The 71,146-nt window shown below is 37.4% G+C and overlaps 7 protein-coding genes across 10 annotated transcripts in view; 1 reads left to right on the top strand and 6 right to left on the bottom strand.

Annotated features, from left to right (window-relative positions):
* Positions 1-3,307, bottom strand: part of LOC120416537 (mucin-22-like) — a 5,176-nt gene extending 1,869 nt beyond the window's left edge. For 3 of the 4 annotated variants that reach the window (XM_052710776.1, XM_052710778.1, XM_052710779.1), the window contains exons 1-4: positions 2,185-3,307; positions 1,930-2,118; positions 1,650-1,871; positions 1-1,591 (exon numbers count right to left, since the gene is read on the bottom strand). The exon at positions 1-1,591 is cut by the window's left edge. In XM_052710776.1, coding sequence (XP_052566736.1) covers positions 1-1,591; positions 1,650-1,871; positions 1,930-2,118; positions 2,185-3,282 — 3,100 coding nt within the window. In that variant the 5' untranslated portion in view covers positions 3,283-3,307. The remainder of the gene's footprint in view (positions 1,592-1,649; positions 1,872-1,929; positions 2,119-2,184) is intronic. The other variant, XM_052710777.1, reaches the window with a different exon arrangement.
* A 28,840-nt stretch (positions 3,308-32,147) lies between these two features.
* LOC120416506 (MIT domain-containing protein 1-like) lies at positions 32,148-33,140 on the top strand. The gene is made up of 3 exons (XM_039578223.2): positions 32,148-32,406; positions 32,468-32,906; positions 32,971-33,140. Exons 1-3 carry the CDS (start codon positions 32,286-32,288, stop codon positions 33,125-33,127), a joined length of 717 nt encoding a protein of 238 aa, XP_039434157.1. The 5' UTR covers positions 32,148-32,285; the 3' UTR covers positions 33,128-33,140.
* Positions 33,141-41,923: 8,783 nt separating this feature from the next.
* Positions 41,924-43,810, bottom strand: LOC120416536 (spermine oxidase-like). Its single transcript, XM_039578251.2, has 4 exons — positions 43,403-43,810; positions 43,126-43,347; positions 42,856-43,075; positions 41,924-42,794 (listed from the first exon to the last, which is right to left on the bottom strand). The coding sequence occupies exons 1-4, from the start codon at positions 43,711-43,713 to the stop codon at positions 41,964-41,966; spliced, it is 1,584 nt and encodes a 527-aa protein (XP_039434185.1). The 5' UTR covers positions 43,714-43,810; the 3' UTR covers positions 41,924-41,963.
* An 807-nt stretch (positions 43,811-44,617) lies between these two features.
* Positions 44,618-45,489, bottom strand: LOC120416511 (arylalkylamine N-acetyltransferase-like 2). The gene has a single exon (XM_039578228.2). The coding sequence runs from the start codon at positions 45,348-45,350 to the stop codon at positions 44,694-44,696; it is 657 nt and encodes a 218-aa protein (XP_039434162.1). The 5' UTR covers positions 45,351-45,489; the 3' UTR covers positions 44,618-44,693.
* LOC120416513 (arylalkylamine N-acetyltransferase-like 2) lies at positions 45,456-46,201 on the bottom strand. The gene has a single exon (XM_039578231.2). It carries the CDS (start codon positions 46,173-46,175, stop codon positions 45,528-45,530), a length of 648 nt encoding a protein of 215 aa, XP_039434165.1. The 5' UTR covers positions 46,176-46,201; the 3' UTR covers positions 45,456-45,527.
* Positions 46,202-46,288: 87 nt separating this feature from the next.
* Positions 46,289-47,055, bottom strand: LOC120416512 (arylalkylamine N-acetyltransferase-like 2). The gene has a single exon (XM_039578229.2). It carries the CDS (start codon positions 47,010-47,012, stop codon positions 46,362-46,364), a length of 651 nt encoding a protein of 216 aa, XP_039434163.1. The 5' UTR covers positions 47,013-47,055; the 3' UTR covers positions 46,289-46,361.
* A 117-nt stretch (positions 47,056-47,172) lies between these two features.
* On the bottom strand, positions 47,173-47,973 carry LOC120416517 (cuticle protein 16.5-like). The gene has a single exon (XM_039578233.2). It carries the CDS (start codon positions 47,951-47,953, stop codon positions 47,219-47,221), a length of 735 nt encoding a protein of 244 aa, XP_039434167.2. The 5' UTR covers positions 47,954-47,973; the 3' UTR covers positions 47,173-47,218.
* Between the last annotated feature and the right edge of the window lie 23,173 nt (positions 47,974-71,146).

Here is a 71,146-nt window from a genome sequence, read left to right as displayed (position 1 = left end):
TGGTCGTGGTTGTCGTTTTGGTAGTCTTGGTAGCTGTGCTTGATCCGGTTTGCTGAGCCCCAGTCGATGTAGTCTTGTTCACCTGAGTAGCAGTGCTTGATCCGGTTTGCTGAGCTCCAGTCGATGTTGATGTGGTCACCTGAGTGCTAGATCCAGCCGGTTTGATTCCAGTGTTGGTGGTCGTGGTTGTCGTTTTGGTAGTCTTGGTAGCTGTGCTTGATCCAGCTGGTTGAGTTCCAGTGGTGGTCGTCTTCGTAGTCTGGGTAGCTGTGCTTGATCCGGTTTGCTGAGCCCCAGTCGATGTAGTCTTGTTCACCTGAGTAGCAGTGCTTGATCCGGTTTGCTGAGCTCCAGTCGATGTTGATGTGGTCACCTGAGTGCTAGATCCAGCCGGTTTGATTCCAGTGCTGGTGGTCGTGGTTGTCGTTTTGGTAGTCTTGGTAGCTGTGCTTGATCCAGCTGGTTGAGTTCCAGTGGTGGTCGTTTTGGTAGTCTTGGTAGCTGTGCTTGATCCAGCTGGTTGAGTTCCAGTGGTGGTCGTCTTCGTAGTCTGGGTAGCTGTGCTTGATCCGGTTTGCTGAGCCCCAGTCGATGTAGTCTTGTTCACCTGAGTAGCAGTGCTTGATCCGGTTTGCTGAGCTCCAGTCGATGTTGATGTGGTCACCTGAGTGCTAGATCCAGCCGGTTTGATTCCAGTGCTGGTGGTCGTGGTTGTCGTTTTGGTAGTCTTGGTAGCAGTGCTTGATCCAGCTGGTTGAGTTCCAGTGGTGGTCGTCTTCGTAGTCTGGGTAGCTGTGCTTGATCCGGTTTGCTGAGCCCCAGTCGATGTAGTCTTGTTCACCTGAGTAGCAGTGCTTGATCCGGTTTGCTGAGCTCCAGTCGATGTTGATTTGGTCACCTGAGTGCTAGATCCAGCCGGTTTGGTTCCAGTGCTGGTGGTCGTGGTTGTCGTTTTGGTAGTCTGGGTAGCAGTGCTTGATCCAGCTGGTTGAGTTCCAGTGGTGGTCGTCTTCTTAGTCTGGGTAGCAGTGCTTGATCCAGCTGGTTGAGTTCCAGTGGTGGTCATCTTCGTAGTCTGGGTAGCTGTGCTTGATCCGGTTTGCTGAGCCCCAGTCGATGTAGTCTTGTTCACCTGAGTAGCAGTGCTTGATCCGGTTTGCTGAGCTCCAGTCGATGTTGATTTGGTCACCTGAGTGCTAGATCCAGCCGGTTTGGTTCCAGTGCTGGTGGTCGTGGTTGTCGTTTTGGTAGTCTTGGTAGCTGTGCTTGATCCAGCTGGTTGAGTTCCAGTGGTGGTCATCTTCGTAGTCTGGGTAGCTGTGCTTGATCCGGTTTGCTGAGCCCCAGTCGATGTAGTCTTGTTCACCTGAGTAGCAGTGCTTGATCCGGTTTGCTGAGCTCCAGTCGATGTTGATTTGGTCACCTGAGTGCTAGATCCAGCCGGTACGGTTCCAGTGCTGGTGGTCGTGGTTGTCGTTTTGGTAGTCTTGGTAGCTGTGCTTGATCCAGAAGGTTGAGTTCCAGTGGTGGTCGTCTTTGAAGTCTGGGTAGTAGCACTTGATCCAGATTGTTGAGTTCCAGTGGATGTTGTCTAGGATTATAATCATTCATGCAATACAAGTATGTTTATATTCAAATGTAAAACCAACCTCTGACGTAGATCCAGATCCAGCCGTCGAGGTTCCAGTTTTAACTTTTTTCACAACTCGTTTAGAAGTCTTAATTACAGTTCTTTTGCCAGACGAACTAGCTCCAGTGCTGGTGGTAGAACCTGAGCTAGTTTGCGTTGAGGAACTCGAGCCAGTGCTAGTTTGCTTGATCGCTTGCGTTGCAGTACTTGATCCAGATTGCTGAGTTCCAGAGGATGTTGTCTTGGATGATACGAGATTATATAACACAAACATATATAATTTAAAAACGAATACAAACCTGCGATGTAGTTACAGCTCCTGCCGTTGAATTTCCAGCCTTAACATTTTTAACGACTCTCTTGGAAACCTTGGTTACCGTTCGTTTCCCAGATGAGCTAGATCCTGAGCTGCTGGTAGATCCTGAAGTAGTTTGCGTTGAGGTACTCGATCCACTTTGTTGAGTTCCTGACGTTGACGTTTGAGTTACCTATATTGAATACAATGATTATAAGTAATTTAAATTTTATAATAAGTTGAGAAAATCTGAACATGCCTTTGTTGCAGTTCCAGATTGTTGAGAACCACTGCTTGTTTGTTTGAGCACTTGCGTTTGCTGAGCTCCCGTCGTAGTTGCTCCTGATTGTTGAGCAGTGCCAGTCGTTGATGTAGTTTTGATCACCTTCTTGGTAGATTTCTTCATTCCACTAACACCGTTCGTTGTAGTTTGCTGCACAGAGTTGCTACCACCAGCGCTCGCCGAGTTTGCCGTAGAAGTCGTCTTAACCATGGTGGTTTTCTTCATTCCATGTCCTTTTCCAGAATGACCGTGTTCACCTTGAGTCATAGTCACGGAAGTTTTACTGAGTGATTGAGTTCCGCCAGATGTCTGCGATGATGATGTTCGCTGGAGAGTTTGTCTTCCAGCAGATCTCTTCTCGCCAGATCCTCGTTTGATCATTCGAGCACCCGAAGCAGAAGTTTGCGACGATGATGATTGCTTGAGAATTTGAGTTCCCGTGGTGTGTGCTCCAGCTGACTTCTTTTCTCCTGATCCGTTCTTAGACGATTTGGAAGATTTCATTACTTTGGAAGTAACAACCGAAGAAGTTTGAGAGTTTCCTCCGGTTGTGGAGGAAGATCCAGAAGAGGTTTTGGTAACCTGTGCCGAGGATGCTCCCGTGGATTGGTTTCCTGTAGCAACCGTAGATGTTGTCTTGGTTACGGTGGTTTTCTTAAGAGATTGAGCTCCTGCGGTTTTCTTCTCTCCAGATGCATGTTTGGATGATTGGGAAGAAGATTGCGAACTTGTAGAGCTCGTAACCACGGTACTAGCTCCAGCTGGTTTGCCCAAATTGGTTTGCTTCACGACTGTACTTCCTCCTGTGGTGGAAGTCGATCCTGAAGTGGTTTTGGTAACCTTGGATGAAGCACCTCCGGTGGACTGCGATCCCGCAGTGGAAGTGGTCGTCGTTACTTTCGTAACGGTATTTCCGCCGGTTGTTTGAGTTCCCCCGGAAATAACCTTCGTTACCACGGCCTTACCACCGGTTGACTTCTTCTCAGCGGACGAGTGTTTGACTGTTTGGGCTGGGTTTGCCACGCAAGCAGCAATGGCAAACGCCAGAATCGGAATTACCAGGATACCCTTCATCTTGGAAGGTGCAAACTGACTGATGAATTGTTGCGAGCAAAAATGGTCTTTTATATCACCTGAATTTTTAATTTCTTTTGCAACTTATTATTGCGCAATTTTTGGCAGACAGAACAGCTTGTGCAAACTTTGAGGGTCAGTCTATAAATTGATTCGATAGGATAACGAATTTGACTGTTAATAATTGAGTTTGTCCCAGAAGGCTCTACGTGTGAAACGTCAATTTAATACTCTTGTTACAGTGTGAACAATGATGCCCAATGTCCTACTTTGCAGACAACCAGTTTGAAATTTTGAAAAATAAAACGCTTGTTCATTGCTCTACTTAATGCGTCAAGTAAAAATATTGATTATATAACTTGACACAGAATCAAACGGATTTAAACAATGCTTTAAAAACTAAACAGCTTGACAAAATAACGAAATGTGTAGTTCCGTTGTGTTATTACTTACTCTTTCTGTCATTCTCTCAAAAAAAAAGTACGGAAAATCTTGAATTCAAATTAAATGTTGTATTCAATGTTTTTACTTTTTTATCAGCACTCTTCGTATTTATGCAACTCGGTAAACCTCTGTAAAATGTACGACTCGTGCTTAAAAAATCTTCAGCTTCACAACTTGTTGCATTCACTACTAGTTTTAAACGAACCTTCCAACCGGATTGGTCAAAAAAGTTGTTCGCTAATTAAATATGTAGTAAAGATAAAAATCCTGATGAAAGTAGGATAGCTCTTGTTTTTGATAAATGAATGACACAAACTTTGTGACAAAAAAAAACAATTTTACGCTTTTTTACAATTAAAAAAACTTCGTCTGCCAGTGTACATCATAAATACAGTAGGGTAGAGTAGTCATCAATGAGACACGCAGTAACAATGATGAAATGGCGTTCACATTTCGTAGATTCAACCAACCAGGCTGACATTTGTTGGAAATGTTTGTCTACTGGTAACCCTTCTGTATAACACTGAACTTGGCTATGGACGCTCCCTTGCAAAGTTATTCATTAAAGTTTGATTGTGGGATGTAAAAGTTAATTATGAACAAAAAATACATTTTCGCTCCTAGGCTAATATTTCTTCATTTTTTTTCGACATTTTCAAAGGGTATGAGAAATGAGAAAAAAAAACAAAAAACATTTCCAGAGTTTTTTTTCAAAAGGACCAATAAACTATTGTCTTTCATATGTTTATAGGACCAAATAAAAAACTGTAGGTTTGAAGTTTAACACCAAAAGTGTCTCATTGATGAATACACTACCCTACCTATCATACGACATGTTTGCCTTGTAACAATAAAATCAATTGTAATATTTTGAACGTGTTCTATAAATATACACAACACTACACGCCGTACTAGCTACACGTTGATAACATTACTTCCAGAGCAAGTAAACAAATAGAACATGTTAAGACTGATTCAGATTATTGTATAGTTTAATATGATCTTAAAATTTTATATAGTCCAGAATGAGGCCTTCGGATAATCGAATGACGAAAATATATTTTTTGCGTTGTCGTATTTTGAGTAGCACAACTCGATTTAATTATATGAAATCCCATACAAACCTTCAGATAATCCTGGCTTCGAATAATTATGTTTGGACTGTATACAACTATTGTTAGATCTTATTTGTATGAGGAAACTTGAGGAAAACTAAAATTTAAAATATGAAATAATTTTTACTCGCAACGTTCAAAGCAAGAGCTTAAAAAACCAACACAAGATTTTTTGATTAATTTTTATTAATTCAGATTTTCTTTTCCATGTAGGGGAACAGCATCTAATTCCAGCGTGCCTCTAATGTTGGCAGGTCAGAACTTTGACATTCAATTAAAGCTAATTAAAAGCGTTTTCAACTGAAATCGAGTGATAAATAGCTCAATAAAAAGTGAGCAAGCAAGTTTCTATCAAAAGTTTTGCAAAATTATTTGTTTAAATAGTGAAAATCAGGTAATTGGATGGAGTTAGCAGCGAGTGCTTAACCTGCCAAACATATAATACGAGAATTTCCCCTACATTCATTCAGCTAAAATATTTCGAAAATATTATCGAGTGTCCAATTACAACCGGTGACTTTTCACCTCAATTTTAAATACTTGCAATTTCAATTTACACTCAACCCCCGGAGGTTGGTCACTTTTTCGTTTGACACTTTTTAGTTTGTACCCCGTTGGTTTGACAAAGTCAAACTTAAAAGTGATGAAATGTCCCTTTTTACACAGGAATTACACTTATCATCAAAACAAACCTTTGGTAGTAAGTGTGAGCTCTGTGTAAAGCGGGTGTCAAACTAAAAAGTGACCATTGGTGTCAAACTATCGGGGTTCCAGGGTATTAATAAAAAATTGTAGCTTTCGCTATTCAGTGATTTCAAATGTAGGAGAAGGTTTACAAAAAGGATACAATTAAAACAAACTAACAAACTGTATAAAGAGCGGATCAATGCAGCTGTAGACTGCAATGATTTTTGTCTAAATGCATCAATTATATTATTAGGCGGTTCAAAATTTGAACATTAGAAAAATACGTGTTTTAACAATGTTCAGCCCCCCTTCGTTTGGAAACTTGGTGCAAAGGGACTTGTTCAAAAAAATATGTTTCATCGAAAAACATACGAAAAATGTCAAAATTTTTGCCATTTTTCGTTACTCAACTGTGAACAAGGTTTGATAAATGTAATTATAAGGCAAATTCAATGTGCTTTTGAATCTGCAATAACCCACAAGGTTTTGTTTTCATTTAGATTTTTTTTTTTTTCATTATAAAATATCGTGTTTTTTGTAATATTGCAGGGTTTTTTTTATTGTACAACAAATTGCAAAGTTACAAAACATGCACACCGATTTCACATTACTGAATTCAGTTAAATTTACTGAAATCTGCACTACTGAAATTTTCAGTAAATGAAAACTTGCTGAAATTTCAGCAAACTTTGACAGCTCCATACCAATTTTAACTGATGTTCAGCGAAAAACTAACTGAAAAATTTAGGTAGTGCAGTTTTCAGTAAATATTAACTGAAAACGAACATCAGAATTTGATATGTAGGAATTATTAAAATAAAAGGTTTTGAAATTTTTAAATAAATGTTTTGCTTGAAAAGTACAACACGGAAAGGGGATCCATCGCCAAATCGCGATAAAGTTCGCTAAAACTAGCGAAAAATGTCGCTAATTTCTCAGCCTGCACAAAAATTACCTAGAATCGCTAATTTTTTTCGCTGGTTTGGAAACCGATGAAATTCTACCAAACCAGTGAAAAAAAACACTGGTTTGGTGAAAAATGTCGCTGTTTGGGGGATCAGTTTTGCTAGAATCAGAAAATTTTCTCGCTGGTTTGGAAAAAGCGGCAGGGCACCAAAATCAACCAGGAGATTATTGTACTGGTTTTGGGAAACAATTCGCTGGTCCAGCGGATTTTTTCACTGAACTGGTGTTCCTTCACGCTGGATCAGCGTTTTCTATCGCTGACGTCCGGGTTTTTTTTTCCGCGGCAGCAGCTCGTACCAAAATCAACCAGGAGATTATTCTACTGGTTCCGGCAAAAAATCCGCTGGTTCAGCGAATGTTTCCACTGGACCAGTGTTTTTTTGCACTGGATCAGCGTTTTTTATCACCGACGTTTGTTTTTTTTTGTTTTGGCGGCAGAAGCCTATGCCAAAATAAACCAGGTTGTACTTACTTGCCACAGCACAAACTGTTCCGCGGCCATGGTCAAGTTCCTCGCCTACGATTCTTGCTGCCACCTGCGACAATTTGTGCACTCATCTATGCAGCAGTACAAATACATCTCCAGCTTCACTGCACCGTATTTTTCTGCTGCGAGAACTTTATGGAAACGTGCTTCTTTTCATTGAAAAGAACCCTCACCTGTTGAGTATGTATTTTAATGCTGAACACTTGATGCAGAACTTTTTCATGCTTTTTTGTTTTGAAAAAACCCCTAAAGCAATTCGATTGCCACAAATCGCTTCCGAACGTGAACAATAACAAACATTTATGACGGCTGTCGGAAGGATGTGTATCAAACCAGCGAAAACTTTCGCTGGAAAAGAAACCGTTTCGGAAATAACAAACCAGCGAAACCAAGTTGCTGGATTTGATTTCGCGCAGCCACCTTTTTCAGCGAAAAATTTCGCTGGTTTAGAGAAAAATTTCGCTGATATCAGCAAAACCAACCCAGCAAAATTCGGTCGCTGGTTTGGCGATCGATCCCCTTTCCGTGAATAAATTTGCCATAGAGATTAATGACGAAAACTGGTAGAATTTTTAACACTAGTTTTGTATGTTTTTCGATGAAAAAAAAAATACTTTTTTCGAATTTCTGAGTATGCCATCAAATCGGGCGTCCTATTTCACATAAAAGACACCAAATTTACAAACCATCACCATTTCAGGCTGAAAATTATTTGAACGTCTATTTTCGAAGGTTCAAAAATTACCTCTTAGGACAAAGTTTTTCTCAAATCGAAGAGGGATTTGGGCAAATGCTGTGTAAGTTGGCATCCAAAAAAAGGATTACAAAAATGGTTTCAAATATTCAATTTATTGGTCTTTTAGTAGGTCATAATTACAAAAAATTACAGTTCCAGTCTTCATCCTAGTGACGACGTCCTCCATACCGCTCCCCGGACATCTTGCGCCCTCCTGACCGTTCACGGGACATCTTGCGCTCTCCGGATCGCTTCTTCTCGGCCGAGTGCTTGCGGGGACGAACCGTAGTGGTGGCAGCAGCGACGGGAGCCGCAGTCGTGGCCGGAGCGGCCGTCGTGGTAGCGGCAACGGTCGTGGTTCCCGGATCAACTGTGGTAGCAGCCACGGTGGTCGTGCCGGGGTCAACTGTGGTAACCGGAGCAACTGTGGTCACCACTGGGGCAGCTGTCGTCGCGGCTCCTCCCAACACTGTTTGGATCAGGGTGAGGATCGTGGTCAGAATGGTAGGGCTGGGAGTGGAAATGGTCACGACTGTTCCATCGCTGACGGTGACGGTAACCGATCCGTCGGCATTGGTCGTCACGGCTATGGACAGCTGAGCCTGGGCAATGTTAACTGTGGCCAAAGCCAGAACGGAAAGGAGCAGGATGGCCTTCATCTTGTGAGCTGGTGGGTGCTGAACTGATGGTTTGGTGATGCTCGTCGAGGTCTTTTATAATGAAACAAAATAACGAGGACTAATTTACTTCAAAACACTCGAATGACGCAAATCGAGCTGTGGGATGCCAGACAGCTTTCCTTTTCCAATGGTGAAAGACAATGCATTACATTATTGTCTGATCATTTTCGAAAAGAGTGCATTATTACAGAATTTCTCGAGCCAACGAGATGAACTTCAACAAAAAAGTGACTTATCATTGTTCACACCATTAGGTGATGCCACTTTTCCTTCCCAGGAGTCCGATTTGCGTAACAAATGGAATCAACACACAAGCGAAAATCTATCCATCAAACTCTCAGCCCAGCTAATGGTCATCGGCAACAACAACTCAATGAAAACCTGGAAAAAATCTCCCTCTCGCGCATGCAGAGCGGCAGGAGATAAGCCAAGTCCCTGCCAAATGAACCGTGCATTTGTATGCTGATGTGGCCAACAAAAGAAACCTCCCGATGGGTGTAAATTAATCATCATCCCTACGGGATGTCCAGAATGGACCTTCAAGGGAAGTCCGTCATTGTTCTGCTGGTTTTCAGAAGTTGTTGTGAGGCAATCGACATGGTGTCTGCCAGGTGCTTCAACTTCTTTTGCAGTGCAGAACAACCAGTTGGTTTATAAAAGTGCGTACAAAGAAAGTTTCAGATCAAATGTTTTGTCTGAATTTCTTCAATTTGCGTCATTAGCAAGTTCAAGGTTTGCTTTCATTAACTAATCCAATGCTAGTATAAAAGACCTCGGAACTCTCATCCAGGCCATCAGTTCACCTGACAGCATCCACCAGCTCACAACATGAAGGCCATCCTGCTCCTCTCCGTCCTGGCCTTGGCCACAGTCAACATTGCCCAGGCCCAGCTCTCCGTGGCCGTGACGACCAATGCCGACGGATCGGTTACCGTCACCGTCAGCGATGGAACAGTCGTGACCATCTCGTCGCCCAACCCCACCATTCTGACCACGATCCTCACCCTGATCCAAACGGCGGTGGGAGGAGCCGCTACGACTGCTGCCCCAGTGGTGACCACAGTTGACCCCGGAACGACCACCGTGGCTGCTACCACAGTTGATCCGGGAACCACGACCGTTGCCGCTACCACGACGGCAGCTCCGGCCACGACTGCGGCTCCCGTCGCTGCTGCCACCACTACGGTTCGTCCCCGCAAGCACTCGGCCGAGAAGAAGCGATCCGGAGAGCGCAAGATGTCCCGTGAACGGTCAGGAGGGCGCAAGATGTCCGGGGAGCGGTATGGAGGACGTCGTCACTAGGATGAAGATTGCTACTGAATATGGTTTACGATCTGGAAATATAAACTACTTTTAAGTCATGAAAATCAAATCAATTTCACAAAAGCTTTTGGTGTTTCCGTTCTATTTTTTCCCAGGAGGGGGGGAGACATATTTGTTGTGGTTATACTACGCCCAAAGTTCTTTCTTGTCATTATCAATGATTGCAGTACTCTTGAGAACCCCCCCACCCTATTGCATTACACTCATTACAGTAGTTAGGTTAAAGTCACGTTAATAAAATAAACAACAAAATTAAAGTAGCCAGGCTTACTTACAATTAATTGCATTACACAAATTGTATGAACGGACTCACATTTCGCAGAATTCTAAGCGGAGGAAGGAGACGTGGACATACCGAGTCAAACGCTCCGAGTTATTTATAAATATAATGGTGTATGGTGTGTAGGAGAAACGTTGGGGAAGGAAAAAGTGGTTCATATAATTTTGGCATTATTTCATCACTACAGATTAATTCACTCATAGAGTGTTAACCCTTCAGCGTCCATGTGGCTTGAGTCGAGATAAAGTGGATCTTCCACTTACGAAGCGGAACCGTAACCATTAATCATCTGACAAGATTTTCAATATCTTCAAAATTATGATTCGCCGACCATGCATTTTTTTTAATTTCGCTACATTTTATTGTATTTTATCATACACAAATCATTCTTACTGTTCTAAGCTGCGAGTGCACACCATGGTCCCGGAGAATTGATCTAGAAATCATCACTTTCCTCCCCCAAATGGACATGTGCAAGGGATTGACATGAACCCCTTTCCACCTTTTATATTTCCACACATTGACCGAAAGATTTTCACCACCTTTTTCATAAAGCTCCAGGAGGAATGTATTCCACTTTTTTTTCAATAAAGGGCCCACACACCGGTATACAAGACGGGTTGGAATCATTCTTCAAAACTTAAGAAACATTTGATCATTCAGAAGTAAGTCATTTTTTATTTCTCGCCATAGTGGCTTAGCTCGGTTTGGAGAGGAATATTCATTGAATAGGATATCCAATTTCTATGCTATATTCGAATCAAGCGATCACAACACAAATTTTTCAAACATTTCTGCTTGCCAAAAATCAACGTCATTATTTAAAATATTCAATTTTGGCTGCTGTCCATACAAAAATGGTATGTAAATATTCAAACAGCTGTAACTTTTGAGTGAATTTTCTGATCAGTTTGGTGTCTTCGGCAAAGTTGTAAAAGAATAGGTACACGGAAAAAATATGCAGAATTTTTTAACAACTTTTTTTCACAAAATCTAAATTTTCCAAAATACGTATTTTTTGATTTTCGAGACTTTTTGATATGTTTTAGGGGACAAAAACCCACAACTTTTGAGCCATAGAGAAACATGGTCAAAAAATGTGCCGCCGAGTTATACATTTTTGAAAAATAGCGATTTTTGGAAAAAATCGAAATTTCATACAAAAACAAATTTGACGTAATTTTTTAATGTAAAATTGAATTTCCAATCGAAAAGTTACTTAACAGATTTAAAATTTTAAAAGGACATTGAATATTTCAACCATTTAAAATGCTAGTCTTGATTTATTTTTTTCAAAATATTTTTTTTTTTTCAAAAAGATCGGAAAATTTCACGAATGTTTTATATTTCAACATTAAAAATCGGATCATTAGTTGCTGAGATAAAGACATTAGATAATGGTGGGTTGCTTGGGTGAGACTGAAAAAACTACAATTTTCATGTTTCTTTTTCTTTAAGCCGCTGTATCTCAGCAACCAGAGGTCCAATCTCCAATGTCTCTTAGACAATTTCATTTTCTGAACTTTTCAAAAAAAAATTATAAATGGTCATTCATGGTCACTATTTTTAAAAAAGAAAAACTGTAAATATTTCGCTAACATCAAACATTCGGTGGCTATATCTTGAAAACAGAGCCCTTCATAAAAAAAATCTGTAAAGTATTTTGCGATCGGAAATTAATTTTTATATTAAAAAATTACGTCAAATTTGTTTTTGCATGAAATTTTGATTTTTTCCAAAAATCACTATTTTTTCAAAAAAATATAACTCGGCGGCAGATTTTTTGATCATGTTTCTCTATGGCTCAAAAATTGCAGATTTTTGTCCCCTAAAACATATCAAAAAATTTAGAAAATTAAAAAAAAAGTTTTTTGGGAAATTGAGTTTTTGTGAAAAAAAAGTTGATAAAAAAACCCGCAATATTTTTTCCTAGTAGCTATTTTTCTCAATATTCCTCAACAATTGCTACAACTTTGCTGAAGACACCAAATTGATCAGAAAATTCACTCAAAAGTTACAGCTGTTTGAATATTTACGTACCATTTTTGTATGGACAGCAGCCAAAATTGTATGGAGACTTGGATGGGTGAACCAATGATACAAAATAGCTTCTTTGGTCATAGGAAAGGTCCCTACAAAGTTTGAGCCAAATCAAAAAATACAAATTAAATCCATTTACAATTTTGGTAGAGAATTGCTCGTATGGTACTGTATCAAGTTTCCACAGGAATCTATTTTAAGCAGCACATCTGAGCAATTCTCTACGAAATCGGTGTTTTGTTTAATTTTAGTTTTTGTATTTTTCAATCCAGTTGAAACTCTATTGGTGCTTCCGGTATGCCCAAAGAAGCCATTTTGCATCATAAGATTGTCCATAAAATTTTCCATACAAATTTGGCAGCTATCCATCCCAAATAAAAATATGAAAATTCAAAAATCTGTATCATTTTATGAAATTTTTTGCCCAAGACACCAAGGGCAAAGTTGTTAGTATGGATAGGAAGTGAAAAAAATTATACACAGTGAAAATTTTTTTGTTGATTTTTAATTTCACTTTTTGCTTCTAACACTTGATTTACATAAAACACATTTTTATTATTTTAACTTTCCTATATATTTAGGAGCCAACTTTTCAGAATTGTCTAGAATGTGCAAAAAATCTTTCACCAATATATGAAATTTTGAATCAATACTGTTTTTTCAAAAAACCGAAATATTTATCGCAAATATTGGCTCAAACATTCTAAATTACGCCCTTTTGAAATGTGCACTTTTTTTAAAAAAATTAAAAAAAAATACTTAGAAAACATAAATTTTACCTGTTTTTTTAAATCTTTGCATGACAATACCTCTAAGCGTAGTATCAACAAAGTTCAAAAAAGCAAAATATTGAGAATTTTCTCAGCTTTCCAAAATATTTTTGTTTTCAAAGTTGGCAAACATCGGCACTATTTTTAAAAAATGAATAACTGCGACTAGTTTCAAAAAAGTTAGTTAAAAAATGAAGTTGAAAAATTTTTGCGACCATTTTTTCGATTTTTTGAAAAAATCTGTATTGATTCAATAATTCATATCTCGGTCAAAAATTTTTTGCACACTCTGAAAATTTCTGAAGAGTTGAAATTTGATGTCCCCAAAAACATATCAGAAAATAAAAAATACAGTTTTTTTGCAAATCAAGTTTAAGTGACAAAAGTGAAATTGAAAATTACCATTTTTTTAGTGTAGTCCTTATCCATACCTACAACTTTGCCCAAGACACCAAATCAATAAAAAAAAAACCTTCAAAAGTTACAGATTTTTGATCATGAATCATTTTTGTACGGACAGCTGTCAAATTTGTATGGAAAATTATATAGAAAAACAAAAGACGCATAATGGCTTCTTTGGGCGTACGAAAGGCATTCAAAAAGTTTCAACCGGATTAAAAATACAAAAATAAATCGAATGACCGGAACCTCAGAGAATTGCTCTTCTAATTTATGATAGATTTATTAACAGCTAATTAAAATATATTTGATTTATTTATTTCAAAAAATACTAAATTTTCATTTAACTGAGTATAACTGAGTTTGATTAATAAAGATCATTACCAATAACATGTTATTTTTAGTGTATGATTTGCCCCTTTTTAACATGATTAAATACTGTCATCACAAAATCATGACCGAAAACATGTCACTTTACATCCCCGATTTCGGTTACCCTCTCGTGCACGCACCTAAATCTTCCTTCTTTTTTTTTCTCTTTAAATTGCGAAGACATGCCACGTTTGTTCGCTAATTTATCACTTGTGACAAGCCATGAAAGGGGGCCCATTCACACCACCGCTTGACAGGCAGTTGCGTAGCCTCCCACGCAAATCCCGCACGCATTTTGCGTACTTACGTGGAAAATTCATTCATTGAAGGAAGGAGCTGCAGGAGCGTCTGGATAACAAGCGGCTGAGGAAGAGCGATATCAATCAATCAATCTGTTATCAATCGAAAACCTTTTACATCACATCTCGGGATTGATTGAGGTTTTTCACAGGTTTTCGAGTCGAGTGTGGTAGGAAAGCTTGTAAATTTAAGTAATTTGTAATTTTATTTTCGAAGTTACCAAAAAACTAAGTTGATACATAGATGACAATCCTATGCGACACTGTCATTTTTCAACACACTTGCGAATTGGGCACAATCCTCACCAACTCTTGTCACCCACATTGCACACGAAAACCGTACGCCCGCGAACAAACTCGGCAAAAGTGAAAGGGTAAACGAAGACATCATTTCTCATTTTACCACCCGGATTCGCTTTTGGGATTTTAATGTTGTTGTTGTTGCAACTCCCGCTTTTTCCGGGTTTTCCCAGCTGTAAATTTTCCGCTTCCCTTTTGGGATTTTCCAAGCAGTTTCACTAAATCTTAGCGTCCCCAAATCGTAACTATACGGCGTGGAAAGAATTCAGGTTGAGAAGTTTCAGTGTTACTTTTGTACTGCAGTAAAAAAATCAAACGAATAATATACGAAAAGTAAAAGTAACAATTAACAGGCAATAAATGAAGTAAATTTAAATGATTTCGAATTTGAAAAACCAAAAACAAGTACAATGTACAGTAAATAAAATTTTAAAATTCTCACTGTGCATCTCGCAATTTTCCCAAGAGTGATTGGGTCCATGTGCAGGGTGGAAAAAAGAAGAAGAAGGATTGTCAAACCGGTTGGAATTTGGGACATTGCACGCCGGGGATTTCGATGTAAGTAAAAGGAAAAATGTGACCGCAAAGGAAAAAGGACTAAAAACACGTGGACGATAGGATCCGGTGTGATGTAAAAGGATTGTCACAGAAGGGAAAGTAAGTAGAAAAAGAACGAAACTGGTTGAGGGTGGCAAGACAATGCATTTCATACCGCATCCCTGCTGATTTTCGGGGATTGTTCCAGTTTTGAGTGGGAGGGCGAAAGTTGGTCACTACTGTTACGGCTGACGTAATTTGATAAACGGTTTGGGTTACACGTTAAAATCGAAATGATTCGAGCTGATGGAAGCATAGCAAAACAAATAATAACTAAGTATAACTTTTTAAGTAACTTTTAAATAAATTGTTAGAAACCCCCAATAAATATGACAAGGTATGATTCAATAACGTATTTTTATAACATTCTTTTAAAAAATTTAGTTTGCATTGTCGAAAAATCTGATTGATTATAACAGGCTGACAGTAAGATTTTTAAAAATATTTTTCATTATTGCAAATATTACACTCAACCCCAATTACACTGGTTGGTCACTTTTTCGTTTGACACTTTTTTAGTTTGCACCCCGTAGCTTGGTCAAAGTCAAACTAAAAAGTTACGAACTGTCACTTTTTACACGGCGCTCACGCACACTATCAAAACAAACGTTTGATAGTGTGTGTAAACTCCGTGTAAAAGGGGTGCCAAACTATAAAGTGACCCCGTTCGTTTGACAACAGTTGGTGTCAAACTATCGGGATTTGAGTGTAGCATCACCATTTATTAATAATTCAAGTCAAAAGTTTACAAATTAATATATTTACATCCAACGTTAATGTTTCAAGCTCTTTTGTAATATTTTGGGCATCAAGATCTTGAGAACTAGGATAGGTTAGTAGATTAAAATTTTACCTGATATTACATTTTGCATCTCATAACTTTTTTTTCAAGGCGAAACCATTTTACTGTTTGCCAGAAGCAGCATGTATTGTAATCGATCATTAGGGAAACTATACAAAAAACAATTGTTGTGTGTTGATTTTTTGCGAGGGATGAGAAGTCAGTAAAACAGTTTTTTTTAAACTAGGCGTTGGAAATAATACATTTTGGGTAGATGGAGTTTAAGTTAATTTGTTGGAGTAGGTGTGAAGTTGAAAAAAAAACTATTAATATTAGTTCTCATCAACATTTATTCATTAAACCGCTGTCAAAGGCACGTTGTTTGATTTTTGTTTTCTGCATACGTTGAATGGAGTGTCTGAAACTGTCAAAACACTCCGTACTGATCCAAAAACTTGAAAAAATAAACACAAAATAAGCACAGCGGTTCTGTTGCTGGTAACCGCCAAGGTTCCCAGTCCCAACAAACCTCCTCCTAGTTTTTTTTATGTAAACAAAGTGGGATCATTCATAAATCACGTTGCGCATTCTGTCTTTTCACCCCCAGCTATGTACCACAAACTTATTTTTTCATTTATTTTATTACAATTTTCAACATAAATCTAAGGTTCAGTTTTTGACACATTAGACATCGGTTCCTTTCAATTTTTGCACCCTGCTTTCCGGTTTAAAGAAGAAAATTGTTGCAGTTTGGGTTTTGCCGAAATCCGAAAAAAATGAAAATTTTAAAAAATTGCAAAACTTTGGAAAAGGTGTACAAATAAATAATAATAATAATAATAAATAGATCCTCATTTCATATTTAAGACGAAATTAAAAAAAAATATTATTTTTTTCCACAGCATCAGACAATTGCACAAGAGTTTAGTTTTGTACATTAAAAATCATGCAAACATCAAAATATTACAGTTTTTTTTGTAATCGGGATGATGTAAGCTATCCATTTAAATTATTATTTTATGAAATTTTTCACAAAAATACTTACACTTAATACTTAACACTCAAAATTTTCACAAGACTACGTATTTTCGAAAATAATAATCAAAATTTCAGTATTTACAATATGGGTACAAAACGATTTTGATTTTTTTATACATTTCGAATGTAATCACAACATATTTTGAAAACACTCAAAATTTTCACAAAACTACGTATTTTTAAAAAAAATACTCAAAATTTCAGTGTTTACAATATGGGTATCAAACGATCAGGACTTTTTCATACATTTCGAATGTAATAACAACTTTTTTTTAAATGCTCAAAATTTTCTTTAAACTACGAATTTTCGAAAAAATACTCCAGTTTTCAGTTTTAACAATATGGGCATCAAACGATCGGGATTTTTTCATACATTTCGAATGTGATAACAACATCTTTTAAAAATACTCAACATTCTCACAAATTACGATTTTTCGAAAAAAAAAATCTCAAAATTTCTGTTTTTACAATATGGGTATCAACGATCGGAATTATTTCATACATTTCGAATGTAATAACAATATTTTTTAAAAAATCCTCAAAATTTTCACAAAACTACGTATTTAAAAAAAAATACTCAAAATTTCCGTTTTAACAATATGGGTATCAAACGATCGAGATTTTTCAAACATTTCGAATAAAATAACAATATTTTTTTGAAAATACTTTCAAAAAATTTTAAGTATTTTTTCAAAAATACGTAGTATAGTGAAAATTTGGAGTAATTTCTAGAATTTGCGTAATAGCTTTTGAAATGTGTAAAAAAAATCCCGATCATTTGAAACTTTATTGTAAAAACTGTAATTTTGAGTAGTTTTTCGAAAATACCTAGTTTTGTGAAAATTTTAAGTATTCTCAAAAAATGTTGTTATTACATTCGAAATGTATGGAAAAAATCCCGATCATTATTTGAAACTTAATTGTAAAAACTGTAATTTTGAGTAGTTTTTCGAAAATACTTAGTTTTGTGAAAATTTTAAGTATTCTCAAAAATGTTGTTATTACATTCGAAATGTATGAAAAAAATCCTGATCGTTTGATACCCATATTGTAAAAACTGAAATTTTGAGTATTTTTTCGAAAAAACGTAGTTTTGTGAAAATTTTGAGTGTTTTCAAAATATGTTGTTATTACATTCGAAATGTATGGAAAAATCCCTATCGTGTGATACCCATATTTAAAAAAAAACTGAAATTTGGAATATTTTTTCGAAAATACGTAGTTTTGTGAAAATTTTGAGAATTTCAAAAAAAAAATTGTTATGACATTCGAAATGTATGAAAAAATCCTAATCGTTTTATACCCATATTGTAAAAACTAAAATTTTGAGTATTTTTTCAAAAATATGTTGTTTGTTGAAAATTTTGAGTATTTTCAAAAAATATTGTTATTATATTCGAAATGTATAAAAAAAATCTCAATCGTTTCATATCCGTATTGTACATTTTGAGTATTTTTTCGAAAATACGTAGTTTTGTGAAAATTTTGGGTATTTTCAAAAAAATTATTTAAGATTCGAAATGTATGAAAAAAAAATCTGATCATTTGATACGCAATATACAATATACTTTTTTTGGTTTCTCTAGAGAAAAAATAATGCATTTTCAAAATACAGGAAAAAAAACGTATTTTTGTGAATTTTTTTTATGAAATTATAATTTTAATAGATAGCTGACATCATCCCGATTCCAAAACACTATTTTTTGATTTTTACATGATTTTTCATACGATTATAGCCAATGTCTCCCATATAGCCAAAATCCCATAAGCTCTGTGCTTCAGTTATGCACGCCTCGGTTTTGCATCCCCCATATGCGGTGCTAAACCGAGGCACGACTGTATGTTATTACAACAAAATTTGTTATTGGTCTGATATTGGTTGAAAGTCAAAACAACTTTGGAATAACATTTTTTATTATGGAAGAATACCTCCAACTGTTATTGGGACAATTAATCCGATCAATTGTTAAAATAACAAAGATTTGTTCGAAGAATAACTAAAATGTTATTAGTCAGTTATTACAATAACAATCCAATAACAAAAGAATCATAACGAAGAATAACAAATCTTGTTATAAATAACATAAAATGTTATTGCCCTAGTATTTTCAAATATCAAAAAATGTTATTCCCAAGTTATTTCCGTCTGGTCGGGAATGTTCAATGTCTCAGACAGAAAATTGTAGCAATTTTGTTTTAGCTCTTAATTTTTATTTTTTTCAAGGAAATAACAAAACATGTTAAAAATTTCCGAAAGTTATTACCTTAAAGGGATTGTTACTCCAGTCGGTACACGGTATCACGGTATCGGTATCAAAACAAATTATTTAATTATTTTGAATGTAAGTTTCATTTTTAGATCTTTTTTTTAATCATTTTTTTTTCTTCAATATAGCCTGTTTGGTCGTAAAGAAAGTACGGACAATGTTTCAGAATAATTAAAATTTCTATAAATAAGCTTTTTTTTTGCCCAGAGAATTTCACAACAGTTATTAAAACACATTTTTTCTATCAATATTATTAGTTATGTTGTCATATTTTATTTTCTTAAGTTTCGAGTAATAAATAGTTGCCTCCGTACGTTTTTTGCATGATTAAATCACAAACTAACTTTAATCAGTCAAAGTTGTCAATCTGCAATCCTTTTATCACAAGGATTTATCACTAATATGTACAAAACTTCCACTCCTCTACACTCTTCACACTCCCCTCTAATGCCTCCGCCGCCTCCGGCTGGGCCGGAACTTTCCCCCGGAGTATCGATGGTGGTTCGACTTGTGATAGTGCGTGGGCTGCCAGTCGAAGTCGTCATCCTCTTCGGAACCCGAATCACCATGATCGTCACCTTCGTGTGAGGGTGCGTGATCTTCGTGATGTTTTTCCGCAGTGCTGGAATGATGACCAGGTGCGGTGGTTTTGTGGACCACTTCTTCCGGGGTTGATCCTTCCTTTGGTGACAGCAGCATATCCAGATAGGTATAGACCGTCATTAGGTGGTCCGAGTTTTGGCCGGTTAAAGTGAAGTTGTGCCCGTTGGCGGCGATGGCCAACGCTCCGTGGTTGTCCGTATCCACCGTTACGATGATCCGGGCTTGTACCGTGCGAACCCCGAGCAGAGCAAGCACTACGATTAGGACACTATCGAGCTTCATTTCGAGATAGAGCTACCGAACACCGATCTGAACACTGAATGAGTCTAAGTTCTGCTATTTATAACAAGCCTTCTTCTCTCCTCCCTCTAAAAAGGGGGTGACCTCGCGTGGCCACAGCGTCTGGAATGACTGGAAAAAATGTTATTTGTGAAATGTTTCGTTAGCAGAGTGATATCATTTTTTTCCCCCATTGAACAAATGCAAAATTTACCCCCAATTTACGTCATTGCATGGTTTTCGGGAGGATTTCTGCGGTTTTCACTGCAGGCCCGACCTGAAAAAAGCCCCCACCGACGACGGTGTCGGAAGACAGCATGAATGAACCCACACACACACACAAACACTCACGTGGAGTAATGCTTAGAGCTCAAGAAGGGCTGCTCTGCCGTGGCGCGTGTACGTCAGGTAGTTAACAATGTTTGGAGTGTTGATACTTGTTCAAGTGCAGTTCCCCCCCGGGTTGGTTACAACTAGTTGGTACCGAACGTCGGAACGGATGCTTGACCGCTTCTTGGAACTAGACGCAAGTGACGCACTGTTTGGGAACCCTTTGCGTCAGAGCAGCGTACAACTGTAGCATTCCGGCGCGAGCTACTTGTAGCCTTGGCTGTGACAAGGCAGTTTTATAACAAAGGATACTTTTTTTGAACTTTTTGAGTTTGAAATTGATCGGGAAATTTCCACTGCTAGCGTTGAACAATAACAAGTTAATTGAAGGAAAATTATATAGAATTTCACTTTGTGGTAGAATTTTGTAATTATCATAGTCGATTTCCAATGATCTTTAATGAAGTGTAAATAATTTCTCATTAGTTAAAAAAAACTATTTGAAAAAAATAATTGGCTTCAAATGAACTTAAGGTCCAGCTTGTGACGATGCACTACCTTCCCTTTACTAAGCAATCGAATCCAGAAGAGAAACGATCACTAGTTGTGTTGTTCCGAGTCGGGATTTGAACCCCATTCTACCGCTTGCGAGGAGGAATTTTTATGAAAATAAAATTAGCGATTGCTCCTAATTTTTATGATTATTTTTTGAGGGGGCGACATAAACTTTGAAAAATATTTGCAACGGCCTCAATAAAAAAAATATTTTCTATGACATTTTAACTTTATTTTTCAAAATTTAATACACAACAATAAACCAACATGTAACACAATGTAACCATTTCTTGAATATTTGTCTAGAAAGCAGTTAAACTAAATCTATACATATAAAAAATTTCGATGGTTTTGTTCGAACTCGAATCAGTTCAATACGTTTGTTGCGTTAGGTTCGTGTAAGCCCGAGGAAGGTTTATACGCTAACAAATTGCCCCTTTGGCCACTTTGGAACCGATTCCGGAGCATCGGTAAATTGTATGGAGAAAGTTACTTAAAATCATATTTTGATCACAGGAGGCTGAATAAGCAAAATATCAAAAAAACGTCAACAAACGAAAAAAAGGCAGAACGAAGTTTGTCGGATAATGGCCTATCTACAATCACTTAACTTAGAAAATTTCACTTAGCTTAGGAGTTTGAATCAATGGAAATGAATCTTATCTTCTACAATGAAAAGGAATAAAATTAGAAACTTGACGTATGGTTTGGAAAATTTCAAAATCTACGGTAAGTTGACGTTTCCATATCAAAGGTAAACAAACAACTGCATAGCAACGTATATCAGCCCAGCAAATTTTCTAAGTTGATTGTGGATGACGGCCGTAAGTTGTGTACATTTTCTAAGCTTTACTTTACTTAACTATTCTAAGCTAAGTGATTGTAGATAGGCCATAAGGCTTGTTACCCATAATTTTTTTGATCTTATCAAACACCCCTTTTGTAAAATTGGTCATGATTCCGAAATTTTCAACAACAATTTTTTGGGAGGTTTCACTAATGTTACATTTTTTAACATTTAAAATTTTACCATTATGCGCTGAGATATTGGCATTAGAACATAAAATTCGGTTTGCGCAAGATTTTGAATACTTCAGTTTGTTGTTTTTATCGAAGACGAAATTTTAGGAAATTTAAATTTCCACATGGGTGTCTCATGGAACTTTATTAAAAAATCGTAAACTTTATTAAAATTTATTTACAGTTGGGCAATTTTCTCAGATTTCGATCATTCGATTTTTTTGTTTATTTTTAATCCGACTGAAACTTTTTTGGTGCCTTCGGTATGCCCAAAGAAGCCATTTTGCATCATTAGTTTGTCCATATAATTTTCCATATAAATTTGGCAGCTGTCCATACAAAAATGATGTATGAAAATTCAAAAATCTGCATCTTTTGAAGGAATTTATGATCGATTTGGTGTCTTCGCCACAGTTGTAGGTATGAATAAGGACTACACCAAAAAAAATTATACACTATAAAAAAATTGGTGATTTTAATTTTTTAGAAATATTTGTCATTAAAATTTGTTTTTCAAAAAACACTATTTTTATTATTTTTATTTTTTAATATGTTTTTTGGGGACATCAAATGACAAATTTTCAGAAATATCCAGGTTGTGCAAAAATCGAATATTGGTCGCAAAAATTTTACAACTTCATTTTTCGATGTAAAATCATATTTGCAATCAAAAAGTACTTCAGTGAAATTGTGATAAAGAACACCGTTTTCAAGTTAAAACCATTTTTAGGTAACTTTTTTAAAAATAGTCCAAGTATTTCATTTTTTTAAATTGCCGTCAGTGGGGGTGACTATGGGTCAAAAAACGAAACACCTCTCGTAATTTCTTAATAACAAAAACAATTTAAATAACATCGAAAATCTTTAAACGTAGATTTATGCATAAATAGTTAACTAACATTTTCCCAAAATATGGTTGATTTTGATGAACACTACCTTAAATGCCAATAGTTAAAAAATTGACCCAATCTCACCCCTTAGGCGTCATCCATAAAGTATGTCACGCTCTAGGGGGGGGGGGGGAGGGGGGGTCTGAGAAAGTGTGACATTGCGTGTTATAAGTATACGAAAAGCGTGACAAAGGGGGGGAGGGGGGGGGTAAATTTTGACTGATTTTAGCGTGACGTACTTTATGGATGAAGCCTTAGAGGGGGTGACATTGGGTCAAATGAAACTTAAATGATGCTCAAATACAACGATATGGTACAAACAAGTCATCCAACAGTGTTTCTTGTTCGAGAGAATCGTATTGACACGCTACAATGTTTGAAGTGGAGATTTTCAAACATTTGGGTAGTTTTCGAGCAGTTCTAACAAAAATATTAGAAAAATGATTTTCGAGAGGTCATTTTTGGCCAACGAGATTTTTTCAGCGAAGTCATCTTAAGATGTCCCTTACACAACCCTTTTAACAGAATTCAGTTTCATTGAGAAGAACCTGAGAAATGGTAAAATCCGTAAAAAATCACTTTGACCCAATCTCACCCCCACTGACGGTAGTGCACATGTTTGCTCTCTTTTGAAAAAAATAGTTTTGAAAAGCTGATTCTCTATATTTTGCTTTTTGAAATTTGTTGAAACAACTTTTAGTCGCTGAGAAGCAAAGGTTTAAATACAGGAAAATTAATGTTTTCTAAGTTTGACCCAAACAACCCACCATTTTCTAAAGTCGATATCTCAGCAACTAATGGTCCGATTTACAATGTTAAAATATGAAACATTCGTGAAATTCCGGAAACAATATTTTCAAAATTTCTATAAGACTAACATTTCAAAAGGGCATAATATTGAATCCTTTCTTAAAACTGTTTCAAAAACACCCAACAAGCAAAAATATTTAACTTATCATGTAGAGTAAGGCAATTGAAAATAATGTTTCAATCCCGATGTGGTTTGCCCATGCATGCTTCCATGAAAATTTGTCAGCTGTCCATACAAAAATGTTATCTAAATATTCTAGAATTCTTAAGATAGGAATTAATGATAAATTTGGTGTTTTGGGCAAAATCGAGAATTATTCGATAAAAAGTTCAAATACAAAATTTTCAATTTAATAAATATTTATTTATTATAAAAGTTTAAAAAATCCTAAAACAGGTGCCAATACCCTAATTACCGTAAGTACCCTTCAATGATTGGCAATTAAAACATCGAACTGTCCAAGTTCAACCCAGTAGTGACGTCCGAGCTCTGCCCGAGAGGTGTGTGCCCGTCGCAACATTTGCATTCTGTTGGTACGGGTTAGCCCACGGCGCACGAATGACGTCTAATGACTCAGAGTGCCCCCTCAGCGGTGAAGAAACATCGCTATTGATCTGCGAGAGTACCCACAGAAACCCTCTTGAGGTGGAGGGTTTGCTCAAGTGTTGGCCGATCAACTGTTTCTTTTCCCAGTAGACATATGTTTGACATGGTGATATGGCAGTTTTTTCAGTTTATTTTGTTTTGCTTCCAATAGAACAGAGTCATTATGGCAATAAAAAAGCCAGTTTGGTGCACCTTTAAGGTCGTGTTCATCCTCTTTTAATTGGATTAAAATTGTTTAGTTCAAATGTCACTTTCACCATTAAAAGTACTGTTGATGTTTTACTATAGAAATTTCCAAAATTGATCGCTCGGTCTGATTGATTTACTTGAGAGCCAATTTCTTGAGATGGCATGGATTCTTTTAGGACAAAAAAAAAACATGTGACAGAACGAATCCCCAGTATATTGATCTGCAAAGCATAACCTTCATCGTGTTCTGCTGGTCTTAGCTCGCTTGAATGATTGTTACAAACATTGCTGCTGCTGCTGGTCCAAATCCTTCAGCGTAGACATAACCTCCAACTATACTTACAGGCACTGGCGACCCACATGGTTGTGAGGTTGCTTTCCAACATGAGATTATCGTTTCTCGTTAAGCGCCTCGACAGCGGAATTTCCAAGGACCAACCAACCAAACGAGACTTCTGGGCCAGATGACACAAAATTGAACTGGTGGTAGATTTCTTTCGGGCTCTTTCCGTTTTTCGAATCCAAACATCCTCCGGACCAATAATTCGTCTCGCTCGGAACGTCTTAGTCCCTTTGAGGGAGGCGGTAGGGACGAAAGGGAAAGGCTGAGTTCATCCATCTATTTATCTAATGAATTACTTATCTCAATGCGTTATCCCATTTCCCCCTCTAACCCTCGCTCTTTCAGGAGGATCTGATCCGGCCGACCGACCACCATGACTCGGTCGATTTCCCGGGCCATCGCAATCTGTGCGGCTCTAACCCCCCCGTTTTGGAAAACGCGCCTGTTGTGTCCTCCTGCCTGCTGGGCATATGGGAAAATTTTCGGATGCTGACGAATAAATCGCCTCGGTTACGTAATGCCGGGTGGCCATCTCATCAATTTTCTTGCCAATTGCCTTTGCCACCGAGGGAAGATTTTTCTTGTTTGGGTTGAGAAACGTTTCCTTTTCTCAGTCTTCCTCAGTGTAACTTCGAAAGAGAACGTTTTGCGAAAATTGTACCCAGATTTGTTTGCTTGTTTATTTAGCAGTGAATCTCGATCAGTATAGGAATGTAACACAATAAGATCTCTTATAACTATTTTTTCAAGCATTTATTCATTATACTTTATAAAAGTTGATGACGAATGATCAATCTTTGGATAAAGCCATCCATAAATCACAGGACAACTTTTTTGAACATTTGAGAATTGAGTCCCTCCCAATAATGCATAAACAATATTGAAAAAAAGTTATCAAAAAATGCAAACAATGCCATTTGCATTATATATTATTGTCTTTTTCTTTTTTCAAAAGTGGGAAATTGTGCCAGAACACTGGTACAAAATTGTAATTTGTACAAGAATTTAATTTTTATTTGATGTATTTTGACAGAAGGATGACGGTTACAATGGTTCAGTGTGTTGAAATAGCCACATTTTTTTCGAATTCAGTTTGGATTTTTTGCTCATCGTATTTTGACGCATGATTTATTTTAGGTTTTTCCCAAATCTTTACACAACCTTTGAAAATTGAATACTTTTCCATTTATGTATTTGGGTAATTCTCTACCAACTCACACGAAATCGGGAAAAGTTGCCCCGACCCCTCTTCGATTTGCGTGAAACTTTGTCCTAAGGGGTAACTTTTGTCCCTGATCACGAATCCGAGGTCCGTTTTTTGATATCTCGTGACGGAGGGGCGGTACGACCCCTTCCATTTTTGAACATGCGAAAAAAGAGGTGTTTTTCAATAATTTGCAGCCTGAAACGGTGATGAGATAGAAATTTGGTGTCAAAGGGACTTTTATGTAAAATTAGACGCCCGATTTGATGGCGTACTCAGAATTCCGAAAAAACGTATTTTTCATCGAAAAAAACACTAAAAAAGTTTTAAAAATTCTCCCATTTTCCGTTACTCGACTGTAAAAAATTTTGAAACATGTCATTTTATGGGAAATTTAATGTACTTTTCGAATCTACATTGTCCCAGAAGGGTCATTTTTTCATTTAGAACAAAATTTTTCATTTTAAAATTTCGTGTTTTTTCTAACTTTGCAGGGTTATTTTTTAGAGTGTAACAATGTTCTACAAAGTTGTAGAGCAGACAATTACAAAAAATTTGATATATAGACATAAGGGGTTTGCTTATAAACATCACAAGTTATCGCGATTTTACGAAAAAAAGTTTTGAAAAAGTTACTTTTTGCGTTTCTCTTTGTTTCGTCGTCCGTGTCTGTCGCGGGTGACCATGAACGGCCATGATCGATGACGACCAACTTTTTTAAAACTTTTTTTCGTAAAATCGTGATAACTTGTGATGTTTATAAGCAAAACCCTTATTTATATATATTAAAATTTTTGTAATTGTCTGCTCTACAACTTTGTAGAACATTGTTACACTCTAAAAAATAACCCTGCAAAGTTAGAAAAAACACGAAATTTTAAAATGAAAAATTTTGTTCTAAATGAAAAAATGACCCTTCTGGGACAATGTAGATTCGAAAAGTACATTAAATTTCCCATAAAATGACATGTTCCAAAATTTTTTACAGTCGAGTAACGGAAAATGGGAGAATTTTTAAAACTTTTTTAGTGTTTTTTCGATGAAAAATACGTTTTTTCGGAATTCTGAGTACGCCATCAAATCGGGCGTCTAATTTTACATAAAAGTCCCTTTGACACCAAATTTCTATCTCATCACCGTTTCAGGCTGCAAATTATTGAAAAACACCTCTTTTTTCGCATGTTCAAAAATGGAAGGGGTCGTACCGCCCCTCCGTCACGAGATATCAAAAAACGGACCTCGGATTCGTGATCAGGGACAAAAGTTACCCCTTAGGACAAAGTTTCACGCAAATCGAAGAGGGGTCGGGGCAACTGCTGTGTGAGTTGGCGGAGAATTACCCATTTTGAATTACTTCACGATATGGCGGTTTTTGTATCTCTCACGTTTTGCTAAGAAGTTTCAAATAAAAGCGATGAGTTTTGATTCGCCGTTTTTATGTTTTGTTCTCAAAAAAGTAGTAGTATCAATTCATGGAATATATATGTATATGTATACATATTGTTTAATTCATTCGAACAGCATTGAAATTATTTAGCATCAAAAATTAAAAAAAAAAATCTGTTGAAAAATTACTTTCCCTCAATTTAACACGGGCAGGGTGGATAAGGAAATCAAGGTAATTTCAATAACAATTGTTAAGTCCTGTTAAAATAACTAATGTTGTTATAAGAAAGTTATGACCACCGGTAATAAAAAGAAAAAATAATAACATCCCCAACATTAAGAGTGAAAATTGTTATAAACCAAATCTTCTGAGAGAGTAAGACAATAGCAACTCAAAGTATGGAATATGAAAAATCATTCAATCATCATCATCGAAAATACTCAAACTTGTATATTGGAAGGGCACAACAATACCAAACCATGTTATTCCAAGGGTAAAATAACACCTCAAAATTAAACCATTTCAATACCAAATTGAGGTCTTCTGGATTTTTGAACATTGCTTGAATACCAAAACTTGGTATTGACATGGTTTTATTTTTAGGTATTCCCGCGCCCTTGGAAAATCAGATTTTGGTATTCCTGTGGTCTTCCACATACATGATTTTGGTTTGATTTCATGGTATTTTACCATCTATTACTGGGCAACCAACCAGCACATTTTGGTCGCTGGTATTTGCATAAGTAATACCAAAATTTGGTATTTTTATACCATTTTTAGTGCAGCAGTTGCAGTTAGTGAAAAAACGGAAATGATCCATATGCAACAGCCAAATCTACTCACCTGATGATTCCATGTTGTTCTTAGTGATATTCTTCACCACATCGAATTCATTTGTCATTGATGAACGGCCTGTGCTTGAAGTTCTTGAAGATTCTGAAAAATAACAAGATTGAAAAATAAGGATTGAAATTCACCAAAATTCAATAATCTGTTGATTAACTCGTTTTTCAAAGTATTTGGTTATCCCAACTTAGAGAAATTTCTACGCTTTTAAAAAAAACTTAAAAGGTATATCAAAAAAATATGAAAACCAGCTTTAACATTTTTGAGTTTCAAGTCAACTAAAAATTAATTATCCCGTCAAAATTTATAAAAAAAATTTCCGTAGTTTCAGAGGAATTTGATAAAACCTTTCAATACCAAAATAATAATCCTTTCAATACCAAAATAATACCAAAATGTGTGCCATCCTGACTTTGAAAATTTTCCACAATTTCAAGTCATTTCTTTACGGGGTATATCAAAAATGTTTAAAATCAAGTTTGAAATTTCCGGTTTTCAATGACATCATTTTAGCGCAAAAATAATTATTTTGTCAAAATTGGTCAAAATTTTCCCATAATTTCAGAGGAATTTGATAAAATACTGTAATACCAAAAGAATACCAAAATGTGGTATTCGACCATTGACAAATTCTGCAATTTTGCAATATCAAAACAATACCTTAAATTGGAATGATACCACATTTTGCTCTTGCATAATCCTTAAGACAAATTTTAAAGGGTCCAGGAATACCAAAATTTGGTAATGATACCATAGAAAGGTATTATTACTCATTTCCCTTGTTATTTACCCATGCTCGGAGACTGTCGTAATGATCAGTTCTTCCAAAAAAAAGTTCGACTTCCAAAATATTTCAATAGTTTTTATTATATTTTTATAAACCTGTTCTTGACTGTCGTAATGATTTTGTAAATTTTGCCATTCTTTCACATATCAGCGATTTTTTAAATGCTATTTCTTAAATATTTTGTAAGTTTTTATTTTATTTATGAAAATTGTGTGAATATTTTAGAAATTTTAACATTCTTTCAAATTAATATTTAAATGGTCTCGAAAATTAAAAAGTCTTGCTTTTAAAATAATGTTGCAAGTTTTCTATCCTTTTCAATATATCTTTCATGGTCACAATAGATCCTAAGAAAAATCTGACTTCAAAAACATAGCTGTAGACAAAAAAAAAACATACGTTTTTTTAAGGTAACACCCCCCCCCCCCTCCCCCCCTTCAAAAAAGTCTCCAAAAATTCGGGGGCAAGTTTTTATTTAAAAGACCTCCAAATTTCTAAGAATATAGAAGTGAAATTAAAGAAATAGCTGCCTATCAATATTTGTGTATTTAGGCTCAAATCAAAAGTATTTTTCGAGGTTTATTCCATTCGACCTTTTGTCCACTTTCGACCTTTTTTCCATTCGACCATTTGTACATTCGACCTTTTGGCATTTTACCTTTTGTTAATTTTTTTAATAGCATTGTTATGTTATATTATCATTTCCTTCATGAATCTACCGTCCAAATCTTCGAGGTCACCAGATTCAACTTGAACCAGAACGTCACTCCTGCCACAGTTTTGCGGACAGAATGAAAAAGCGCTGCGGATTTGACCGGCCATCACCCGGGATATTCGTTGCGTATGAGCCACCCTTCGCCATGGTCACCCAAAAAAGCATTATATCAGTATGTGTGTGCGTGTAAGGGGGGGTAGTTTTTCCGGCTTTTTCCTACCCTGACTGAAAAGTCCGTCGGACGTCCGTCGTTTGTCGTCCGTGCAATCATACGACGTCGCACGACAATGTCGTGCGACATTCGCACGAATGTCATACGTTTTTGCACCAAAATGTCGTATTTGTCGTGCGATCGATCATCGAAATTGTTCGACATTGTCGTACGACATTCGACCGACGTCGCACGGTTTTGTTATTTAGGTTGTCGTGCCTTTGTCGTGTGCTGTTTTTTCGGGTTTTTAGGTTATGTGGCAGTAAAAATATTTTTTTTTATTTTAAAATTATGTTTATATGTATTTTTTCTGTAAATTAATCTTTTTCACTCGATTTCACAAAAAATCATTAATTTTACTTGTTGTGTGTCGCAAGTTTCACGTGGTTTTTGGCGTTGTCTTCCAGTTCAGGTTTTTAATTCTCCAGTCCCTCCCACGCACACTTTCATCGTCCTCATTTATTTTCCGTCGTCCAAATGGGATGCAAAACCCCCTCTATCGTTTCAAAAACACAACTCACCGTATAAAAACCTCCGGCGGATCAGAAACGCCGTCTTCCTCCACCTTTCTTTTCACACGGAACATTGTACACCTCCCCAAGACTTGACGGGAAGGGGAATGGTCTTTCTCCCTCCTTCTGTTCCATTGAGGGAAACATCCATTACTTGCCGTTTCATTGTCCTCCTCCTTGGGTATGGCACGCACCGCCACCTCCCGCGGAAAGTTAAACATCAATCCGCTTCCTCGATCGCAGACCGGGTGCTTCCCTTCCCGTCTTCCGGCATGGCCCGCCGGAGCAACGATGTGACCCGTTCTCCTCCTCCTCCTCCTCCTCCATCACGAAGGCCGAAATCAGGAAATCTGGAATATATTGCTGTGATAAAGCCGCTCACAAAAAAGCAACACAACTTAATTACCAATCAACCGGCCAAAATCCACACTAACTTTCGGCAACGTAAACTGGTTCGATTCGGTACAAAGTTTCTCTGATTTGATCAAGTCCAAACAAGACCAACTGAAGAGAACTGTCAAACTGCGTCGACGAATATCGTGACGTCAAATTGAAGGAAAATCGATGGAAAAAACAATGTCGCGCATGTCGAGTGTTTGTCGTTCGTTTGTCGTCCTTTCGACCAATCTATATCGAAACGGTAAAATGAAAACCGCGCGACAGCTCGTACGACGTGCGACATTTTTCAAACAGGGTAGCGATGGAAATGTCACAGCCGGGTCGGGCTGCGGGACTATCACTGGTTTTGCGGCAAGGAATTTGTTTAATTTAATTAGACGAAGACATTCCCATGATATTAAAGCGCCCGGGTATTAGCAATAAATTACTGGCTTGTTGTTGTGTGATTCGACCCTTCCCATGTGAGTATGCGAGAGATGTTAATACGTATGGAGATGACCCCGGGAGCAGAAGTCGGTTGATGGTTCGATAACGTCTTCATTTATAATCTTGGGGTTAGTTTTGGAACGAGTTATGGTGATCAAGATTATCTTAGTTATTTTAAGGGATGTTTCAAGGAAACATTATATTTTAAGAAAGCCTAAGTATTTCAGTATTTTAGAATTCATGTATACATTTTTTTAATGTGAATCATCCTATTCAGACGTACGAGGATCTGCCGAGTTGAATAAATAGAACAAGTACTGAAAAAATCAAGTTTTGTTCTAAAAAAGTTTGTTACTCCGCTTGGGTTTGGCGTCCTCTAAAACTAAAAAAGTGTCGAAAAGTATTACTTTTCAATACAAGCGCTGGAAAGTTGACGTGGAAGAGTGCTATAATGGACCTTTTAGCACCGTTATTTTGGTGATCATAAGTAGACAATTTCGCATAATGACAAAAAAGGAAATATTATAATAAACAGAATTGCAAAATAGTAGTTTATGCAACAAGTTGCAAAAAGAGGATTTTTTCAGCATGAGTCGTACATTTATCCAACGAGGTTCACCGAGTTGGATAAATACGAAGAGTGCTGAAAAAATCAAGTTTTGCAACGAGTTCCATACAACATTTTTTGCAATTCCAAAAAACACACACTGAGTGAAATTTTATGTCAAATTTTCATGTATTTTGTCAATAAATCGTTTAAATTATAAAAATGTTGAAAAGTGTTACTTTTCGAAACAAGTGCTGAAAAGTTCAACTTTTCAGCACCCATTTGAGTGCTGAAAAGTGTTACTTTTCAGCATTTATTTTGAAAAGTGTTGCTATTCGATTCTGTTATTTTTGGTACAGAAAAGTAGGCTATTTCGTCGTTCAAGAATGACAGGAAAAGTAAGTAGTTTCACGACGGTATTGCAAAAATGCACTTTTAAACACATAATTATAACCAAAATTGACGATGTTTAAAAAATAAAAATATTTTCCCGCGCTCCACATCCAAGCGTCGCGACGCATGCGTCGATTTTCAGTTCTGTTTCGTTTCAACGTCGTTCCACCGCTTCTCTAAAAACTTCAAACTCGAGCAGTTGTTGCCTTCAGTTCGAGCAGTTTTGACAACCTCCCTCATTTCTTATTGGAATCGAGCTGCAAACAGCTGATGAGGTAAACAAAATTCAGCTGTACGAGGTTGTTTACCTCCAAGGAGGGTGGTATTCTGTGTTGTTTTTAGAAATTAGTTCAAAATTTCCCGTGAAACATGGCACAAATGGCTATAACATTGCTCACCCGAGCAATCGAATACGACATCAATGGACGAAAGCTGGAATCGCTCAAACTGTACGAGGATGGCATCGAGGCACTGCTCAAGGAATCCAAAGGTAAGCTTCGACTTGTTGAACTTGGAATTACATACTGAAAGCTGTCCCACCCCCTGTCCAGCCGAGGTCGACCCCAAGCGGAAGCAGCACTTCCAAAGCAAAATCCTCGAATACATGGCCCGCGCAGAACAGGTCAAGGAGCAAATCACCCGGTGGCGAAGTCGGGGTGAAATCCGCGACAAGATCCACGTCGTTGAGGGTGCCACCGGGTACAGCTATGGGCGCGTGTTTGGCAAGTACATGACCGACGAGGTGAAGGAAATTATGATCGAAGAACCGTACGTCCGGGAGCATCACCAGCTGTGCAACGTGGTCATGTTCTGCGAGCTGGCCGTGAGTAGCTGTAAGGCGTTAAAGTTCGTCAAGCTGATGACGGTGAGGGAAAAGAAAAACAACGACGAACAGGCGAGAGCGTTGCAGATACTGAAGGACAGCGTCAAGAAGCAAGGTGTGGAATTCTTTGTGGAGTACTCGGAGCACATGCATGATAGGCAAGTTATGTGAGTGTTTTTTTTAATAATTTTAATTGATGAATTAAAATTTAATGCAACTTCTCTGTTACAGATTAAGTAATGGTTATATTGTTAAAATTGGACGAGGGTTGAACTACTTCAAGCCACCTTCTAGCAAATACAGTCTCGGAGCGTTCAATTACCAATATAGGGAATGTAGAGAAACAAATATCGATGTTTTTTACTGTCCAGAAAATAATAAAATGTGATTTTTATTACCCAAATAAACGCCTATTTTTTCGATGACGTACCCCTGAAATGAAAAAAAAAACATTTTTGCTGCAAGACCGTTTCAAATGAATAAGAAGATTCTTATCCAACTAGCTAAACCCCGTTGGATGAATGTACAACTCTTGCTGACAAAAAATCTGTTGTTTTATAAACCACGTTAACTTGTTGGCATGACATATCAAGCATATCAAGTCAAGGAAGAAACAACAGGAGGTTAGATAAATTATAACCTTAATTCTAACAAATTGCAGAAGGCCTAATAACTAATTTTAAAATGATCGTAAACTAATTTCATAATCTTTTCGCAATTCATTAAGTAAACTACTACTTCAGCACGATTCGTACGTTTACCAAGTTGGATAAATACTATGAGTGCTGAAAAAATCTTCTTTTTGCATCGAGTTTAATCCGTTTTTTTTTTGCGGTTCCCTAAACCAACCATTACATTTTATTTGATTGTTATTTGCCTACAAAATAATTGTTGATCTCTTAATCAGTATCGAAAAGCGCAGAAAAAGGTAAACTATTCAGCACTCACATGGAGCCTGGAATAGTAGTGTATACAACAAGTTGCAAAAACAAGATTTTTTCAGCACTGATCGTAAATTTTAAAACTAGTTTCAGCGAGTTGGATAAGTACGACAAGTGCTGAAAAAATTAATTTTAGTAACGAGTTTATAGTTATGTCAACAGCAGTGGTGTCACGGTTCGCTCACTCGAATCGTGGTTCAAACGATACGTCATGACGCTCAAGTGTGGTTCGCTCATGATTGCGAACCAAGCACGAGCGAACCACGATCCGAACGCCTGCCGTGGTTCACATGAACCCTTGCTCTCTCATCGCGAATGAGAGTGAGAGGGACCATCAATGAGCGGTTCGCATGAAGAGCTAAAAAAACAGCACTCAGAGAAAAACATTTCATGATTTTGACAACAGAAGGTGACTATGGACGGCTACAGAGCATGCACAGTCACGACGTTCTAGCAGGATTCTAGCAGGGTTCTTACAGAGCTGGTTATTCTTACAGCATACTAGCAGAAATGTTCCACCGTTCTAGCAGGATTCTGACAGAACCAGCTCTGCTAGAATATTTCGTGACTGGGTGACTGCAACAACTCATTGGGATGTCCTGGGTCTTATAATGACTCCCTGGATTTATTATCGGTGGGTCCACCGCCGTAACTAGAGCCTGGTCTTTTGTGGGCTCTATTGCAAGTTTCTACTCATTTCTAGGCGTCCGAAGGTTATGTGTGGTGAGTCACTCAAAACCTCTTTTACGCTAATAGACCGTCGTTTTACTTCCCCATCCGATAGAAGGCGTGGTCCGTCTGGGATTGAACCCAGGCCATATTGGGGTGAGAGGCTACCACGCTAACCACTGCGCCACCAGACCCGGCGATATTTATAGATTTTCGCCAAATTGCCAAAACAAATCGAGGTGTTAAAAACCGTAGACATGTTGAATTTTGAGGCAACAACCGGCGAAAAAAGGTTTAGTTCTTTTTGTGAAAATTTTAAATGTCCGTTTATTTTTTCGAGCTATCTTAAAAAAATGTTTTGTATGTTGTTATGTCCTGGGTCAACAGAGCACTCAAAAAAACATTCACGTTGAAGTTACGTGAAAAGCTATGTGGTTTTTTTCCACTAGAATTTTCACGTAACTTCTACGAGGTGGCCTTAGTAGAAACGGAATTTGCTCGGCCAGATCATTTCACGTTGTTTCTACGTGTTAACATGTAAAAGCCAAATGTCTTTTTTTATAAATCATACGTGCTTATTCTAGTGAATGTTATAGGATAGTTTTAGTTTAGGATGGGTTTTTTTTAAATTATTTTTTTTTCATATCAAAATGAAAACAATGATGTTCGAAAATATAACATATTTTATTTGTTCACTTATAACATCTTTTACTATTCATTGGTTTTGGGTCGAAGTTAAGTTAAGGCAAGTCCCGTTCTTTTTGTTGAATTGCTCCTGGCCCTTCTGGTGATCAATCTGGAACAGCGGGTCTTCGAGGTTGGGCCGAGCATAGCCGGCTCTACAAGTCACTGACCCGGTTCTTGATGATGCTGCTGCTGCCGATGCAGAATGGTCAATTTCCCTGATTAACCATGATCCGTGACCAGTGTACCCAAAAAAGATCGCCGGACATAATCTTCCCGCCAGGGCACTGCCTCGACGATAAGCTTGACCGTGGTTTTCTCGCGGAACCATCATCCGAAGAAGTATTTTCGCAGAAAGGGGATCAGTCCGACGACGGGAAGTTTGCAGTGGCAATCCGAATTGCCCGGGCTCCGGCCGTGGCTAGTTGATTCTTTATATCCATGTTCAGATTTCAAACTCTGAAACAACAAAATAATTGAATACGAAGAAAACAACTTAAAATAAATTAAACATACCATTTGATAATCTTTCAACATCACTTTGTTAAAACGATTTCCGCAGCAGGTCTTTACAGTTTGCCATCATTTTTCATACTAAAATTATCACGTAGAAACTGGTCGAAATGGCGCACTCACAGAAAAACAGCTTCGTTAAAGTTATATTTCAAAACACGTTAAAGCTACATGAAAGAACCTAGTGGAAAAATATCATAACGTTTTTCACGTAACTTCAACGAGATTTTTTTTTTCGCCAGAACACTTTCACATTATTTTTACATGTGTGTCACGTAAAACGGGCCTAGCGAGGGGGAAATCGGGGTTACGTGATTTTTCACGTAGCATGAACGTGTGGATTTTTTTGAGTGAGGACTCCCTGGTTCCTTGGGGACCATTCACAAACGTGGACACTTTTTTGGAAATCTCAACCTCCCCCCCCCCCCAACCCCCCATCGCGACAATTTCCCTTCAAATTAAATCTTTTTCCAATGAAACGTGGTTAATCGCCATATCCTCTCACCCCCCCCCCCCCCTCACCCTAAGGTGTCCACGTAGTTTATGGATGGTCCCTTGATAACTTTATCGTTAACAAATTTGAACAATTTTATGGGAGTGAAGAAAAAAAAACAAATAAGTTTTTCTATCAGTGCCTAGGGGAGCTGGGGGTAAGACGGCCAGGCGGGGTAAGACGGCCACCCCACTGTTTTACTAAGTATACTAATGAATATTACTAAAATGTTAAGCAATACTGTTCCTCATGCTAAATAATGCATATGGAGTCACCTTTGCCAAACCTATTGTTTGAAATAGTATAAAAATAGCTCAAAATAAACAAATATTTTTTCTACTTGAAACTGAATGTAATTTTTATAATTTACAACTTAAGCATTTTGATTAGGTAACTCTATGTAATACTTTCTTTAAATATTTTTTCATGTTAAATTGAAGTTTTCCCAAGATTATGTCCCTCGAAAAAGTTTAAAAAATGCGTTGAGCTATTTGCAAAAAATGTTTTATAAAATAAGTAATTTGGGGGCAAGACGGCCACCTCCACGGGGGGTAAGACGGCCACCCGTAATTTGTAAATTTGGTTTGATAAAGGTTGCATTTTTGAAGGATTTTTGACTGTTAAGACATATTTAAGACATATTTGACATACTTTCGATAAAACTATCATTTTTTTTATCAAAATGCTGTTAACTGCCGGTTCGTCAATATTCCTTACTGTGATATAGCAAAATTCATTGAATAGTATGAAATCCATTCAAACTTTTAATAAAATTCGCTAATTCAATATTGTTTACATAATTTTGATTTACTAATTCTAATTGAAATACACAAACCAGTTAATTTGCATTAAATTGGGTAAATTTTCGGGTAAAAATTCATAGTTTTTCATGAAATGTGGTCGCAATAATATGAAATTCACATAGCCAAAATATAAAATTTGTTGAACAACATTTTTCTTCACATTTGAAACTTGTTTTTTTTTTCAACCAAAATAGTCATGATTTTCAGAGAAGTCTGTTCAACCAATCATGTAGGTATTTGGGTGGATTTAGCAAAGTTATCAAGTTAATTTATAGCACTGACCGTCTTACCCCACATGGGTGGCCGTCTTACCCCGCGTGTTTCATATATATACGATTTCAATTTTTTTTTAAAATTGCTGAAAAGTATTGAAAATTGGTTTTTAGACCAACTAATTTATGTCATTTCTGTAATGGACTATTGGTAGAACAATATGTACCTGAATTGAGATAAAAATAATCTGTAGTGTTGATTTTATGAGACTTCTCCCTTAGGGTGGCCGTCTTACCCCCATCTCCCCTACATTTTCCTTTGGCGAACCGTTCGCTGAACGCTCCGTTCAGAGCGGAGCGGCAAGCGAGCAGAGAAATGATGATCGAAATTTTGGTTCGCGAACCGTTCAAACCCGCCGCTCTGAGCGTTCGATAAGCGCTCACCCGATAGGTTCGTCGATTAAGTGGCTTTGATACGCTCAAAAGCGAACCATGACACCACTGGTCAACAGTCGTATATCATGGCCGTTCAAGGTCAATCGCGACAGACACGAACGACGATACAAAGAGAAACAAAAAAAGTAACTTTTTAAAAACTTTTTTTCATAAAATCGCGATAACTCTTGATCGTTCTTTGTAGTGCGTCCAATTTCCAAATTCCCTGAAATTTCCGGTAAATTTCCCGGGAATTCTCGAAATTCAAGCGCAAGTATACATTTTCCTAACTTTTTGACACCAATGTTTTGAAAATTGAAAGAAGAAATGTATGAGAAACCTAACTTGATTTTATTCAATCGACTGTTCATATTGAACTTATCAGGTCGTCTGCAAATTTCATATCAAGGTGTATTTCAAATAATATTCATTTCTAAATTAGTATATTATGGAATGAAAATAAACTACTTTATGTTTGGTAACCTTTTTTTACCGAAAATTGTTGTTACATCTTTTGAAATAAGGATATTATTCCCTTGTCGGGAACCGTGGTGTAGGGGTACGCGTGATTGCCTCTCACCCAGTCGGCCTGGGTTCGATCCCGGTGGCATTTTCCGAGACGAAATTTGTCTGATCACGCCTTCCATCGGACGGAAAGTAAATGTTGGCCCCGGACTAACCTAAAGGTTAGGTCGCTGCCTCGGTGGAGTCGGTGGTAGGCGGTTGGACTAACAATCCAAAGGTTGTCAGTTTGAATCCCGCGGTGGATGGAAGCTTAGGTGTAAAAAGAGGTTTGCAATTGCCTCAACAATCAAGCCTTCGAACACCTAGTTTCGAGTAGGAATCTCGCAATCGAGAACGCTGTAGAGCGAATAATTTGTTTTTTTTTAAGTCACGGTTAGACCAAATTGAATGAAAATTAAATTGATATCATATATTTTTTCAAAGAAGGTTGTGCAAGACGAAATTGGTAAATATTAGTATATAATATTTAACAGTTGGATGCACGAAACATTATATTTTTAAGGTAAATTCAATGATTATTTATTTATTCATAATCTGTAACCAGTTGGTCTGGAAAGAGCAATTTGGCATTTAAAACATAGTTTCCGCATGATTTTTTTTCATTTCAACTTTATCTGTCAATGTTATTCTTAAAAATATTCTCTCGAATTAGTCACAGAGACAAATTTAAAAGCAGTGTTATGGTTATGAGGCATGAATTCAACTTACTTCCAAACACTTTGATTTGAAAAGTAGGTACTTCACAACAAAAAATAAAACGATTTTTTCGATTTGATACGATTCGGATGACAGCATACAAAATAAGAAAATTTATATAATTTCTTAAAGTTGTATCATCTTTACAAGCAGTCAAGCTATTCATTGATCCTCGCATTCATTTTGACCATTTAAGTTGCTGTTCTATACAATTTTGTTGCAAAATATTAATCAGAAGCTGGGTCAGAACAATTTTTGATAATTTTTAAATTTCCCGGGAATTTTGTAACCCCGGGAAATTGGACGCTCTAGTTCTTTGTAAAACATTGTTACACTTTAAATAATAAACTTGCAAAGTTACAAAAAAAACCCGAAATTTAAAAATTCAAAAAAATGTTCTAAATGAACAAAAATGGCCCTTCTTGAATATTGCAGATTCCAAATGTACATTATATTTCCCTTAAAATTACATGGCTTCATTTTTTACAGTTGAGTAACGATAAATGACAGAACTTTGGAAACTTCTTTATATTCGGTGACAAAAGTTTTCTCTTAGGACAAAGTTTCACTCAAATCGGAGAGGGGTCGGGGCAACTGCTGTGTGAGTTGGTGGAAAATTCTCATTACTTTTCAATACAAGTGCTGAAAAGTTCAATTTTTCAGCACCCATTTCAGTGATGAAAAGTATAACTTTTCTGCCCGAATATTTAAAAATCTTGCCGTACAAGGACATTGAATACAAGTGATTGAAACATATATTTTTATCGAGAGAAAAATGTGTGATTTTACAAAAGAAGAATTACATCAGTTGATGTTTTTTATTTTTAAAATCCAACTCAAAATCTGGGCCATAGCATACAACTTTTCCAAGTTTGTGACAACAAACAAGGACCCACTCCACTCGCCAATCACTGCCAAAAAGAAGCCTTCAAGGACCTATCCGTTCCTGCTCGCCACCACTTCACAGCCGTAAGCCAAAGTCACAGAGCCCACTTTCGGCGGCTGCCAATTCCTCTGCCATACCTTATTTAAGTTTTAATGTCAATCCGCACTGCAGCAGTCGCCGGTTGCCGGTTGTGTGCAGCGATTGTTTGTGTAATAATTCATAGCTAATGACCAAAGTTAATTGAACGGTCTCTCCTTTTTTTCCGACGAATTTTCCGTCCTCCTTGGCAGAAACGACATTCCAGCGCCAGCGATTGTTGGTTTGAAGTGTTCTGCGACACAGCACTCTAGACACCAGCCCAAAAGTGCGCGCGCTGGATAGAGCACTAACGATGAAGCTTTTTCTTCGAGCAAACAAATAAATCCATTAATTATGATTGTAATTTAATGCGGGCTCCATTCTTTTTTTTGCGCTCAGAACTTTTCTCCAGCTGTCCAGATCGAAAATAAGTAATAATTCTTGCTGGAAAATTTATTTTTTTACTCGTCGAATCGGACAAGGACAGCGCGTGGATGTCGCCGATGGTTTGCAAATTTGAATTACAACCCGGGTGGAGGCATCGTAGCGCATCAACATGCTACCTTCCGGCGTCCAGGACTTCCTGGCTTTCTGTTCCTTGTAGCAGTTGATTGGAACACTACCCCCCTTGGGTCCTCGGACTGTGACAGGTACGTAGTAAGGAAAACTGTTTGATGGGGGATAGTTAGTAAAATTGTTTTAAATGCAAATCATTTAATAATTCAATTTGGTTTAGTTTAGGAAAAAGTTTAAAAAAGAGTTTTTTACTTACGAGCAATGCTTGAAAAGAAATTGCTCTGTATTTGAAAGAACTTTCTATCAGCGATCATTTTCGAAAACGAAATTTGATCGCTCACACACATCGCCTATCATGATCGACAGTCGGCGACGGTCGGTGAACGTAAACACAAAGACGAAACGAACGAACAATGAGCACCACTCAAGCAGCCGCTCGAAAGAGACAACGTGCTCTTTTTCTTTCTCTCGTTTTTCGTCTCTCTTTTCCTGCGTGGTGACAGAAGTCATTTGAACACAATCGTGGGAGAGATGATCGGAATCGGAATAACTCTGAAGATTTCCTCACTACGTGCCTGTAACTTCTTTTTGTGCAACGAGATGTTTCCCGATAATGAATTTTCCCCCTCTCCCTCTGAACCAACCCCTTGGCCAGAACCCTTTCGTCGAACAATAACAGAAAAAATACAATTTTCGCGCTCGCCAACAGCAAGGACTCTTGATTGATGATATCGCAAAATTGTATTCGTCTGCTGAGGGAGCAAAAAAAAGAATTCTTTCACTCCAATCCTTTGTCAAGATAAGAAAGTCGATGGCATGTTTTCCCCGAATTCTTTAAAATGTAAATAAGTAATTGTCACTGCTGCAGAGCGCTCGGTGGTTATCTTTCGCAACGGGGAGTCATTTGCGCGATGTAAAGTCAGCATCAATTGAAAGGATTTGAGAACCATTGATAACTTAAAAAAAATCAGACACTTACCCAAAACATTCAAACGAGATATCTCCCTCTAGTTTTCCCCTTCAACGACTCGGTGTCGTTACTTCCTGAAAGAAGGTCGTTTCAACCGGATTGTACTTACACCATCAGCCAAGAACTCAGCACAGCGCAATTTAATAAAGCTCTTTGATCGAGATAATGTCATAACAACACCCATTCCGGCCTTCAATGCATATATAGTTTAGCCTAAATTGTGCAAATAAACCCGTACAATTCATGATCATACACACATTCAGTTAGCTTTTTACGCCGAATTATGCCGTCCCCTTAAAAGCAACCCCCTTCCCAACGGCGACGCCGACGACGACGAGGAAGGATGTCGCCAGAATGCTCGACTTGAAGTAATTTCTTGGGTACAACATAAACGCGTAGTGGGAAACACACAATCACATAAACATGATAGTACAGACGCAGAAAAAGGATTTGTGCCTTAACAATGTTTAAGCTCATTGCCGACAAACTTCCACAAATCGCCGCTGTCGCTGGGAAGAGGGTGGCACGGGGTGAGAAAAACAAAATGTTTGAAAAATGCATTTATTGAGAGAAAAACATTGACGTTCTGGCAACACTGTCAACAAATATGAGCACTTAACTGAAAATTGTGTAGTTTTGAAGAAGGGACCTACAGAAACCTCCAATGTTTATCAACCAATATTGAAAAGACTTTTCGATTAAATCGTCATACTTGATTATCTGGCAACCCTGTCATGTGATTTGAGTGCTTAAGTAAAACGGACATTTTCAAGACTTGATTTTATATATCTTGATGAATTATTCTACAACTTGCTGTACCGAATCATCACCTCCTTATCCCTGTACAACCCAATGAGCCGATCCGCCTCGCGCCATCCACTTCCGACCGCTCCCTGCACCGTAGAAAAGTACTCCGGATGGGTAGCCTCCCCGGCAAACAGTACCACCGGCTTGCCCAGCGAGTTCACCAGTGGCAGTGCCAAATCGGCCGCCTTGGCGTCCATCAGGTCCGACTGAACGGAGCGGCTCGTGTACGAACCCCGGAAGTTGCGGTTCGAGTACCAGGTGGTTCGCGTGAAGGACTTTGGCTGGGGGATGGTGAACTTTACGAGGAACTTTCGTAGGAGGTGTACGAGGGCGTCCTGGACTTCCCGTTCCGGAAGCAGCTCCATCGTTCGAGCGTCCTTTCCGTAGATCCAGCCGACCAGCAGGTTCGGCTGGTATGCTGGGACGAAGAAGCCGCAAACACTTTCCAACCAGTTTTGGTTGGAGTTGCGCAGTTCGGCGAGATCTTCGCTATTCCAGAGCATTCCAAATCCGTTCCAGTTGGCCGGCCAGAAGGGTTTCTCGAACTCCAGGATCATCTTGTCGATGGTACCAATGTAGAGTCCCTCGATGGCATTCGTCTTGATCAGCGGGAGCTTCGGAGTGAACAGTGAGTGAATGTTTTCTTTCAGAACTCCGAGAGAAACGGTGATGATGACATGGTCCACCACGTAACAGCTATCATCGGAACAGGTCACTCGAACCGGATAGTCCGCATCGCTTGGGTAGCTGATGTTGGTAACTCGCTTGTTGAACTGGATGAAGTCCTCCAGCGGGATTGGAGCCGTCTTCTGCTCGGGTAACCGCTTCTACAATCGAGAATTCGCTATCAATTGAGCGATTAGCTCGATAATGTACCATTCTTCTCACCATCATAATGTCCAAAATTGTTTTGAAGCCGCGACCCTTCCAGTTGATAAGATACTCGTCTTGATGATCGGTGAACTCGAGCAGTCCGGGCGCAGAAACCTCGTACAGAGTATCGACTGCGTTGTAGGTGGTGTGGTACTTTTGGAAGAACTCGTACAGTTGGCGACAGGTTGTGTCGTCTAGGTCGCCAAATTTGCCTTGTCGAAGAGCTTCCTGGAAGCTGGAGGTTCATGAACTACCTTTCTTTATGAATTTATCCTGTTAACTTACAACTCATCGTAGAAGTCTCCCAACGATTTGGAGTATTTGCTCAACTTTTCCTCTTCCTCATGACAACTGTTCAGAACATCCAGAACGTGGTTCGACTTGTCTACCGGAACCTCTTCTCCATTAGATTTGACGCAGAGTTCGTTCTCACGGTGCGTTTCAGTCTCCACCAGGTTGAACTTGGCCGCCATATCGTACACGGCGTTATCCGTATCGGAGTGCACCCTAAAACTCAACATCTCAAAACTCAAATTTCACCAAATTTTGCCGTCCAACTCACCACTGCGCCCCAAAGTCCATCACGTTTGCCCCCATCGGGACGGTATGAATTCGGCCACCGATTCGGTGCTCGGCTTCCAACAGGATCAGATTCCGAAAGCCGGCCTCGTACAGCCGAGTGGCGGCGGCGATGCCGGCCGCACCGGTGCCGACGATGAGTATTTTCGGCGACATGACGCACGGGCGGTTGAGTTTCGGAGAGACAATTTTAGGCGCGAAGTAGCACGCGTGTGCGCTTCGGTGAGCTATTCGCGATAGACTGAGATATTCGCTGATACGAACGGGAAGAATCGGTTTTGCGCCTGATTGCATGTGTAGTAGTGACTTTTCGGGAATATTTTGTTAATATTTTTGTTTTAGTTCAGTAACACGTGGTTTTGGTACACCCAAATGAAGGACTACTGTCATCCAACGCCACTGCCATATACTGACACTGAACAAATCAAACGAGCTAACAGTTTTCAGTTAGAAAGTTTCGCGCCAATCAAGCCAATGTAGTATGAAGTTAAAGAGTTATTCTGTGATTCAGAGATCTCCAATTCGTTTTTTCGAGTTTTCAGAAAATTTGCTCCCATATAGGTGTATAACTGAAATGGTCACAGTTACAACATTTTATAGCAAAGCTAGATTCTTTTTTTCTAAATCCGTCAATCCCAACCCAGTGCTCCCACCATAATCTCGTATCTTATTTCATAGCGCGTTGTCTCGTCCAAAAAGGCATCCTCCCCATGAGTAGCGTGTGGCCTAGTGGCGCGGCTACTGCCGAAACAACTCGTCACTGGCCCGCACAACTCTCAGTCGGTCCTTCCGACTCTTACAGATATATACGCGGGCCGTGCGGCGGAATGTTATTACCGTAAAGGGATCACACCGAACTGCCATTACAGACGGAGAAACCGGCAGAGAGCACTGCGACGAGCTTTTATCCCTTTCGCTGTGGTACAAACTGATTGTTGACTACAAGTAGAGCCATATTTCCCGGAACGGAATGTGCTGCGTATAAAAGTTGAGTGTTTTCTGTACGGTATACATCTGCAAACCATTATGGTGGCGATATTCCGAGTGAGGGGGCTTCCGAATGCGGTGTCATCACGTAAAAACGGGATTAGTTAAATTTTCAATTGGGATGAAGCCGCTTAAGGCACTGGTAATCCCGGAGAAATGTTCTACTGGAGAAGAGGTTGAGGACGTTCTTCAGCAATTCAAAGCGCACGACTTGACAACAGTTGGGTTTATTTAGAGATACAATTCTTATCACAAGCTTCGTGAACTGATAAGGGGATTAGTCACTATCAGAACACCTTCACGCAGGTCTTTATCACTTTGTGGACGTCCCGTGGCTTGAACAGCTGGGCGCCTTGCTCGTCGCGATAACCTTCCATATCGAACTGACTAATGCACTCCATGCCCAGCTGTTCCGCTATCCTAGCGGAATACACGCTGGTGAAGTCTCCACTAATTGCTCCAAACCCCAACTGCTCAGCCAAATCCATCTGGAACTTCAACACCTTCTTCCCCAACGCATGTCCCCGATAGGTCGGATCCACGGCCAAAATGTGCACATGATAAGCCTTTTCCAGCCGAAACTTCCCGCAAACATCCGCCGTCTGTTCCAGCAGTGCCAGCAACTTCAAGATGTCGGACCACTTCTTCGTCTCCGTCGTAGCCGCTTCCTGAACCATCAGTTCCGGATCGCCCGGTTGAATCGGCCCCGCAACGGAAACCCCGACTACCTTCCCACCGGCGTCCAGATCTTCCGCCAGCACTACCGTTCCCTGCGGCACAAACGACAACGAGAACCGTTCGTCATCCGCCGTGGGCTCCACTCCGTGCACGTACGATATCGTGATGGCCTCCTCCGGGTAGTAGATGGTCCGGAGCGTTTGCCGGACCAGGTCCACCTCGTCGGCACGAGCTACGCGCAGCACGATACGGTCACTGTTCACCATGGTTGCGGACTGACAACAAAAGGCAGCGAGCGTTCACGACTGCTCGACTTAAGCCAACCATGCGGTGTATGTGTGAAGGGACGAAATGGAAACAAAACTCACTAATACGAGTGAGTGAATTTCTAATCAGAATGGGCGAGTTTATTAGTTACAAGGTAATTTTGGTATCCGGTTAGGTTAGAGCACCTTCGCGAACGTTTGCACCTCCAGATGCGGCTCCTTGGGTCGAAACAGCTGCACACCGGACTCATCCCGGTAGTCCGCGTAGGCTAACTTCGCAACGCACTCCATTCCAACCCGTTCGGCAATCCGTGCCGAGTAGTAGCTCGAACAGTCAGCCGATGCCAGCGGATATCCTAGGCTTCTTCCCTGCCTAAACTGCTCCTCGAACAGCCTCCGCCCAATCGAGTGCCCTCGGTAGTCCGGATGCACGGCAAGGATCTCAATGTCGTAGCAGCGGTCCACCCTGAACCGCTCCAGAACGTTCGCCAAGCGTTGCAGATGTGCCAGCAGTAGCAGGTTATCGCGCCATTTGCGAGTTTTCGCCACTTCAGCTGCTTTGAGCAAGTCCGCTAAGTATTCCGGATACACGGGACTTCCGATGGAAACACCAACCAAGCGTCCCTCATCCGTGGCCTTCACGGCCATGCTCTGGAACAGGAACGACAGCGAAAAGTCGACGTCATCTTCGGCTGGTTCCGAGCCGTAAACGTACGAAGTGTTGAGCGGCTCATCCGCGTAGTAATGCTTCACGACAAAATCCCGTACGGAGTCATAGTCCTCCGACTTGGCTACACTGTACTCGACGTTGATCGACCTTGCCATCCAAACACCAATTGCAAACGGTAGATTACTTGGACCGGCTCCATTTTATACCCCGTTATAACATGCTTTCTCGTCTTTTCAATTATCGCTAATAAAAGCTTTATCTATCGCTATTGAATTTGGACTTTGTTTTTATTTCGGCACCTTGTTTACAGTCACTTCCCAAATCACGCTTTAACGTCATGCTTAAATCATTTTGAAGAATGACCTCATCATCGTGTGAACCTCATCTTCCGGTTGGAATATCGTCAAACCCTCCGTAGTTCGGTAGTCTGCAAAAGCTATCTCGTGAATACACTCAAACCCTAATCCCTCCATAATCCGCGCCGTAAACACGTTGGAACAATCGACATAAACCCCTCGAAAGCCACACTCCTTCGCTTTCAAGATCTGCCGCTCCACCAGCTTCTTCCCAATCGATCGCCCCCGATAGTCCGGATGCACAGCAACCAGCTGAACCTCGTACGCCACATCAATCCCAAATTTCCCTAAAACATCAGCCCCGTCCTGCACGTACGCCAAAAACTCCAGAATATCCCTCCACTTCCGATCACCGCCGTGTTGCTCCGCCTCCTGTCGCATCACTTCTGCATCATTCTCCTGCCCGATGTAACCCAGCGACAGCCCAACGATCTTCCCGTCACGATCGACCGCCTTCACGCCCAGTCCGCGTTCCAGGTACTTCACCGTAAACTCCACATCCGCGTCGGATGCTTCCTTCTGGCCGATGTAGGCCCGATTCATCGGTTCGAAGGCGTAAAAGTATTTCACAATAAACGCGCGAGCTTCGGCGTAATCCGCCGGCGCCACCGGTGCGAACGAGACGTCGTCGGTCATCACTAGTTCGGGCAATACTGACTCAACGAGACAGCTGGCAGACGGTGGCAGCTGGTTCGCGCATGCGTGTCGGTGTAGTGTTTGAAGTACGTGCGTACCTGGCGGTACACTCAAACGTGGACTGTGAGATTACCATACAAAGTTTGGAAAGATAGTGCTTCAATTGAACTATTATTTATTTACTCAAATTACAATATCGAAGTCACTTAACCCCGCTTGCCGGAACGCTCCTTGGATGCCTTCTCGTACGCCTTGCGTCCCTGGAGACGTTCCTTCGATACCTTCTCGAAGGACTTACGTCCGCCGAAGCGCAGCTCCTTGGACGAGCGCTTCTTCTCAGACGAGTGCTTACGGGGACGCATGGTTCTAGTGGTGGTGGGGGACTTCGGAGCGGCTGTGGTTGCAGCAGGTGCAACTGTGGTAGCGGCGGGTGCGGCAGTGGTGACAGCTGGAGCGGCAGTTGTAGGGGCAGGAGCAGCAGTGGTAACCACAGGGGCAACCGTGGTGACAGCAGGAGCAACGGTGGTAGCTGTAGGATCAACTGTGGTAACAGCAGGAGCGGCAGTAGTTGCTGTAGGATCAACTGTGGTGACCACAGGGGCAGCCGTGGTTACAGCTGCAGGATCAACAGTGGTTACAGCAGGAGCAACGGTGGTAGCTGCAGGATCAACTGTGGTAACCACAGGGGCAGCCGTGGTTACTGCAGGAGCGGCAGTAGTTGCTGTAGGATCAACTGTGGTAAGAGCAGGATCAACAGTGGTAGCAGCGACTGTGGTACTAGCTGGGTCAACTGTGGTGACAACAGGGGCAGCCGTGGTAGCTGTAGGATCAGCAGTGGTGGCAGCGGGATCAACTGTGGTCAAAGCTGGATCGGCAGTAGTCTGAGCCCGAACGATGGTGGTGGCTAGAGCCAAAGCCAGAAGGACCAAAGTAGATTTCATGATGAATGTTGTGCCGTTGACTGAACTGATGAATTGACCAAGGATGATAAGACTATTTATATTAAAATGTTTGGAGAAATGTGTTCAACATTAGTGTTAAGGCATTTTTATTGAAACAATAACTTTTTGTTCCGAAGGCTAATGACGCAAGTGGTTCAAATAGCAACCGGCATATGCATTCCAATCATTTGTTCATTCATTGATGCTGGTAGCAATGACGCAGAACTAATTAGTTTCTCTATAAAGAAGGTATTCATAAGGCTTTGGGAGTGACCTTGAATTGTTACGTTCAGTGTACGTAATGACATTTTGAAGACTTTATCACATTTCTTAGTTTGAACATTTGAAAAAGAAATCTCCCCTCCAAGTAACATCCGGTTCAGCTTGAGTACTCTATTAGTGCCGATTCGGGTCATAAATCTCGCTTGTAATACGTTTGAATCTGCCGACCAAATGGACCCTCAAACCTCCAACCAAGAACCGTAACCCCATAGATTCGTTCCCCGGATGCTTCGCCCTGGTCGAACGGCAATAAAAATCCGTGAGGCCAACCCGGCGCACATTTTCACTATCCGGCAGGGGCGAAAGTGGTCCTTCCGATAAGCAATATATTGCCACTTGTTTGAATGCTGGCAGACTGTGCGCTTTGCTGATGCTGGCAAAAATGTGGCCATTTCCCCCCGCCATCCGGAAGGTACTTCTCCGAAATGACGATCGGACCAAAGATGGGCGCGCCTGCAACCTGTTTTTTTTCGTCGGCAAGGGGGACCCCAGCGGTCATCATCGCTCTACAAGTGAAAGGCTCGAAATCTGCTGACCACTAAACGTGCCGGCCATTGGAAGAGCAGTCTGCGGGGCACTCTACGGAAGATGAGTTCCGTGCTGCGTCGGCTAGTGCACACCGGAATGGACTTTATCATTTCGATGGTTGATTCAGGGGCAGGGTTGGCAGATTTGATTGTTTTCGTTTTGGAATTGTTTCTTTTAGAAAAATGACAAAATTTGAAAAAAAAATTAAAAGGGTTACTTAGATCTCCTGTTCAGTACTCACAATAATTTACCTAAATTAATTGAAAAAAAAAAACTATTTTTAATTAAGTATCGATATCTCAAAACAGGGCTGCCAGATCTTTTATGCGATCAATGAAGTTTTGCATAAAAACTAATTTGTAATGTCAAAAACCCATTAAATTGGATTCAGAAATGTGTTTTTTTAATTGTAAAAATATTTAGTTAAGGTTCACAAAAAATCATTATTTTTGCAACTCAGCATCCTGCAGTGTCCCCTCATTCGAGGACTCTCCCCGACTCGGCCCAACACCATACTCGGCGATGGCCAGGAAATAAGAACATGTTATTTATGACCGTAAACAAGATCGACCCCTCCCACCAAAACCCCGAGTCTGGTCGGGCCGGGTTCCCATCACATTTGCACTCCCAGCGCCGAGTGTGGGACCGCAGGACTTCATCTCTGGGACATTACCAGGCCTGTCCGTTGTGCTGAGGTTGGCTGAGCCGGGGTGAAAAAGTGTCCATTTGCAAAGTGAGACGATTAAATCGAGTGTGTGTGCCTGATAGGGTAAACATTCTTGAATAATCTTAAAAAACTATGAAATTTTAAGTTTTCTAACTTGCTTAAACTGCTTATTTTTTCCAAATATCACCTAAATAACACGCTAATACGAACGAACTAACCCTAAAATCCAAGAGAAGGGAGGTCATCCCGACAAGCTCCGTTGGGTGGACAGTAGGCATCAGGCAGCAAAAAGATTTTTCCTCATTTCCCCCCTCGAATTTTTCCGATTCCTCAACCCCACCAGAAGATCTAGATGTCCCTCGGGCAGGCTTGACTTGGGCTCAACGCCGCTGCTGTTGCCCAGTCTAGGGCCTTGGAACGCTGGCCGTCGTCATCCCGCATGGGACGATAAATCATTTTTATCTCGTATTATTTCATTACTTCCACATAAGCGCGAGAGGACACAGGACGATGGCGAATTTCTTACGGCGTGGCGATTTTTTTTTCTATCCGGAGACCATGTCCTGGTTCCTGGAAAGGGTAGGAAATGTTAGGGACATAGATAAACAAATCTTGTTTTGGCTTAAAAAGTTGTTTTCATTTTGAAAGACTATATTGCTAAGATTTTTTGAATTTTTAATGGGTTGAATAAAAATTTGAAACCGCTTATTGTTTTATTAACATAAAAAGTTGATTCACTTGAATTAATTAATTCATATAAATTCATTCAAATTTGATCCACAAAGAAGCTGGATCATCATATTTTTGACTCCACGGAAACCGTACTTCACAGAACAGTGAAAAGAATAGAAATTCCATTTAGAAACCCAAATCTCAGAACAGTGTTGCCAGATTATCGAACAATGCATCTCATCATAAAAAATATTCAAATTCCTTTCAGGGCTTCTGTTGGTTTTACATTTAGTGTTTATATAAATTCCCACCGGTTTCAATTCTTTTTTAAGTTTCCAGCAGTTTTCTCATCCAGTGTTGCCAGATTTATCCCTTATTGGAAGGAAAAAATATCCAAAAACCAAATAAAAACTTCCAAAACCAATGAAATTTTAATGTAAATAAATCAAATATATCAGTGATTTTCATTTTTGATTTTCGATAAATCTAACTATGCATCACTTAACAAACCATTTAAAACCCTTTCAAATTGCTTTTAAAGAATCTGGGCTCTATGTGGGAACTATTAAAATGATGATGGTGTGTAGATTTAAACATATAATATAATGGTAGGTGTGAATAGCCAAATGGAGTTAATAACAAATGTGGTCATAAAATGTGGTCTTTAAATTAAAACTTTAATTTAATTTGACAATTGGTACAAATATTTTCAATGGAAAATTAAGAGCTAAATTGAGTTGCAGCTGAGGACAAAACGCAAAGGCCAGCAGAGCCAACCAAGACCCCTACACAATCCCCCTTCCCTTCCCACGACTTGTCTTTAACATCAATCCCTTCCCTACTAACCCCGAGTAGGCCGCGGGTAATCGGCTCCCCTCTCACTAACATTTACACATAAGTCAAATGTAATTACATAAGCCGACTCGGTCCTAACCAGGTCCCAGAACCAAAAAGGACCTAATAAAAATAATTTTATGAAAAAAAAATAAGAGCTAAATTCAATTTTAAATTCATTCCGCTGCGTTTAGAATCATTTTCAGCATGTTTGGGTTTATTCAAAGATCTCTTGTATTTTTGAAATTTTTGATGTAGGGGAGAGTGGGGAGACTTGATCCCCGGGGACACTTGATCCCAAGCCTGTATCTCGTTAGCATGTGGGTAAAACAATTAGCTTTGTTCTAGAAAGTTGTGCGAAATTAACTAAAACTCATTGTAGAAAACAAAGAAAAAAATTAAAAAATGTTTAGTTTGAGTTACACACATTTTTCTAAAACGAGCTGCAAAAAACTTACAAGAGATCTTTTTTTCTTTTTTTGATATGTATCGAAAACACTCAAAAAATATTCAAAAAAATATTTTTAATATATGAATTGTTTGATAAACTTATCAACTCCAAAACTCTTACGCATTTGATGTTAAATTTATCGTCATACTATTTTTACAATCAATTGTTTAAAAAAATGCGTTTAGGGAGATTTGATCCCTGCATTTTTACAGTCACTGGAATCAGCCTCAAGATTAATTAATTGGGCTGGGTTTCCATACATAGTTTCCTTTAGTATAGTTGTAAATAACTTACTGCAGTTTGAACCTTTTTTCAAAAGTTCTGTAAACAAAAATTTCCAGCTTTTGTAAACATGCCTAATTTTGGTCTAAAAAATAATATTTTAAGTTTTTAAATATTTTACATACTAAACTTGTTATATTTTGAACACAAACGTACAGGTTTTATGTGAAATTGCTGTAACTTATAGAAAATTAAAAGTTTGGATGAATAAGAAACATTTTGCTTAAGATTTCTTCAAAATGTTGAAAGGGGGATCAAGTTACCCCTAACATTTTTAAAATGCCGGTTAAAAATATTTTTTTAAAACGCTTGGCATGATTCGAAGAATGTATCTGATGAAATACCCTTATTAGCCAAACATAGATAAATGTTTAAGCTATCAATTCATGCAAAAAGTTTATAGTTTTGTGAGAAATTGACAGAGTTATGTGCAATCCAAAAAAAGGGGATCAAGTCTCCCCACTCTCCCCTACACGACACGACGATGTACGCAACAGTTATTGTTTCGATAAAATTTTGTTTTTGTCAAATATTAGATTTTTTTAAACTGATGATTGCAAAACAGCTGAACTAGTGTAAAAAGTATTTTTAAATACTTTTTTCATTCAAATGTTGAGACTATGGCTTGATTTTTCCCCGTTTTCGTCATTTTTCCGTTTTTGCGCGCGTTGAAAACCCCATCTCAAAAACCCTGTTGAAAAAACTTTACCATTTTTACATATTTTATGTAAAATTGTTCGAGTAATCTAATAACCAGCCGACAGGCCCGTAGCCAGGGGGGGGGGCTACCGGGCTGCAGCCCCCCCCGAAATTTTTTCCATTTTTTTTTTAAATTGTACTGCTTTAAAAAATCTCAAATCAATGATTGTGTGTTCTCTTCCCAGAAATAATTTGTAAGATAGAGAATCAAGAATTGATTGATCAAACTAAGTAATTTGCCTGTCCATTGCCGGGCTCAGTTTTTGTAGATTATGGATCCAATATTTAAAAATTGAGCTGCAGATTTGAACATTGTTCCATTCAGTAACATCTCATTTATCTTGTAGTTTTAGCATTACATTGGTTAGGATGGTCCAAATCTGGGCTTACTTGGGGCTATCCCCTGAAATCAAAGATTTACGCATCACTAGCCTAAGTTCCAAAATTTGAGCTTTTTCTGACCACTGACCACCAAGTTTGGGCAAAATCGTCAAATTGTATGGAGAAAAGCAACTGTTTCAGTTTTTGACCAATGGAAGGCGCGAAAACTATCCAGTTCTTACCAATTTTCAGAACTAATATCTTCTTTAAATTTGGAAAAACTTTCCCGAAGACACCTTATTTTTTTGGGGTTTTTGCTAAAAAGTACCTTCGAAAATAGCAATTTCCGAGTGGACTGCTCTAAGGGGCTACATAGAAATAATTACCGTCATCTGGGGCGAATCGGGACTACAGTCTGAATAGGGACAGCAAAAAACATTAGATCTTGTTGTCTTATTTTTGATTGTAGAGCTTAAGTATGACCCCTGAAGAACCATAAAATAATTTAGAATTTTTGGATTCAATGTGGCGGCCAAAAGGTCAAGAAATATTTTTGGTGTTTTTTTAAAGGTCCAATAAACCAAATTTCCAGTTTTTGCTTTTTGGGTGCTTTTGAAACCTTCAGGGGTATTAAAAAACACCCAAAAAGCAAAAACTGAAAATTTGTTGATTTGTTCATATTTAACTAAAATGTGGTTGCAGATGCCGAATTTGATGTTAAAAACAAGCAAATAAAACATGCCGATTTCATTTGTTCCTGATTCGATTATCCGAAGTCCTTCGAACTTCGGATAATCGAAACTTTGGATAATCGAGGCTTCGGCTAGTCGAATTTGGACTGTAAAATTAATAGCCCTCCTTTATTTGCATTAAAACCTTTAAACTGTTAACAAATGTTTTTTTCTACATTTTTCAAAATTTATCATAATTTCTCAAAAATATTTAGATTTTGTTTTCAAAAACGAAAGCATTTAATATGAAAAACATTTGAGTGAATTTTGACTATTATCAGAAATACAATTCTAATTTTAACGTTTTGGTTTTAAGAATATGGTTAGTTACATATCTGAGACCTTTAGAGAAAAATGTTTGAGAAATATCTGTGTGTATTTTTTATTACTTTTTCGTAAACCTTTTTTCCGAAACCACTCGTCCAAAAGCTTTCTTTTGGTCAAATTTTTTAGTTTCCACCGTGGCCAATCTCCAATTTTTATTTAATATATCAAAAATCGGAAGATCAACTAAGTGAATCCTTATTATCAACTAATTTTCACTTTGTGCATGAGCTTGCAATTTTTAAAGGAAGAAATAAAATGATAAAAATATTCAAAACGTTAAAAAATTTAAGCATGGATTCAAAAACTCTGAAATTAAATAAATTAAATATCATTTTCAAATTGTATAATTTCTGATCAATAATTCATTTTAAAAAAATTTAATTTCTATTTTTTGGATTTTTCGGATTAGAATTTGCATTTTGAAAATTTTATAATTTCTTTATTATTTTTTTTTTAATTTCTTATTTCTGAATATCAATTGAAAATATTTTCCAAAGTTTATGTTGCCACCTTTTTAAAATGGATCAAAAAACAGAGAGCAAATACAATATTTAAAAAAAATACCTTCACAATTTTAATGGAAATAACTTATTTCGATTAAGTCTTTTTAGGACCAGTTTTTCCTGCTGTGATAATCATATACGACATGTTTGGGCTCGTTTAAAAATATTTAGAATTTTTGTAACATGTCGCGGAACCGTGGAATGTTTTTTTTTTCACGAAAAAAGCATTTCGCCATCAGCTAGATATTTTGAAAACTAATGATGCAAAACAACTGTACTGATTTAAAGTGTGTTTTGAAACACTTTTAAAATAATAAAACCATAGCTTATAGTTTTGATTTTTAACCCTCTCGACTTTGGTCAGAGTTTAGTGACATAAACTTCAGAATAATATTCGCAAAGGCTAATTAAAGATTTAAAAATTTTACACTTTCAAATTTCAAAATTTTCCTAATTTTTGATTTCAATTTTTTTGGTATAAGACAAAGAAATGCCAGAAATCAAAAATAAAAATAATAAAAACATAAAAAATTTAAGATAACAATTCAACAGAATAATATCACAAAATCTTAAATTCCAAAAATTAAAAAATCTAAAACTGAAAAATTAATAAAATAATTAATGCTTAAGAAATCCTAAACTAAAAAAAAATCATTTTAAAATTAAGTTATTAAAAATCCAATAAATTATGTTTTTTCAATCTTAATTTTTGGATGCTTAAAATATTTTTATGTTTGAATTCTAGTATTCCTAAATTTATTTATTTTTACCAGAAAATTAAGTGATTATTGTAAAGGCTTTTACCTTATTTCAGCATTTTAAGATTCAGCGTTTTGACAGTCAGCTTCATGAGGCAATTCTTCAATATTATTTAAGCGAATACATTATTTTCAAACGTTATTTTCAGTCGCATTCAAATAAACAAATCAAAATCTCATCAACACATATTGCACCCGAAGAAATATCCAAAGCCGTTTTTTTCTGTTCCTTTTCAGCTGCGTACCGCTAAAGCAAAATCTTTCCGTAAATCTTTTCTTGACTGTTTCTTGAGCATTTTTTGGATGGAGTTTTAAGAGTCTCCGTACTACAGGACATTTTAAAAAAAATTCGTTTGAATGTAAAATATAGTTCTTGTAGCAAAATTCAGACTAATATTTGATTTACAGGAAAAATCTAATTGATTTAAGAATTCTTACATAAAGTATTCTTTACTTTTAAAACAAAAATTTAAGATAATAATTACACATGATAATTTCAAAAAAATCAGAAATTCCAAAAATGAAAAAAATCAAAAACTTAAACAATTATAAAATAATTACAACTAAAAAAATCCTTAATTATAAAAAAACATTTTTTATCATTTTTAAATAAAGATATTCAAAAAATAATTTTCAATCATTTCAATAAATTATGTTTTAATAATCTTAATTTTTTGATGCTTCGAATATTGGTATGTTTGAATTCTAGTGCAGACTAAGATTAGATTTACAGGATAAAACTAATCGATTTATGAATTCTTACATAAAAATTTCTTTTTTTTTAATTTAGCAAGGTTTCGTAAATATAAAATTTATAAACCAGGCCTGCCCAACGTCCGGCCCGCGGGCCGGATCCGGCCCGTGAAGCCATTTCATCCGGCCCGCGACGGCTTTTAAGAAATAGTTCTATGATCGGCCCTTAAGGTTGTTCATGAGGTATTAAATAAATACATTTATTGTCTGAATTAAAAAATAAGCTTGAGATCAAATTTTAACATATTATAAGAGCAAGTTTGAATTTAATTCTTATAATTTTCATATTGATATTTTTTAACTAAAAAATTGTGCAAGAAAACAAAATTATCCATTTCGTAAAATTGTGAAATTTATGATAAAAATTGGGTCGTTGTCTTAAATTTTATAAAAAAGAGACTAAATGTTGTTTCTTTCAGTTTTAACTGTGTTTACTTCAAATTGAAGGTTTTTTTTAATGTATCAAAACTTCAAAAAAATAAAACCATCATATAAAAAAAAAATTTCAAGGTATTTAATTGCAATCGTCGAAAACAATATCTATACAAAAATTAAAATAAGTCAAATAAACACATTTTTGAGTGTTATCTTTGTTTTTCATTCTTAAAATCAAGATATATGAATCATATTTGCAACCCTAGTTCTTTTATGTATTTACTTTAAAAGAATCCAATCATAAGAAAATTGAAAAAAAAATGTGTTTACTTTTTCAACACTTATCAAATATTAGTTTCGGCCCGCCACTGCTTCGGAAAAATCAGATCTGGCCCGCAGGGCCAAAAGGTTGGGCACCCCTGTCTAAACCATAAAATGTGCAGGATTTTGTTCCCAGAGTCAAGATATTGCTTGAACAAACATCGATTTTAATAAATGGTTACAATCCTAAATTATTTAAAATAATTAGATCCCAGAAATACAAAAAAAAAGGATTTCATTTGTGTGTTTTTTTGTTTTGTTTAGAAATATTCAGAGAGACTTTTCTAGAACCACCACAGCCAATTTACATTATTTTTCTCCTTTATCTTGTAAAATCATATTGGTTATCAAAACTTAAAAAAAAATAATATAGGTTTTACAGTTATTTCAAAATAAATAAATAAGTGAATTGAAGATTTTAATTTGTTAATCGTGTTCGCATTTACAATTTTTATCGTACATTTTATTTTATTTCAAGAAGATGTGTCTCAGGAACTAATAGATCAATCTCCAATGGTTCTGAGTCTTTACACGATAAGAACAATACAAGTTTTGCTTGATGTTGCTGTTATATCGTTTTCATTGAAATACTTGTTTAACAATTTGTACACTATTTTTAATAAATTGGACAATGATAATTTTTGTGTTTTAACGAAATATGCACTTTAAAGCTTACTGTGGATTTATTTTTTTATCGATAAAAAATGAATGATTTCTATGAATTCATAGACTTTTAAATATTTTGACTCTGGATATCTTTTATAATGTCTTTTTGATACTCTTTGGTTTAAATTTAACCGTTTATTCGATCAGAAAATTTTATTTTTAATTTATTTTTTTTTTAATTTCGAAGATAAGAAGCACTGCTACGATAGATTGAAATTTTATTAAAAAATTATCTTTAGAATTAAGATCTGATTAAATTTTTTTGTCATGTTTTCAATTTTTATCTTTGCTCAAATTCTGGACCAATGTTTCAGAGTATAATGAGTAATAAATTGGAAAATGGCGTTTAGTCGGAATTTTAAAGTTAAACATGAATCGATTTAATGTTTGATGCAATCGAGGAAAATTTTAACGGTTACATATGCATTTAAAAATGGTTACATATGCATTATTAACAACTCTTCCAGTGAATATTTTGGCGTTAAAATTTAATTTAATACATTTTATCTAAATTTTTGAACACATTAAAATTAAACAAAGGCACTGATTTTTTTTTTCTTCAAATCTATTTGTTAACAGATATCCATTATAGGCCTATAGGGTCGTCCAATTACCATGGAGACACTTCAGTAGCTGAAATTTCAACGATTATATTTTTTTGTATTTCATTAAAATTACAATTAAAATAAAACATTGTTTAAGTTTGTTTATAAAATTTTAAGAAAAACAAATATTCCAGTTATGAGATTTATGTTGTGCTAGAAAAAATGAAAAATGTCAGATAAACCATCACAATTATCACACAGCTGAAAATGTAAATCCAGACGGTTTAAAATTTGATAGGTCAAATTTACCAGTTTGTTCGTGGGTTTTTCTCTCAGTATAAAATACAGAAAACATAATACTTATGGTTAGATAAATCGATATTTCTTAAAAAAAAAATATTGCTTTCAAAAATTTGATTCAAGTTAAGTATATTTTAAATTTAGCGACGTTTATCACGAAATTGGATTACAATTAAACAATTCAAGAAAATGTAAAAAAAAACACTTTCTCTACTCCTTTAATACAAACTAGCTGTTAAAATAAAGAAAAAAAATGACGAAGGAGTTTCTTCAATAAAGACATTGAAAACTTAATATGAAAATCTTTGAAAACTTTTTTGCATACATTACATTACAATTTTACAATTCATCTCAATAATTATACCACAAACCAAGCGATGGTATAAATGATTTGCTGATTTTTATACTCCTTGAATTTTTTGCACCCAAGCCCCCCCCGAACAAAAATCCTGGCTACGGCCCTGCCAGCCGAATTTGACTAAATTTAATCGCTGAACTTGAGTTTTATGTTGAAATATACAGTCATCCCACATATTCGGAACAGTTTACAGATCGGCCAATGATCAACAAATCATAGAAAATCAATAATTGAACATAACGATTTGCTTTTACCTTCTTGTGAAAGCTTTTCTTGCGATCTTCGATTGATGTATAGACCGGCTGTACAATTTTACGTTTTATATCAAGTTTTTAAAGAAAAACATTGACCCATGAAATCCACAAATTCGGAACACTTTTTTCTTAAGATGTGAACAAACTTTTTTTTTCTCTCCAGGAGTACATATTTTTGACAAAATAATGACTTCACACTCTGAAATCAATAAAACTCATGCTTAGTAATGTTTTATGAATGGTCTGATAACTTTTTTGTGAAAATATCAGTTAAATTTAGGTGTTTCACAATTGTGGGAGGCACAATAACATCCCACAATCATGGAACAGGCAATTTGGAGGCAGTGTTTTGCTGCTCTGGATAAAATAGTCTTCAAATGAAGTTTTTTGTTCAAAAATTACTACTTTTACTAGTGAAATAGTAAGAGAATGTTCAAATAAAGTTCCTAAAAATAGTAGGGTCGACAGAAAAGTTGCATTTTGCATCCTATTGACAAATTCCCAAAAAAGTGTTCCGAATTTGTGGGTGTTCCGAATATGTGGGATGACTGTAAATAAAAAAATAGAAATTTCAGAATTACAAATATTTTCAAAAATTTATTGATATTTTCTCAATTTGTGACAGCAGCATTATTTTAATAATGTATGAATAATTATGTTTAAAAAAAATGAAAATTAGGCTTGAAATAGGGTAATTCTCTACCAACTCACACGAAATCGGGAAAAGTTGCCCCGACCCCTCTTCGATTTGCGTGAAACTTTGTCCTTAGGGGTAACTTTTGTCCCTGATCACGAATCCGAGGTCCGTTTTTTGATATCTCGTGACGGAGGGGCGGTACGACCCCTTCCAATTTTGAACATGCGAAAAAAGAGGTGTTTTTCAATAATTTACAGCCTGAAACGGTGATGAGATAGAAATTTGGTGTCAAAGGGGCTTTTATGTAAAATTAGACGCCCGAATTGATGGCGTACTCAGAATTCCGAAAAAAACGTATTTTTCATCGAAAAAAACACTAAAAATGTTTTAAAAATTCTCCCATTTTCAGTAACTCGACTGTTAAAAAAATTTCTAACATGTCATTTTATGGGAAATTTAATGTTCTTTTCGAATCTACATTGACCCAGAAGGGTCATTTTTTCATTTAGAACATTTTTTTTCATTTTAAAATTACGTGTTTTTTCTAACTTTGAAGGGTTATTTTTTAGAGTGTAACAATGTTCTACAAAGTTGTAGAGCAGACAATTACAAAAATTTTGATATATGGACATAAGGGGTTTGCTTATAAACATCACGAGTTATTGCGATTTTACGAAAAAAAGTTTTGAAAAAGTTACTTTTTGCGATTCTTTTTGTTTCGTCGTCCGTGTCTGTCGCGGGTGACCATGAACGGCAATGATCGATGACGACCAACTTTTTCAAAACTTTTTTTCGTAAAATCGCGATAACTCGTGATGTTTATAAGCAACCCCCTTATGTCTATATATCAAAATTTTTGTAATTGTCTGCTCTACAACTTTGTAGAACATTGTTTTACTCTAAAAAATAACCCTGCAAAGTTAGAAAAAACACGACATTTTAAAATGAAAAATTTTGTTCTAAATTAAAAAATGACCCTTCTGGGTCAATGTAGATTCGAAAAGTACATTAAATTTCCCATAAAATGAGATGTTCCAAAATTTTTTACAGTCGAGTAACTGAAAATGGGAGAATTTTTAAAACTTTTTTAGTGTTTTTTCGATGAAAAATACGTTTTTTCGGAATTCTGAGTACGCCATCAAATCGGGCGTCTAATTTTACATAAAAGTCCTTTTGACACCAAATTTCTATCTCATCACCGTTTCAGGCTGCAAATTATTGAAAAACACCTCTTTTTTCGCATGTTCAAGAATGGAAGGGGTCGTACCGCCCCTCCGTCACGAGATATCAAAAAAACGGACCTCGGAATCGTGATCAGGGACAACAGTTACCCCTTAGCAAAAAGTTTCACGCAAATCGAAGAGGGGTCGGGGCAACTGCCGTGTTAGTTGGCGGAGAATTACCCAATATTTAATTTTTTTATTTTTGCATAATCGAGAGTGAACTGTGTTTGAATGTCGTGATCAACATAAATAAATTAAGGGTGCACAGCAACCAAGGAAGTTGTTGTCTTCTTATTCCAAAATTGTTGAACTTACGGACCCAATCCTGAAATAATTTGATTATAAAAATTGACAAATTTTGTTGTAAATGTTTATGGAAATAGTAGCTTAAGGGATGAATAAAAAATATATCGATAGTTCCCTTAGTTTTGAAGATACTAAAATGTCTGTAGCAAAAATCAGGGTGCAAAAGTTCTGGTTGACGAGCACCGTTAGTATTAAAATATTTGATCAAGTATTGATAAAAAAAAAACAACAGTAAATTAACTAAGACAAAGTGAAGTTAATGCTAAATACTTGTATTTTTTTTATTTGATTTACACGTCAACTTACCCTTAAACAATGTTCTCAACTTTATTTGTCAGAGTTTTGAGTCAATTTAAATCATTTTTGATTGTTTCATGCAGTTTAAATAAAATTATCATTTTTTTTACTAAGTTTTAAAATAGATCAACTCATAAAATTGAGCCCATAAAATATATCTTCCATTTGTCTATGCTCTACCCAACGTCCACACAAGTGAGGAAAAGATTTTCATGTAAGTCAGCAAAAAAAAAAGCGAAACTTATATGTCCGACAAGCGCTGTCGGCCGCTCGACGATTTCGGTTTGATTTGGTCGTACAGTTTTTGCCTGGGAGTGATTTTACCCCTCCTTTTGAACTGCGAAGGACAAGCCGCACTGATTTCGATTAAACGATTCCCTCTGTGGAACCGTTGGCCAAGCTTCGTTATCGGTCTTCCGGTTTCGGCTTCAGGGTGAGCAAAAATCTCTGAAAAAGTTGCTAATTATCTTCTTTTCGGTTTCCTTTTTTGCTGAATTAATCTTTTCCAGTTATATGGGCAGACTTAACTGATTGGTTGATTGAAGAGTTTTGGTGATCTGCTGGTTCGCATGACTGGGTTTTAGTTACTTTTTATGTCTTTGGAAGAAGTTTAAGATAACATGCTATGAAGCTTACTTATTTGCTAGAAATCTTTTGAAGCAACAGGAAGCCTTCAGTTCAGATTAAACTCCAAATTTTCTTTCTTCAAAAAGTGCAGCGTATCTCGCGTTGCATCAACAGGAAGAGCATCCAAGATCCGGGAAAAATTCCAAGTTGTGGGAAAACGATCGTTAAAATCACGTTAACTCGTTCTCTTCCTACCTACTTCTCGTAACTTCCTCGGCCAACTTTCCGGACAAAAGAAAAGCCCCAGCCCCGGGTTGGAAAATGGCACAAAAAATTACATTCCACCAGGCATTATCGTTCTTTTCTTTCCTGGCGAAACGGGCCACGCGGCATCGAGGACATCATCAAAACGTGCAAATAGAATGTGAAAGAAAATTACATGCATTCACGCGTTCCGCCTTTCTTCGCCACCCCCTTCAGAATTTTCCCGCAATTTTTCCATTTTCCTTGCATCCTTGCAGATTAAATGCAATGACAACACGGGACTTAAGCAAATTATAAACTTTGCCCATAAAAGCCAGTCCGTGGCGCGATGGTGAAAAGAAAAAAACATCGAGTCAGGATCTCAACAGAAACAAGTCAGGTGTGAGAGGAAAAATGAAAGGGGGAGGGGCGGAAAAGTGGTTCCGAAACTATACTTTTCCTGTTATGGTTTGCAATTTCGGGTAAACGAGTTTTCCACACTTTTCTCCACACCCTTGCGCAGGGTGGGCGGTGGCGGAAGGTGGGGTTTTTGAGCTTTGAGACTCGCTTTACGAGCAACCTGTTCCGCTCCGTGTCGACGGGAATGATACGCCCCGTCGTCGTCGAGAAAGTGGTCATTTCCGGGGTGATTTTTTCACTATTTTAGCCAGCACTGTTGTTAGTTGGTGGGTAACCGAGAAAATGGCTGCCGGTCAGTTGTAACGAGACGGAAGAGTTGCATGCAAAATTCGATGGATTCAAAATAAATTTAAGACGTTGAAAGGTGTCATTTATCTTTTGAACAATTCTGATTAAATGAGTGTAAGTATGCGTGGCAAATTGCATCGGAATTAGCCCAATGCTATTTTTTTACTTTACCCTTAAAACTTTCTTATAACGTTTACGGATATTTTTTTATGAATTGATTTCCAAACATTTCACGGGATTTCACGAAAATTGTGGAATTTCACGAATTTGACGCTGTCCACGAAATTGTTTAAATTTACTAACTCTACACACTAAGATTTTTTACCGAATTTGGCAGTTGAAAAATCGGTTAACTTTTACCGAATTTCTGTTGTACGATAAAGAATAATGAACTTCATTACCGAATTTCGATATTTTTTACCGAATTCGGTAATTTTAAGTTTACCGATCTGTTCAGCAGTTGAAAATTCAGTAAACTTTACCGAATTCGATAAAAAAAATCTAAGTGTGTAAATATGAGAAAACATGGGTTAAAAAAACAATATAAACCAAGATGATAGTGATAGTTGGAGAGAATTTGTTAAGTTAATGATTATTTTTTCGCAAAATGATTTTTGTTTTTTGCTGGCAAAATGAAAAACACGAATTAAAAACGAACAAAAGGCCAAGAATTTGTCGGAGCTTGTCAAAAAAAAAACAAAAAAACGCAATCATCTCAACGCTCTTCAAATATCATAACTATAAAAAACGAGTTTCAGTCGAAACACACACTGCATTTTTAGATACTCTGTACAATTTTCCACTAAACGCAAAAACGGTGAATTTCTGTTTTTCTTTCTTTTCTATTTTCTATCTATTTTCGTATTACTCTGCAGAACAATTGTTTATGCAAATATGATAACTTTTAATAAATGATTTGTTTTCAGTTGGCAAAATAATTCGATATTTGTTTTATAATAAAACATGCTGAGCAATTCTCTACCGAAACCGGAAATGGATTTTATTTGTATTTTTTGATTTGGCTCAAACTTTGTGGGGGCCTTCCCTGTGACCAAATAAGCTATTTTGTGTCATTGGTTCACCCATACAAGTCTCCATACAATTTTGGCTGCTGTCCATACAAAAAAGGTATGTAAATATTCAAACAGCTGTAACTTTTGAGTGAATTTTCTGATCAATTTGGTGTCTTGGGCAAAGTTGTAGGTATTGTTGAAGACAATTGAGAAAAAAATAGGTACACGGAAAAAAAAATTTGCAGATTTTTTTATCAACTTTTTTTTCACTAAAACTCAATTTCCCAAAATACGTATTTTTTGATTTTCGAGATTTTTTGATATGTTTTAGGGGACTAAAATCCGCAACTTTTGAGCTATAGAGAAACATGGTCAAAAAATCTGCCGCCAAGTAATGAATTTTTGAAAAATAGTGATTTTTGGAAAAAAAATCCAAATTTCATGCAAAAACAAATTTGAAGTTATTTTTTAATGCAAAATTGAATTTGCAATCGAAAACTACTTTACAATTTTTTTGATAATGGGCTTCGTTTTCAAGATATAGCCACCGAAAGTTTGATTTTAGTAAAATATTTGCAGTTTTTCGATTTTTAAAAATAGTGACCATGAGCGACCATTTCTAAAAATATTTTTTTTGAAAAGTTCAGAAAATTTGCTATAAAATTGTCTAAGAGACATTGAAGATTGGACCTCGGGTTGCTGCGTTACAGCCGCTTTAAGAAAAAGAAACACAAAAATTGAAGTTTTCTAAGTCTCACCAAAACAACCCACCATTTTCTAATGTCGATATCTCAGCAACTAATGGTCCGATTTTCAATGTTAAAATATGAAACATTCGTGAAATTTTCCGATCTTTTCGAAAAAAATATTTTGAAAAAAAAAATTAATCAAGACTAACATTTTAAAAGGGCCAAACATTCAATATTACGCCCATTTAAAATGTTAGTCTTGATTTATTTTTTTTCAAAATATTTTTTTTGAAGAGATCGGAAAATTTCACGAATGTTTCATGTATTAACATTGAAAATCGGACCATTAGTTGCTGAGATATCGATATTAGAAAATGGTGGGTTGTTTTGGTGAGACTTAGAAAACTTCAATTTTCGTGTTTCTTTTTCTTAAAGCGGCTGTAACGCAGCAACCCGAGGTCCAAACCTGGAGCCGTACCGGAAGATAAACATCCTCGTCCCGCAGGAAGAAGTCAAGGAAATACTGGCGCCGACGCCGGTGCAACCCCGAAGGAGCAACAAGGTGAACGGATGCTGTACAGCGAGTCGGAGCTGTGGGCCATTTACCGAGAATACAGAGTTCGCTTGAGGCAGTGCAAGACACCCGAGGAACAGATTGACGTGATCGCACACTTGCTGACACATGGCACGAGAAAATGATCATCTGATTCAGTTACGTTTTTTTTTTTATTATTTATTATTTGTTGTATTTTTGATCCTCGGTCCTAACCTGGTCGTAGCACCTAAAAGGACCTAATAAAAATAAGTTGTGAAGAAAAAAAAAACCCGAGGTCCAATCTTCAATGTCTCTTAGACAATTTTATAGCAAATTTTCTGAACTTTTCAAAAAAAATATTTTTAGAAATGGTCGCTCATGGTCACTATTTTTAAAAATCGAAAAACTGCAAATATTTTGCTAAAATCAAACTTTCGGTGGCTATATCTTGAAAACGAAGCCCTTTATCAAAAAAATTGTAAAGTAGTTTTCGATTGCAAATTCAATTTTGCATTAAAAAATAACTTCAAATTTGTTTTTGCATGAAATTTGGATTTTTTTTCCAAAAATCACTATTTTTCAAAAATTCATAACTTGGCGGCAGATTTTTTGACCATGTTTCTCTATAGCTCAAAAGTTGCGGATTTCAGTCCCCTAAAACATATCAAAAAATCTCGAAAATCAAAAAATACATATTTTGGGAAATTGAGTTTTAGTGAAAAAAAAGTTGATAAAAAAATCTGCAAACTTTTTTTTCCGTGTACCTATTTTTTTCTCAATTTTCCTCAACAATACCTACAACTTTGCCGAAGACACCAAATTGATCAAAAAATTCACTCAAAAGTTACAGCTGTTTGAATATTTACATACCATTTTTGTATGGACAGCAGCCAAAATTGTATGGAGACTTGTATGGGTGAACCAATGACACAAAATAGCTTATTTGGTCATAGGGAAGGCCCCCACAAAGTTTGAGTCAAATCAAAAAATACAAAAAATAAAAATGGTCGAAATCGGCCGATTTCGTAGAGAGTTGCTCATGCTCTAAAAAATCCAACCAAAAGCAAAACTTGTTAAACAAAAACTCAAATTTGATTTTATAAAAAAACACCGAAATTATTGATTCAATTTGCTCACTTTTCGTCTGCAATTAGCAAGATTATCAAATGCACACATGAATGCAACCCAACTATTTCTAATGAATTATTAAATAACTTCTTTTCGGAAAAAGCGCATAAATATTGTGTGACCTAACTTAGTAAATGTTCTACAAAGAACATGAATCATGAAATAAGCCTAACCAGTTGGAACATTTTGGAAAGATAGATTGAAACCCAATCAATGTAACGTTAGGTTTTGTGGAATTATTTTTTCTTAAAATAAAACATTTGACTTTATATTCTTCTTGTAAGTCTTATATTAAACGGTGAATACGTTTCTGGGTATTATGTTATAAAAGTAGTAAGATGATTTCTGGAGTTTAAAAAAAAAGTTCAATAAAACAAATTTTCAGTTTTTGCTTTTTGGGTGTTTTTGAAACCGCCTTGAATCAGGGGTATTAAAAAACACCTAAATAGCAAAAACTGAAAATTTGGTTTATTGGACCTTTTAAAACAAAACTCCAGATTTGTACTTCAGCCGGGTCCGGTGGCGCAGTGGTTAGCGTGGTAGCCTCTCACCCCAGTATGGCCTGCGTTCAATCCCAGACGGACCCGGTGGCATTTTTCGAGTCGAGATATGCCTGATCACGCCTTCTATCGGATGGGGAAGTAAAACGTCGGTCCATTAGCGTGAAAAGAGGGTTTGAGTGACTCACCACACATAACCATCGGACGCCTAGAAATGAGCAGAAACTTGCAAAAGATACAACAAAAGACCCGGATGTCGTTAAAGTGGATTGCTTTGATATAAACATTAAAAAATGTGTTATTGAAAAAATCATAACTAATATTTCTAGAGTTTTTTTTGAAAAGGTCCTATAAACAAAATTTTAAATTTTTGCTTTTTGGATGTTTTTAGAACCGCCTTGAGTCAGGGGTATTCAAAAACACCCAAAAAGCAAAAAGTGAAAATTTTGTTTATAGGACCTTTTCAAAAAAACTCGAGATTTGTACCCAAAAGTGCATTTTTTTTAGATTTTACAGTGATCTGAAATGACTTTGATAGCCGAGATGACATTGATAAGTTGAAGACATGGACATAGACATTGTGTGACCCAGCCCAATATACGTTTTAAAACATTAAATCATGAGAAAAATCTTACCGGTTATAGTTTGAAGTTTTCGATAATAATTCGATTTATGAAAATTATGCCAATCCTTAATCTTTCCAACATATGGGATTCACCCTATTTTGTTATTAAATTATGTTATGACACATACGTTTTCTTCAACACCAAATGTTTTAGTTTAAAATTAATTTCCAATCAGATTGAAACTTTTTATTTGCTCATAACTTTTCCATTATTGTAATTTACATACAAAAGAGATTCATCTTGCATAAAAGTGATACTTAGCCGGCAGCTGCTCACATGTTGGCGGTACCGTCGATGTTATCTCCGAAATTGTGTCATTTTCCGGAAAAAGTAACCAAAGCATCCCCCGGCCCCCTTTCCGGGTGGGGTCATGTGTGCCGTGCGTAACCGAAACACCATTTACACGCCCTCCAAAACACTCATCATACCCATTCATTCGTCTTTTATGACCGTGTTAAATCATCTTATCAAATTTTATTGCCTTTTGCAAGTTTTTTCCCCCTTCTTATTGCGCGCTGCCTGGTTTAATTTATTGTCTGCTCACGGCTTTCGTCTTTTATGGAGACACCCTCCCTTAGGCCTGAACCCCGACCACCAACTAGAACGACCACCAGAAGTGGCCATCTTGACCCCCTTCGGGGCCAAAACTTCAATCATACAACTGGAAGTGATTCCGGCGAAAAAAAATGTAATGTCGTATGTGGTGTGGCCAACCCAGAAGTGTTTTACGGAGATCACAATCTCCGGCAGTTCTTGAACCGGGCGCGTAGTTGACGTTTGCCTTTTTATTGTGTTCCGGACCGGAACCGAGAACATAACCTCACCCGATTGTCTTATCTGGCCCGAGGCGACCGATAGTTCGGAAAATTCGCTTTTTTACGACTTTTCCAGCTATCGGTTGGCAAGTGTTGGTTCTTTGAAATATTTTCGGTTTCATGTGAGTGGAATTTGCGTCATTGCTTGAATGTTTTGTAAATGAATTAATTGTCTCTAGGCATTCTTAAAATACACTCGCCTAATTTAGGAAAATTCCATTTGCGTCATTCAGTGGGCCACAGTGCATTCATTGTTGTTTCTATTTTAACTTTTGGTATAAAAACCCTCACCAATTGCCCCAACTTCATCAGTTCAACAAACGGCACAACATCCACCATGAAATCTACTTTGGTCCTTCTGGCTTTGGCTCTGGCCACCATCGTTCAGGCCCAGACTACCGCCGATCCGGCGGCAACCACAGTTGATCCGGCGCTGACCACCGTCGATCCGGCGCTGACCACAGTTGATCCCGCTGCCACTACCACCGCTGATCCTGCCGCCGCTACCACAGTTGACCCGACCGCCACCACCGCTGCCCCGGCTGCCGCTACCACCGTTGATCCGGCTGCCGCTACCACGGCTGCTCCGGCAGGATCCACCAGACGCCCGCGCAGAAACTCGTCCGAGAAGAAGGGTTCCCGCTCGTCCAAGGAGCAACGTTCCACCCGTGGACGTAAATCCTCCGAGAAGGCCTCCAAGGAGCGTTCCGGAAAGCGCGGTTAAACCGATTGCTGAAGCTGACGAAAACAAAAATGATTTTTTGAGTCAATTTTGGTTTGTTTGGCAATAAATACGTAATTTTGAGAGCAGAAATAACCGTTTTTTAGTAGTATTTTTTTGAATTTATGAATTTGAGCGCACACAGAAAAAAACTCATGGTAATATTACATCTGGGAAGGGGTACATCTTTTATGTCAGAAAAAATGTGTAATTTTACCACTTTTCTATTGTAATGTCGCTTTTTCAGTTTGAATTGAGGCAAAATTACATCATAAAAGAGGTTATATTCAACCTTTTAAATTTACACATTTTTTACTGTGTACATAAATACAACAAAATTGTTTAGGAGCAGCTCTTGAATCTTGAATCTTAAATCTTGAATCTTGAATCTTGAACCTTGAATCTTGAATCTTGAATCTTGAATCTTGAATCTTGAATCTTGAATCTTGAATCTTGAATCTTGAATCTTGAATCTTGAATCTTGAATCTTGAATCTTGAATCTTGAATCTTGAATCTTGAATCTTGAATCTTGAATCTTGAATCTTGAATCTTGAATCTTGAATCTTGAATCTTGAATCTTGAATCTTGAATCTTGAATCTTGAATCTTGAATCTTGAATCTTGAATCTTGAATCTTGAATCTTGAATCTTGAATCTTGAATCTTGAATCTTGAATCTTGAATCTTGAATCTTGAATCTTGAATCTTGAATCTTGAATCTTGAATCTTGAATCTTGAATCTTGAATCTTGAATCTTGAATCTTGAATCTTGAATCTTGAATCTTGAATCTTGAATCTTGAATCTTGAATCTTGAATCTTGAATCTTGAATCTTGAATCTTGAATCTTGAATCTTGAATCTTGAATCTTGAATCTTGAATCTTGAATCTTGAATCTTGAATCTTGAATCTTGAATCTTGAATCTTGAATCTTGAATCTTGAATCTTGAATCTTGAATCTTGAATCTTGAATCTTGAATCTTGAATCTTGAATCTTGAATCTTGAATCTTGAATCTTGAATCTTGAATCTTGAATCTTGAATCTTGAATCTTGAATCTTGAATCTTGAATCTTGAATCTTGAATCTTGAATCTTGAATCTTGAATCTTGAATCTTGAATCTTGAATCTTGAATCTTGAATCTTGAATCTTGAATCTTGAATCTTGAATCTTGAATCTTGAATCTTGAATCTTGAATCTTGAATCTTGAATCTTGAATCTTGAATCTTGAATCTTGAATCTTGAATCTTGAATCTTGAATCTTGAATCTTGAATCTTGAATCTTGAATAAAGATTCAAACATTCATAACTCAATGATCCAAATTCAAATTCCAGACTTGTCATCCAAAGAAAATGACGATTTCCTAAATTGAACTTCGTTCTGTAGATTGCAAGACGTTCTCGTTTTGCTTGAGTAAACTGCTGCGAGTTCATCGTACAAGTAAAATGTTTTTTTCTGTCCTCCATCAAAAAATATTGAACTCGAAACACTACAGAGTATGTGGGCCCCATAAACAGTGATGCCAGTTGGTTTTTTCATCTTGTTTTCTTTTTTATCCAACGATTTTGCAGAAATCATCTTGGGACTACTGGCGCAGCAAATCCACTTTTCGCGAGATGATAAGGAGAGCAAAGCACTGCTGAGCTGCACTTGAAAGGATTGCAAGTTGCCCGGCATGATTGTAATACTTTCTACAGGATTAGCAAGGATCTCTCTGCTGCGCAGCAATGTCAAGAATGTCGGTTTTACTGGGTGAGTGTATGTGGGATTGTAAATACACTCCGAAATGCTGTACACCGACGTAGAAAAAAAGAAGAAGGAAAATCTGACGAACGGAGATGAAAACGTAGGATGAAAACTGCAATCTTCCTAAAAACGAAAGAGATTTTCATTAAATTTTGCTTTTAGGGTCGATCCCGGCGTTCGGTAAATCTTTTTTCCCTTCTGGCCTTTTGGCGGGGGTTGGGGAAACACCATCAGACGATGTGTATCGCGCGATAAATCAGAAGAAATCCTGCCGGTCTTAAGAAGTTCACATATTTGCTGATGGCAAAGTGAAATGGAGATGGCTCTAGAGAGAAAGAGCGAAAGAGGCTTAGGTCGTCTATCCTGAGCGATGAGGGAAATCGTTTTCCATCTGGTGCATCTTCGATTCTGGGTGGGAAACGGCAGAAATCTCGTTTGTAATTGCAGTTTCGACTTGCTTTTTGCAGGATTTGTTTGCGTGCGTGGGTTTGATGTTTCGGAAGTGAAATTGAAATGGAAGTTTGGGAAAACTTCATAAATAGATGGAAAATTTCCTAAGTTTATGTTAAACTTCATAGGATTTTTCAGAAAAAAAATCTTTTCTTTAACCTTTTGAATGTAAAATTACCCATCAACATGACACCACTTCTGTCATCCCAGTAAATAGTAAAATTACGCACTTTCATCACCATTCTCATCAGCACTGATGACTCTATGATGCCACCACACACAGAGCGAACACGTTGCAGCATCCGATACGATCAAAATTTCCATTTAGTCATCAAATGAGCTGAGATAAATTAATCCGATTATGA

The sequence above is a fragment of the Culex pipiens genome, chromosome 3 (genome assembly GCF_016801865.2).
Source record: "Culex pipiens pallens isolate TS chromosome 3, TS_CPP_V2, whole genome shotgun sequence".
Classification (NCBI taxonomy): Eukaryota; Metazoa; Arthropoda; class Insecta; order Diptera; family Culicidae; genus Culex; species Culex pipiens.
This window is presented reverse-complemented; position numbering and strand designations above follow the sequence as displayed.

What these genes read in the sequence shown, in the direction of transcription:
- LOC120416506 (XM_039578223.2), top strand. Translation starts at nt 32,286, where the DNA reads ATGGCACAAATGGCTATAACATTGCTCACCCGAGCAATCGAATACGAC. An exon ending in ACTGCTCAAGGAATCCAAAG is followed by an intron (nt 32,407 to 32,467) that starts GTAAGCTTCGAC and finishes CCCCCTGTCCAG; the next exon opens with CCGAGGTCGACCCCAAGCGG. An exon ending in ATGCATGATAGGCAAGTTAT is followed by an intron (nt 32,907 to 32,970) that starts GTGAGTGTTTTT and finishes TCTCTGTTACAG; the next exon opens with ATTAAGTAATGGTTATATTG.
- LOC120416536 (XM_039578251.2), bottom strand. Translation starts at nt 43,713, where the DNA reads ATGCAATCAGGCGCAAAACCGATTCTTCCCGTTCGTATCAGCGAATAT. An exon ending in ATGGACTTTGGGGCGCAGTG is followed by an intron (nt 43,348 to 43,402) that starts GTGAGTTGGACG and finishes GTTGAGTTTTAG; the next exon opens with GGTGCACTCCGATACGGATA. An exon ending in CAATTTTGGACATTATGATG is followed by an intron (nt 42,795 to 42,855) that starts GTGAGAAGAATG and finishes TCTCGATTGTAG; the next exon opens with AAGCGGTTACCCGAGCAGAA.
- LOC120416511 (XM_039578228.2), bottom strand. Translation starts at nt 45,350, where the DNA reads ATGGTGAACAGTGACCGTATCGTGCTGCGCGTAGCTCGTGCCGACGAG.
- LOC120416513 (XM_039578231.2), bottom strand. Translation starts at nt 46,175, where the DNA reads ATGGCAAGGTCGATCAACGTCGAGTACAGTGTAGCCAAGTCGGAGGAC.
- LOC120416512 (XM_039578229.2), bottom strand. Translation starts at nt 47,012, where the DNA reads ATGACCGACGACGTCTCGTTCGCACCGGTGGCGCCGGCGGATTACGCC.
- LOC120416517 (XM_039578233.2), bottom strand. Translation starts at nt 47,953, where the DNA reads ATGAAATCTACTTTGGTCCTTCTGGCTTTGGCTCTAGCCACCACCATC.